The 72089-nt window shown below is 40.6% G+C and overlaps 3 protein-coding genes and 2 non-coding genes across 6 annotated transcripts; 2 read left to right on the top strand and 3 right to left on the bottom strand.

The window, feature by feature from the left end:
• Window positions 1–26669: 26669 nt before the first annotated feature.
• Window positions 26670–26865, bottom strand: LOC141654252 (U2 spliceosomal RNA). Its single transcript, XR_012547814.1, has one exon. It is a non-coding gene; the product is annotated as a U2 spliceosomal RNA (small nuclear RNA).
• Window positions 26866–27960: 1095 nt separating this feature from the next.
• Window positions 27961–28033, bottom strand: TRNAR-UCU (transfer RNA arginine (anticodon UCU)). The gene has a single exon. It is a non-coding gene; the product is annotated as a tRNA-Arg (tRNA).
• Window positions 28034–28585: 552 nt separating this feature from the next.
• Window positions 28586–32460, top strand: LOC141653066 (uncharacterized). Of its 2 annotated transcripts, none has more exons than XM_074460707.1 (7): window positions 28586–28829; window positions 29652–29804; window positions 30263–30409; window positions 31094–31246; window positions 31398–31520; window positions 31990–32080; window positions 32209–32460. In XM_074460707.1, exons 1-6 carry the CDS (start codon window positions 28686–28688, stop codon window positions 32065–32067), a joined length of 798 nt encoding a protein of 265 aa, XP_074316808.1. In that variant the 5' UTR covers window positions 28586–28685; the 3' UTR covers window positions 32068–32080; window positions 32209–32460. The 2 variants fall into 2 exon arrangements, with proteins under 2 accessions (XP_074316808.1, XP_074316809.1); XM_074460708.1 differs by having other exon boundaries at window positions 32170–32460.
• A 1898-nt stretch (window positions 32461–34358) lies between these two features.
• On the top strand, window positions 34359–35461 carry LOC141652102 (germin-like protein). Its single transcript, XM_074459743.1, has 2 exons — window positions 34359–34601; window positions 34753–35461. Exons 1-2 carry the CDS (start codon window positions 34475–34477, stop codon window positions 35307–35309), a joined length of 684 nt encoding a protein of 227 aa, XP_074315844.1. The 5' UTR covers window positions 34359–34474; the 3' UTR covers window positions 35310–35461.
• An 11371-nt stretch (window positions 35462–46832) lies between these two features.
• Window positions 46833–47775, bottom strand: LOC141653065 (uncharacterized). Its single transcript, XM_074460706.1, has one exon. The coding sequence runs from the start codon at window positions 47741–47743 to the stop codon at window positions 47105–47107; it is 639 nt and encodes a 212-aa protein (XP_074316807.1). The 5' UTR covers window positions 47744–47775; the 3' UTR covers window positions 46833–47104.
• Between the last annotated feature and the right edge of the window lie 24314 nt (window positions 47776–72089).

The following is a 72089-nucleotide window of genomic DNA, read 5'->3' as shown; positions in this document are numbered from 1 at the left end:
GTAATCACCATGCAAATAGGGACCGCACGTGTCATGAGAATCCTGGTAGATGGAGGCGATTCAAGAAAACCTGATCATGCTTGATGTCCTTAAAGCAATGAAGATTGATGAAAGCCAAATCATAAAGAAGTCTAATGTCCTAGTAGGATTCAGTGGAGAAACAAGAAACACACTGGGAGAAATACACCTGCCCACATATGTGGAAGGAGTATCTTCATATGAAAGATTTAAAGTCCCGAATCCCTGTCATCCTATAATGCCATATTGGGAAGACCATGGATCCACAACGTAAGAGCCATACCCTCCACCTATCACCAATGCATCAAAATACCAACAGAATGGGGAGTAGCAACCATTAAAGGTGAACAAAAATCTGCCCAGAATGTTATACTTGAGTCACTGAAGCCTTCCAAGACAGGTAAGTCCTCGCCTAGCAATTACAAGTACCACGGACAACTCATGTGGCGAAAACCAAAATGGAAATCGATCAAGTAATTTTAGACCCGAGTACCCTGACACGTCTTGGGTAGGATCGATGTCCCCGATCATATCGAGGCCAGAATTAGTAAATTTTCTTAGAGGTAAATCTTCATGTTTTGCCTGGTCACATTTTGATATGACCGGAATAGATGCCAATATTATTACACATAAACTAAATGTTGATGAGTCTTATAAGCCTCGTCCAGAGAAAAGAAGAAAGTTTGCCGCTGAAAGACATGCTATCATTAATGAAGAAGTAGACAAACTATTGGACATGGGGATGATAAGAGAAGTCATGTACCCTAGCTGGCTAGCCAACGTAGTGGTGGTTCAAAAGAAGAATGGCAAGTGGAGAGTTTGTGTCGATTACACAGACCTCAATAAAGCCTGTCCAAAAGACCCATTTCCACTCCCACACATAGACGCAATGGTGGATGCTACGGCAGACACGAACTCCTCGACATTCATGGATGCCTCAAGTGGATTCAACCAAATCAAGATGCACCCATCTCGATCAGGGAACATCTTTGCATTTATCACGGAAAGGGGCATATCTTCACACAAAGAATGCCCTTTGGCCTGAAAAATGCAGGGGCAACATACCAACGCCTGGTCAATACAATGTTTAAAGACCAAATAGGAGACACCATGGAAGTCTATATTGATGACATGGTAGTTAAATCAAAGAAAGTCAAGATCATGTCGGGGACTTGGAAACGACCTTTAAAATCCTAGAAGATTTCAATATGAAACTCAACCCATCCAAATGCCATTTCGGGGTATCCTCAGGAAAATTCCTGGGGTACATGGTGACCAAAAGAGGAATAGAAGCTAGCCCAGAACAAATAAGAGCCATACTAGAACTGGAATCCCCAAGTCGATCAAAGATATTCAAAAACCGACAGACGAGTTGCGACCACAATAGATTCATTTCCGGATCATCGATAAGATGCAAGGCATTCTATGACCTACTCGGAAGAACAAAACATTCAAATGGTTGCCTGAACACGAGTCACCTTCCAGAGCTCAAAACATACCGGACTACACCTCCGCTACTTGCCAAACCAGACAAAGGAGAACCCCCGACGGTCTACCTATCACAAACGAAAGCAATGATAAGTGGAGTCCTGACCAAAGAAATTGATGGCCAACAACATCCAGTCTACTATGTAAGTAAAAGTCTCCTAGATGCAGAAACCAGGTATGGCCTACTTGAAAAATATGTACTTGTTTTAGTAATGTCCTGCACTAAACTTCGACCTTATTTTGAAAGCCACCCAATCGTTGTAAGAACCAACTTGCCTATCAAATGCGTCACGAGAAAGCCCGAGTTATCGAGGCGGAATGGCAAAATGGTCAGACAAATCAGCACCTATGATATAACCTTTGAACCCGGACGGCAATTAAATCTCGGGCATTAGCAGACTTCGTGGGTGAATTCAGTCCCTACCCTAGAACCAGACCTCATAAAAGAGGTCAATCTTCTTGACACCCAAAAAACAGACCAGGAATGGACTCTCCATGTAGATGGGGCAACAAATATGAAAGGCACGGGACTAGGATTAGTCCTAAAATCACCACAGGGAGACCTGATTGCACAGGCTATTAGTTGTGAGTTCAAAGCCACGAATAATGAGGCTGAATATGAAGCCCTGAATGCTGGATTAAAGGTATGTATAGAACTCGGTGTAGCAAACCTCAAGGTAAAAACTGACTCTCTCTTAATTTCCAATCAAGTTAAAAGAGTATATGCTGCAAAAGATTCAAAGATGATACTCTATTTGGAATATGTCAAAAACCTTTGCAAAAAATTCAGAACCTTTGACATTGACCAAATAACAAGGGACCTAAATACCCAGGCAGATGCCCTAGCCAGTCTGGGATCAAATTTCAGCCCTGCTGTGTTTGACAAAATACCCATCGTCCACCTGCTGGAACCAACCATAGAAAGGCCTGAACAAATTTGCCCTATCCAGGAAGATACAAATTCCTGGACTAAACCTTACTATGATTGGTTCCTACAGGGGATACTCCCTACAAATAAAAACGAAGCAAGGGCCCTGAAAATCAAAGCATCCACTTATACCATTATAAATAACACCTTGTTTAAAAAGTCTCAGTGGACCTTACTTACGTTGCACGGAACCAAATGAAGCCGGCCAGTCATAGAAGACATACATAATGGATACTGCGGAAATCATAAAGGTGGAAGGAGCCCGGCAAGCAAAATTCTCGGACAGGCTATACTTACTGCCAACCCCGAGAGCCGATAGCATAGCATACACTCAAAATGTGAAGCTTTGTCAAATCCATTCCCCTTATATCCATCAACCATCGAACTACTACATTCCATCTCGGCCCCTTTGCCATTTATGAAATGGGGCATGGACATAGTAGGGAAGCTACCTCGGGCGCCCGACGAAAAGTCTTCATGCTAGCAATGACTGACTACTTTTCCAAATGGATAGAGGCAGACTCTTACAGGCAAGTCAAAGAAAAAGATGTCATATCATTTATCAAAAGGAACATCATATGCAGATATGGAATACCTTTAGAAATAGTCTGTGATAATGGAACACAATTTGTGGGAAAAAGAACAGCTAATTTCTGTGCACAATGGAATATCAATCTAGTCACATCTACACCAGGCTACCCTAAAGCCAACGGCAAGCGAGCGTAATCAAGCAACAAAGTAGTAATCGTTGCACAAGAAAAAGCTAAAAGAAGAAAAGGAAGATGGGCGGAAAGAGCTCCCCTAGTCCTATGGGCCGACAGACCACACCCAAAACAACCACGGGCCAAACACCATATTCCCTGGTCTATGGTCGCGAAGCGATAATACCAAAGAGAAATTCATGTGCCAACTACCGGAAGCGGCTGAACACAATAGAAGAGAACATGCCCCTATTACAAGATAACCTACTCTTAACGGAAGAACGAGAGATGCGCCAAAGTCGGGATAGCCGTCTACCAACAGAGAGCGAAGTTACAACAAGAATGTCAACATCGAGTATTCAAAGAAGGAGACTGGTACTAAGGAAAGTTTTCCCCAACACCGAGAAAAAGAACGCAGCAAACTAGCCCCTACATGGAAAGGCCCGTACTTAATTGATTCAATAGTGGGACAAGGAGCTTACAGGCTACAAACTTTGGAAGGAGAAATGATCCCCAGATCTTGGAACATTTCCCACTTAAAACTATTTCATATCTGAGAAGCAGGTAAAATCACCCACCCTATATACATGTGCTAAATTCCATACCTGCTATGTGCTAAGTTCCCACTTAAAACTATTTCATACCTGCTATGTGCTAAGTTGCTTACATGTTATTTTTAATTTTACCCAAAACTTTATTTCAAATCCTGAAAACTTGTTTTACGCCTTCTTTTCACTTATTATATGTTACACTTTAGGCTTAAACAAATGTTCGGGATTGAGGGCCACTCCACCCAACCCGAACAAAGATTTCTAAAAATGCTCTAATTTGGCACCCGCCGCCTAACCCGAAAAATAAACCGAGCTCAAGATACAAAAAAAGACAAGTACAAAGGTGGAATAGACCATAGTACTTGTCAAAAAAGCCCTCCGACAGTGAGGGCCATAAGCCCTCCCGACCAAGCAACCACCCTCATTCTTATAAGCCCTCCCGACAGCGAGATAAAGCCACCATTTCCTATAAACACGGAATGAGGGCCATAAGCCCTCCCGACGGCATTACTCTAACAAAAAATATCACATGAATGTACAGTACAAATCCCGATCAAAAAAACAAAGAAGAAAATCAAGGAAAGGATATATATATTAAAACCTACCCAGGAATACACCCCTCCCAAGCAGGAAGAACACACCGTTTATCCAGGCAAAGCCAACAAAAACCAAAACAAATCCTAAATTATTTGTTCAGGGAACATCCCCCCTGAATAGGCCAAAACAACACAAAATCCCACAAACAAAAAAAATCAAACTAGCCCACCTTGGACACGAGTGCGAACCAACCCCCTCATCGTGACCTCCTCTTATTCATCTCCTTCAACATCACTGTTTTCCCTTTGGATGGAGGAGAGTCCACCTCCTCGTCGATGCAACTTACAAAGCTCGGGATAAGTGATATTGAGATCGAATTCCCGATCGGGATTCCAAAAAGGCGACTTCAAAGAGGCTCTTTCATAGCATCCACACGACCCTTGCCAAAGAAATACAATGCAAAGATCTTTATACCTCGGCTCGAACCTCATCCCTCTCTACACCAACTCCTCATTTACCTTTAATCGCTCCCGCATAGCTTTGTTTTTCACCTTCATTCTTCCCCGGGCAATATCAAACTTTGCACAAGAGCTTTCAAGGCATCCTGAGCGATTTCACTTAGCGAGACTCCACCAAAGAACCGAGCCTTCCCCGCCTCATTATCCTCCTTCAACGAATGATTCTCGGCCTTGGACACCTCCAAATCGCTTTAAACTTGTCAAGATCTTTCTTCAAGATTTGTACCTCCCAATCCAAGGCATTTTTAGACCATGGATGATTCCAGGTTGACAGCACTCCTCGGTAGCATCATTAACATTCTAAAACAAAAGAAAATGCCCATCTAAGCCACAAAAAAGAAAACACACACAAAAACCCACAACAAACAAAGACAAAAAATATATACCTCCTGAAGCATGGTAACCGTTGTTGGCGATAATCCCCGGAACGATACATAGCGGCCAAATCACGAGCGAAAGCTTCCTCTCGCCCGATACTTGAAATAAGGATCATCAACCACAAAAGCCCGAGCCCGAATTTGATCCTTAGCAACCGGACCTCATCCATACGAGCCCCGACTCCCCTGACCTCATGAACTCCTCCCAAAGACTCATCCACTCTCTTCCTCTTCTCAGGACGATCACTTTCATCCACAATCTTTTCAGGCGACACCAACCGAGCCCCCGCACGTATTCCCGAATTTGAACAAAGACTATCACTCCCCGTTGCCTCACTACTCTTTGACTTCTCCCCAATTTGAGAAACCCCGCCTTCACCAAAGACAGACCAAAACTAGCAATTCTGCGCGAAGCCCTGGTAGTTGCACGACGAGTTTCTAAATCAGCAATATAAGCATGAATCCAATACAGAAACGAATGACAAAACAAGCAAAAGAGCCAACTCCCTGACGAAGATGCCCCTGGAACCTTAGTGCTCTTCACAGGCTTATAAGTGCTCAACTTAGCCTTCTTAAAACGAGGCATAGCAGCTTGCCCCGCATGCGGGCCAAGCTCTCTCCTCTTCAGCAACGCCATAAACGCGCTATCCCAGGTCACCGACCCCTCAAAGATCGGGATCATTCACCCAGTCATTTACTAAAAGAAAGCACGGGCAAAGTAAGTAAACTCTCCAAAAATATTATTACCAAACCAAAAAATAATGCGGAAAGAAAGATTACCTCCTTCAAACTGGGTAATTAAGATAGTCCAGGTCGGGGGCAATTGAGTCGACCTTGATAAACATATAAGTTTGAGCCCACCTTTATCATCCCCCCCCTAATCAAAATTGGTGATCGGGTGAGCCATCTTTGACTGACTCGAAAATTAAACCTCCCGAGAATGACTCTTCAGGTGATAGACGTTCTTAAAATCATCCAGGGTAATAACCAACTTATGCTTAGAGCATAAATGCTCAATAGAATGGACAATCTTCCAAACCATTGGCATGAGTTGAAACGGAGGAACCCTAATAGCCCTAATCACCTCGGCCATAAAAGGAGAAAGGGAAGTTGACCACCACCCCGAAAGCCCACTCAAAAATACGAGAACCAACCCGGGCTACTCCAATTAGCCCCGATAGGACCATTCTCGGGAATCCAAACTTCACCCCATGAGGAATGAGACCCCCGCCCTTTATATAATGCTCAAAAGCGGGTTTCGATTGATTAGCCTCATGGAAAGAGATCGCAAAGCCTTATTAGGAGAATACTCAACCCCCTTATAAGACATAGACAGAATCTCTGGAGGAGGAACAACCTCCACCACATCATCCTCGGGGATGATATCGGGGACCCCCTCAACCTCGGCGAAACCATTTCAACTTCAACAGAACTTTTTCAACCTCGGCGGGAGCTTTTGAAGTCTTTGTCTTTCTCCCGCCACCACCATATATTATTTTTCTGGGAAATGAATTTTTTACAAAGAGAGAATTTTTTAGAAAGAGAAAGAAGAAAATTAGAGATTGGAATGTGAAGACATACACGGAATAAGCAGGATATTTATAGCCGCAAAACTATAACGGCTAGGAAAGCAAGTGGTTAAGATCAATCATGACTCTCCTAGGGTTTTGTGAACCTACCCTATTTATGGTAAGTAACCGTTACAAGAAGTTGAATCAAACACAAATTCTGAATCCGATAGAAAGTCCCCGCACAAATCACTTGCCTGGCCCAAATTTTTATCTCCTCATTCCTGGCGGACCCAATAAAGGAATAAGCGGATAAGGGGCAATTGTTGGGCCCTAAATTATCCCGCTGATCGGGTATAGCCCGGTAACCCAAGGACAACTTCCAGGCAAAAGATATCTAAAATCGGGCATTACTTCAACACGGATAGGCACCAAGCGGGAGTTGATAGAAGACAGCGAAAGATAACCAAAGAAATGAAAAGGAAAAGCACCAGGCTCTGCAGGCAACAAACAGCGGTTTTATATATGTTCCCTACAAAAAAGGAAGACCAATTCCAGAAAGCAAAGATATAGGGAGCAGTCAAAGCAACGGCTAAGAAAGAAGCAACCATCTCCGGGTAAATAGGGCACACTCCCTATTTACCAGGAAAACCTAAACGGCACAAAGACAATTGGAAGCAACCACCTATAAATAGAAAGGAAGAGAAGACAAGAAGGATCATCTGAAAGACCATCACTTTTACTCATATTCTTTGTATTCTTAAGCAATATATTCGCCTGTCACGCCTGATATAACAATACTCTGTCAGGTTATCCAAAATCATAGTAACAATCACTCCTGGCTTGGTGCCCGTGGTTTTTTCCCTTATTCCCAGGGTTTTTCCACGTATAAATCCGTGTGTCATTATTTATTAGTTTGTTTTACATTTAATTATACCAATAAGGCAACTTATTCGAGTTAGATCACCCTACATATAAATCCCTGGCAGGACGCTCTAGATCAATAAAAATCCTGCCAAAACACAATCCTCTTTATTGTACATGATTAGGGTCAATGAGAACTAAGAAACTCAAGATTCGCCATAGACATGTTGCATATACATGATACATGTACTGTAACACCCCCATACTCCGAGCGCCTTACCAGGACCACTCAGGTATGAAGACATCACCATCTCGGTCGCCCGAGGTATGATAATCAAATAGACAAAACGGAAACAACATTTATTATAATAGTTTAATGAATGAATACAATCCTTGAAACCAAACTGAAAGTACGATACATTATTCCAAACTATCTGTTCTCAACTGAAATGTAAATAAAACTAAACTACAGCGGAAGACTCTATCGTCATGTCATGGCCATCCCCAGCTATCCAGTACCATCTCTATACCTGCTCAATATCTGCTCACCATCCCGAATGGATCCCCGCAGTTTTACAAAACAACACCGGGTCGATACTAATCACACAATCAATATACACAACAACAAGAAGACAAATAGACAATTGAACCGCCACACACACACACACCAACCAACCAACCGTCTCAATCACGATCATCCCACTGGACCCACCACGCCATGGGGGACCGCAGGCCGTTCCCACCTAAGCCCCGCTCATCGTACGAGCGATAACCCTGTATCATTAATGTGCACATCCCCTTTCGTGGCGGGTTCCACAAAAGGCGAAACTAGGGCGTGAGATCACTCCCGCAAGTGACCCCACTCAGCCGAGAACGCATCTCGAGAGCCATCAACAAACACAACCACAATCACAATCACAATTACAATCATCATATCAATCAACTAATTACAGCACATCACCAATATCCCATTATGGGACTAATACTGAGTAGGAAAATCCTACCTGGAAAGCACAACACGCAGACGGTATCTACAGCTGTCTCAAAACGCCTCTTCTATGAATTCTCCTCCTAACATATAACATATAAAGACTACCAATTACTTACTATTCATAAAACCCCCAAATCCCAAATTAGGGTTTAACCAATCCTAGCAAAACATTATATAAATTATATTAAAAGCTTACCCTCGACGCAAGGAATCCAACGACACGAGTTACGATGCGAACCGACCGTCTGAACTCCGGGAATTGTCAAGAACGCGATTAGGAAGAAGACTAGTTGCTTTCTCTCTTAAACAGGTTTTAGGTTTTGTAAAAAGTGATTTAGAACAATGCCGAATATGTTTATATACCTTAATCGCGTAATTAACAAAACCCGAGAAAACTCCCCCGATAAACCGGACACTCGATCGAGTACCCAAGGTACTCGATCGAGTACCCCCCTACTCGATCGAGTGCCCCAGCTACTCGATCGAGTGCCCAACAGGTCAGAAACTATTTATCTTCGCAACTTGCCCTTACTCGACAGAGTAAGGGCTACTCGATAGAGTACCCCCAAGACATATAAATACGGAGTATTACAGTCTTCCCTCCTTAAAAAGAACTTCGTCCCCGAAGTTCAACCCATACTTAAAAACAAACATGCTAACTCGATCAAGACACAACAACGTAACTAAGAACTCGAAATAAAACTCCAACCCAAACATGAACTCGTAACACCAACTCCACTAACTATTCCTACCTCCACAACATGGCTCACGATATCGTATCAACTCCATATATATATATCTCTCACGACACCAACTCCATACATAACCAACTACCATCCTCTAACGCTGCTAGCTCCATAATATCATCCACTATCAAATCCAAAATCAAGACACTCATAGACATCAAACGGGATGTTAGATTCTACCACCCTTAAAAGGAACTTCGTCCTCGAAGTTTACTCACACTCATAAACATCCTCATCAAACTGCCAAGACTATCGAACTCATAACCATCATCATCCAACTGTCAACACTATCCAAATATTCTCACACTCCTAAACATCGAACTACTACCAGTACGGTCATGACCTTTAACAAAATTAACCACGACACGAATCAACCTTTTATTCGACATCAAGACTCAAACTTCCAAATATATTACCATATGCACACCCATCAAAATCTCTTTTATCACATCTTACTCCTCTTAAGATAAATGTTACGTCCTCGTAACTCACTAATACTAAATCCTAGATACATCTCATTACCCTCTTTACCACCACATGTGCAAGATAACCGTTTATAAACCAAACACTCACCATTCTTATATTCAAGGCTCTCATACATAAACATTTCTCACAATTCAACTCATTTGGCATACCACCTAACCTATACCATAAAACTCGTAGCAAAATCACCATACTAACTCTCCATTATTTCTGCAAAACAACATACCTCTCTATGTAAGGCACTTATCTCCCAGAAGCATAACTCACGATCCACACTCGTTACGTACACGCACACTAGATCCTCAAGTTCTTTCTTCCTTTACCGCAAAACTCATACACAACTTAACATGACACTAATTCCCAATACCCTACACTCACTGTCTCAACAAAAGATTATGAACCACCCGCATCTTTCGGGTCATTACCACTCATGTTCTACGAATCACTTGCCATTACCATGTCCACTAAAGCCTTATCTAGAATAAGATCAAAATTACTGTAACAACCTCTCACAACCGTGTTCCATCAACAGAATATCACTATACCATGACAACAGCGAAAACATATACCACTCTATTTCATATCATACTCTACCCTCATTCCCAACTTAACCTGGTAAGAAACATCAATAACAAAATAACTGTCTATCTTTACAAACTGAAACTCACAGGAAGCAACATCAAACAAAACAACAATCTATGTATGACTGGTATGTACTTTCGAAACTCGAATCATAATCATCCCGCCTACTCCACCACAACCGGTGACGGCATCACAACACCGCCACCAACAGCCACACCGCAGTGCGAAAATACCCGCATCACAACACTAAATATCGTGCCCGGATCACCACCCGAGGCACCACAACCGCATCGATAGACATCACAACATACACAATCCCATAAGTGCTGACTCAACATAACTTCTCGAACAAGAAAAACTTACTCAAATCCACTTTGCTAAATCGCGAAGCAACATATTATATGAATTAAATAGATAATAACCTCATGAATATCATCCCCTTACCGCATCACGAAATCAACATATATCATGAATACATACAAGTATAACCAGTCATGCCAGATCAATCAAACTATTACCCTTTTGAATATCATTCAATTAAATTACCGTATCCAACATATATTACAGAACATTCAGATAGCAACATTATAACTATCACACCATACCACTTCTTGTGAGGTCAGAACCTCACACAAACATTTATATATAACATAGACCCATAATCACATCCAACCAATCAATCCTGATCACGTAAGTTACCCCTCGATAAAGGTTACCTGTCGCCCGAGTTTAACTCATATGCCCCTCATAACATATTCCCCCATTCACACAACCATCACTTCCTGCCAAATATAATCATACCTTTACTATTCAACTATTAGCATCCGCCTCATCTAACCACATCTTATACCCTCTTACAATCATACACAACAATCAGGTCCCTACCAAATCAACCTTTTTAGAATTGTTACCTTTCTAATATACCATCACTCTTAACCACTAGTGACAACACCACAAACGATAACACTACCACTGTCCGAACATCAAACCTCTTACACTTATCTCTAAGCATCACGATTTCTTTCCTATCTTTGGTTGACATCCCAAATAACAAACATCGAATCCATCAACAAAATTACCTCAATATTCTTCCCAATACTATCCTTAATTGTATCATCATCTAACTCTCCGCCAAAAATCTCGTATCGTGCAAATATTCTACCAACTGCTTACTTTCCTTAATTCCTCGAAACTCATTACTAATCATGTTGTCCCAAAACTCCTCTATAACCATTAACTAACATCCTTGTGACGCTATCACACATTTCAATGATTCCTTACCTTTATATCACATGACTCCGGTGAATATTTTCCTCAGCTTACTTTTATCCCTTTTTTTTTTTCTCTTTACACTCAATAATACCAATTAATAGTTCAACTCCTTATTCCTTCTAGCTAACTCTTTAGAAATCCAGTTACGTTCTCACTGCTCCAAAACTCACATCTAATTATTTCATATCGATATCATCTCACTCTTTCTTACCACAAATATTCTCTTATTATGTCATCAATCACCCTTGCCACTAATCCATCCATAAAATCAACGTTCTTGTTCAACAATTGCATCTCCCTTCTTACATCTCTAGAAATCAAAATTCCTTTCATACCGCTAATTGCCCAAGGAAAACCCACAATAGTTTCATCTCTTAAAAAGCCAAATCTCCACCCCGCGACATGTCTCCACAAAGTTCACTATATACCACTCTTCTCAACCCCTTTAAAACGAACTTTCATTATGTATATTCTTAACCCACACGGCTCTTAACTACCTCCCTCCATAATTCTTTACACATCTCAGGTTGTCACTATCCATATCCTTACTCTCAATCCTTTCATTCTCACGTTCCTTAGACTCACATCATCCTTTGCCCACATTCACTTACTTTTACGTTACTCAACATACAAACATATCACTCATCTCATCTCACAAAACATGCTCTATGTCTCTATACACCATACCAATCTTCCTTTTCTTTTTCCACTATCTATCACAACACATATAACTCATGTCCTCCCACCGAACTCATACTCACCACAAAGCCACTCACTACACCACAAGATTGGGTAACTTACGCGTCAAGACCAATATACATGTAAAACAATGCATAAAAGAGCAAAATAATAACTTTGAATTAAACATAATATGCAACGAATTCAAAAGATAAGCATATGACCCAAAACAGGGGTCACTAGATCGAGTATAGAGCCACTCGATCGAGTAAGGGACTTACTCGATCGAGTAGGTCAAGATCAGAAGCACGTAAAACAAATCACCAGGGCTACTCGATCGAGTAATTGAGGTACTCGATCGAGTGCCCCCTTACTCGATCGAGTACCAAGGATACTCGATCGAGTACCCTAATTCTCAAAGACTGTATCCAGTTTTCGTAAAACAGTCATAACTCACTCATTACTTGGTCAATTTGGGCGTGTGACCTATCGTTAGAATCGTAAAAGGACAAGCTATCATCTCCAATTGGAATCACATCAAAATCATTTATGCATCTCAAATTATAACAGTTTAAAGACAACCTCTTTATAAACGAAAAACACAACTATTGATTTTTACTTCCCAAACGACTTAAACAACAACCAAGCAAACAAAACCAGTCCAAAACTCATAAAACCAGTATTCGTAATCATACGTTACTATTTTCAAAAATCAAGCAACAACATTCATCATGCACATAGGTTATTTAACTTGTCAATCACGATTTACCCACATAAACATGCTCCACCCATGAATTTCATATTCTTATGCAATTACTTACTTAATCTCTTCCAACTAATTCATCAATTACAGCTACACACTTCTTACAACATATACCCATGAACAATCGTGGACAAGTACATAAACTTATCATACAACTCTATGCAGACAAAATATACGTATACAACACAACATTTCTATTCGCATGTTATTATTATGTCACATTATGAATCATCCATCATGTTTCTCATTCCAACCACAGTTCTATATATCTCATCAACAAGTTTCCTCATATCACCATTTTCTTTCACATGCTCAACTTTCTACTTCAACATCCAACAATTAACACATTCCATCACATTCATAAACCAGTTAACCAAACACACATACGACTCGACAAACACTTTCCCATGTGACCGGTTCAAAGTTGTAGGGCGACCCCTTGCGACTTTAGGACGTCTCCCAAGCCTTTGCACTAGCTCCTACAACTTTTACCCCGGGTTCATTTTAATTGACTCCCTATGTTCATTAAGTTCATTGGTTGCAGGTTTCAGGATCGTCGCTCTGATACCATTTGTAACACCCCCATACTCCGAGCGCCTTACCAGGACCACTCAGGTATGAAGACATCACCATCTCGGTCGCCCGAGGTATGATAATCAAATAGACAAAATGGAAACAACATTTATTATAATAGTTTAATGAATGAATACAATCCTTGAAACCAAACTGAAAGTACGATACATTATTCCAAACTATCTGTTCTCAACTGAAATGTAAATAAAACTAAACTACAGCGGAAGACTCTATCGTCATGTCATGGCCATCCCCAGCTATCCAGTACCATCTCTATACCTGCTCAATATCTGCTCACCATCCCCGAATGGATCCCCGCAGGTTTTACAAAACAACACCGGGGTCAGTACTAATCACACAATCAATATACACAACAACAGTAAGACAAATAGACAGCTGAACTGCCACACACGCACACACACCAACCAACCAACCGTCTCAATCACTGACTGTCCACTGGACCAGCCCTGCCAGTGGGGGACCGCAGCCGTTCCCACCTAAGCCCCGCTCATCGTACGAGCGATAACCCTGTATCATTAATGTGCACATCCCTTCTGTGGCGGGTTCCACAGAAGGCGAAACTAGGGCGTGAGATCACTCCCGCAAGTGACCCCACTCAGCCGAGAACGCATCTCGAGAGCCATCAACAAACACAACCACAATCACAATCACAATTACAATCATCATATCAATCAACTAATTACAGCACATCACCAATATCCCATTATGGGACTAATACTGAGTAGGAAAATCCTACCTGGAAAGCACAACACGCAGACGGTATCTACAGCTGTCTCAAAACGCCTCTTCTATGAATTCTCCTCCTAACATATAACATATAAAGACTACCAATTACTTACTATTCATAAAACCCCCAAATCCCAAATTAGGGTTTAACCAATCCTAGCAAAACATTATATAAATTATATTAAAAGCTTACCCTCGACGCAAGGAATCCAACGACACGAGTTACGATGCGAACCGACCGTCTGAACTCCGGGAATTGTCAAGAACGCGATTAGGAAGAAGACTAGTTGCTTTCTCTCTTAAACAGGTTTTAGGTTTTGTAAAAAGTGATTTAGAACAATGCCGAATATGTTTATATACCTTAATCGCGTAATTAACAAAACCCGAGAAAACTCCCCCGATAAACCGGACACTCGATCGAGTACCCAAGGTACTCGATCGAGTACCCCCCTACTCGATCGAGTGCCCCAGCTACTCGATCGAGTGCCCAACAGGTCAGAAACTATTTATCTTCGCAACTTGCCCTTACTCGACAGAGTAAGGGCTACTCGATAGAGTACCCCCAAGACATATAAATACGGAGTATTACATGTACCATAAAAGTTCTTATAGTATGTTATTTTACTGTTTGAGGACAATGTTATTGGCCCATGTGTCTAAAATTAAATAAGGGCATACAGAGTACTATACATATGTATCTCGTCTCTCTATTGAGATAGTAATAAGTGAACAAGTTATAGGTTTCGGATTTAGTTTAAACTATTTTGAAAAAAGTTTGATCTGTAATTATGGTTTTTGATCGCGAGTTAAGAGTGAGTCTTTGTCAGCATGGTTAAAAATGTTGGCTAACTTTTATGCACATTTTGCAGGCTATTACTATGTGTTTTGGCAGGCTTTTTACTGATCTAGAGCGTCCTGCCAGGGATTTATATGTAGGGTGATCTAACTCAAACAACTCGCCTGATTGGTATAATTAGGTGTAAAACGAACTAATAAACAATGACACAAAGATATTTATACGTGGAAAAACCCTGGGAATAAGGGAAAAAACCACGGGCACCAAGCCAGGAGTGATTGTTACTATAATTTTAGATAGCCCGACAGTATTGTTATATCGGGCGTGACAAAGTGAATATATAGCTTAAGAACACAAAGAATATATGTCAAAAGTGAGTGTATATCTGATGATCCTTCGTATCTTCTCTTCTTTTCTATTTATAGGTGATTTCTTCCTTCCTCTTAGGCCGTTTAGGTTTTCCTGGTAAATAGGGAATGTGCCCTATTTACCCGGAGGTGGTTGCTTCTCTCTTAGCCGTTGTTTTGACTGCTTCCTTTATCATAGCTTTCTGGAATTGGTCTTCCTTTTTTGTAGGGAACATATATCAACTGCCCATTTGTCGCCTGCAGTGGCCTGGTGCTTCTCCTTTTTAGGCTGCTGGTTATCTTTCGCCTGTCTTTTATCAACTCCTGCTTGGTGCCTGTCCGTGTTGAAGTAATGCCTGATTTCAGATATCTTTTGTCTGGAAGTTGTCCTTGGCGTTGCCTGGCCTATATCAGTCGTGCAGATAATTTAGGGCCCAACAATTGCCCCTTATCTCCTTATTCCTTTATTGGGTCCGGCCAGGAATGAGGAGATAAAAATTTGGGCCAGGCAAGTGATTTGTGCAGGGACTTTCTATCGGATTCAGAATTGGTGTTTGATTCAACTTCTTGTAATTGGTTATTTGTCATTAATAGGGTAGGTTCACAAAACCCTAGGAGAGTCATGATTAGTCTCTACCACTTGCTTTTCTAGCCGTTTAGGATTTGCGGTTATAAATACCCTTCCTTTGCCGTGATTGCTTCCATATCTCAATCTCTAAATTTCTTCTTTCCCTTTCTAAAAATTCTCTCTTTGAAAAATTCATCTTCCAGAAAATAATATATGGCTGGTGGCAGGAGAAAGACAGCAGCTTCAAAAGCTCCTGCTGAGGCTGAAAAAGTTCCTGTTGAAGTTGAAATGGTTTCTGCTGAAGTTGAGGGGGTCCCTGAAATTATCCCTGAGGATGACGTGGTGGAGGTTGTTGCTCCTCCAGAGATTCTGTCTATGTCTTATAAGGGGGTTGAATATTCTCCTAATAAGGCTTTGGCGGTTTCTTTTCATGAGGCCAATCAACTGAAACCTGCTTTTGAGCATTATATAAAGGGCAGGGGCCTTATTCCTCATGGGGCTGAGGTTTGGATTCCTGAGAATGGTCCTGTCAGGGCTAATTGGAGTAGCCCGGGTTGGTTCTGTATTTTTGAGTGGGCGTTCAGGGGTGGTGGTCAACTTCCCCTTTCTCCTTTTATGACTGAGGTGATTAGGGCTATTAGGGTTCCTCCCTTTCAACTCATGCCAATGGTTTGGAAAATTGTCCATTCTATTGAGCATTTATGTTCTAAGCATAAATTGGTTATTACCCTGGATGATTTTAAGAATGTCTATCACCTGAAGAGTCATTCTACTTTGGGAGGTTTAATTTTCGAGTCGGTCAAAGATGGCTCACCCGATCACCAATTTTGATTCAGGGGGATGATAAAGGTCCGGGCTCAAACTTATCTCGTTTATCAAGGCCGATTCGATTGCCCCGACCTGGACTATCTCAATTACCCAAATTTGTTGAAGGAGGTAATCTTTCTTTCCTGCATTATTTTTGGTTTGGTAATAATATTTTTTGGAGAGTTTACTTACTTTGCCCGTGCTTTCTTTTAGTAAATGATTGGGTGAATGATCCCGATCTTTGAGGGGCTACGGTGACCGGATAGCGGCGTTTATGGCGTTGCTGAAGAGGAGAGGGCTTGGCCTCGCCTGTGCCGGGGGCAAGCTTCTATGCCTCGTTTTAAGAAGGCTAAGTTGAGCACGTATAAGCCTGTGAAGAGCACTAAGGTTCCAGGGGCATCTTCGTCGGAAGTAAGTTCTTTTGCTTGTTTTGTCATTCGTTTCCCGTATTGGATTCATGCTTATATTGCGATTTTAGATACTCGTCGTGCAAATGCTACCAGGGGCTTCGCCCCGAGTTGCGTTTTGTCTGTCTTTGGTGAAGGCAGGGGTTTCCCAGATTACAGGGGAGAAGTCAAAGAGCAGTGAGGCAACGGGAAGTGACAGTGTTGTTCATGTTCAGGAACCTGTGCAGGAAGTTCACTTGACGTCCCCTGAGAAGATTGTGGATGATAGTGACCGTCCTGAGAAGAGGAAGAGAGTGGATGAGCCTAGGGGAGTTCATGAGGTCAGGGGGGTTAGGGCTCGTATGGATGAGGTTCAGTTTGCTAAGGATCAAATTCAAGCTCAGGCTTTTGTGGTTGATGATCCTTATTTCAAGTATCAGGCAGAGGAAGCTTCTGCTCGTGTTTTGGCTGCTATGTATCGTTCCAGGGACTACGCTGCCAACTTGGTTACCATGCTTCAGGAGGTAAATATTGTCTTTGTTTGTTGTGAATTTTTGTGTGTTTTCTTTCTTGTGGCTTAGATAGGCATTTTTCTTTTGTTTCAGAATGTTAATGATGTGCTGAGGAGCGCCTGTCAATTGGAATCAGTCCATGGTCTAAAAAATGCCTTGGATTGGGAGGTACAAATCTTGAAAAAGGATGCTGACAAGTTTAAAGCTGAGTTGGAGGTGTCCAAGGCTGAGAATCATTCTTTGAAGGAGGATAATGAGGCAGGGAAGGCTCGGTTGCTGGTGGAGTCTTCTAAGCTGAAATCTGCTCAGGATGCCCTGAAAGCTCTTCAGGCTAAGTTTGATATTGCCCAGGAAGAGTTAAAGGCTGAAAAGCAGGCTATGCAGGAGCAGTTAAAGGTAAATGAAGAATTGGCTGTAGAGAGGGATGAGGTTCAGGCTAGGTACAAAGATGCTGCACTGTATTTCTTTGGCAAGGGCCGTGTGGATGCTATGAAAGAGCCTGCTGAAGTCAGGCCTTTTTGGAATCCTGATCAGGAGTTGGCTGATCTTAATACCACTTATCCTGAGCTTTGTAAGTTGCATGCTGACGAGGAGGTGGACTCACCTCCATCCAAGGGGAAAAATAGTGATGCTGAAGGGGATGGAGATGAAGAAGAGGAGGCTGCTGATGAGGGGATTGGCTCTGCTACCGTGTCCAAGGTGGGCTAGTTTGATTTTTTATTTTTTTATTTTTTTATTTTTTGTTTGTGGGATTTTGTGTTGTTTTGGCCTATTCAGGGGGGGATGTTCCCTGAACAAATAATTTAGGATTTATTTTGGTTTTTGTTGGCTTTGCCTGGATAAACGGTGTGTTCTTTCTGCCTGGGAAGGGTGTATTCCTGGGTAAGTTTTAATATATATATCCTTTCTTTTCTTGATTTTCCTGCTGTGTTTGACTGGAATTTGTACCTGTACATTCATGTGATATTTTTTGTTAGAGTAATGCCTGTCAGGAGGGCTTATGGCCCTCATTCCCATGTTTATGGGAAATGGTGGCTCTATCTGCCTGTCAGGAGGGCTTTTTAAGAATGAGGGTGGTTGCCGGTCAGGAGGGCTTATGGCCCTCAGCCTGTCAGGAGGGCTTCTTTGACAAATACTATGATCTATTCCACCTTTGTACTTGTCTTTTTATGTACTGAGCTCAGTTTAATTTTCGGTCGAGCAGTGCGGTGCCAAATTAGGGCATTTTTAGAAATGCTGTTCAGGTTGGGTGGAGTGGCCCTCAATCCTGAACATTTGTTTAAGCCTAAAGTGTAACATATAATAGGTGAAAAGAAGGCGTAAAACAAGTTTTCAGGATTTGAAATAAAGTTTCAGGTGAAATTAAGAATAACAGGCAAGCAACTTAACACATAGCAGGAAGTTCTATTGACATGTATATAGGGTGGGTAGTTTTACCTGCTTCTCAGATATGAAATAGTTTTAAGTGGGAAATGTTCCAAGATCTGGGGATCATTTCTCCTTCCAAAGTTTGTAGCCTGTAAGCTCCTTGTCCCACTATTGAATCAATTAAGTACGGGCCTTCCCATGTAGGGGCTAATTTGCCTGCGTTCTTTTCTCTGGTGTTGGGGAAAACTTTCCTTAGTACCGATCTCCTTCTTTGAATACTCGATGTTGACATTTTTGTTGTAACTTCGGTTACTTGCCTGTTGGTAGGCGGCTATCCCGACTTTGGCCGCATCCCTCGCCTCTTCCGTTAAGAGTAGGTTATCCTGTAATAGGGGCATGTTCTCTTCTATTGTGTTCAGTTGTATCCGGTAGTTGGCACATGAATTTCTCTTTGGTATTATCGCTTCGCGACCATAGACCAGGGAATATGGTGTCCGGCCCGTGGCTGTTTTGGGTGTGGTCCCGTCGGCCACAGACTAGGGGAGCTCTTCTCGCCCATCTTCCTTTTCTTCTTTTCAGCTTTTTCTTCAGGCAACTGATTACTACTTTGTTGCTTGATTCTGCTTGGCCGTTGGCTTTAGGGTAGCCTGGTGTAGATTAGGGCTGAGCAAAAAATCCGATTATCCGAACCGATCCGATATTCGATCCGCATCCGATCCGAAAAATCGGATACCCGATCCGAAAAAGACATTCGGATCGGATATCCGATCCGAAAATTTCGGATACGGATCGGATATCGGATATCATTTTAAAAAGTTTCGGATATCCGTATCCGATCCGAAACTTAACTTTTTACCTTTTTACCAAAAAAAGTTGAAATCTACTCATCACTTTTGGGCCATCAAAAGCCAGGCAAAGCCTACCTTATATATACACACATGCCTTAACCCTTGAATTTACTTTCACTTTTACAATTGTCTAAACCTACATCAGCCGCACTTCTCTTCACTTGTGCTTTCTTCTTCTCTCCCTTCACTCATGCACTTGTCTCTCCTTCACTCAATTTTTTGTATTTAATCATTCGAATGGTTTTAGCAAATTGATCGCCATTTCCAGATTTTCATCCTCACCATGTACAATTTTACATTCATTAGAGGTTTCCAGTTGGTTTCTCGTCACCCCTTTGCTCCGCCTTTATACATCACCATCCAAGGCCACAACCAGATTTCACCAGCCATATCATTTAATTGATGGTTTTGTTTTAGAGTTTCTATAACCCATTAAATTCGAGTAGATTTAGGTTTCTTTGTATTATAGTATTGTGCCAAATTCAAGCAATATGTAATTTAATTTGTTTAAGTTCATTTAAAAAAAAAAAGACCGTGTGTATGATAATTTCTGGAAAAAGGAAGACAAGCTCTTGTAGAAAAAGACAAAGGATTTGGGAAATTTCAATTGTAATTAAAAAATCAATTTTTTTCTCATAATCGGATCAGATATCGGATAATCGGGTATCCGATCCGATATTTTCGGATACTTAAAGTCGGATATCCGAAAATTTCGGATCGGATATCGGATAGTGAAAATATGAATTTTCGGATCGGATATCCGATCCGAAAATCCAATTCGGATCGGATATCTGATCCATGCTCTGCCCTAGTGTAGATGTGACTAAATTGATGTTCCATTGTGCACAGAAGTTAGCTGTTCTTTTTCCCACAAATTGTGTACCATTATCACAGACTATTTCTGAAGGTATTCCATATCTACATATGATATTCCTTTTGATAAATGATATGACATCCTTTTCTTTGACTTGCCTGTATGAGTCTGCCTCTATCCATTTGGAAAAGTAGTCGATCATTGCTAGCATGAAGACTTTTTGTCCGGTGCGCTCGAGGTAGCTTCCCTACTATGTCCATGCCCCATTTCATGAATGGCCGGGGCTGAGATGGAATGTAGTAGCTCGATGGTTGATGGATATAAGGGGAATGGATTTGACAGCCTCACATTTTGAGCTATATGCTATGCAATCGGCTCTCGGGGTTGGCCGAGTAGCTGTCTGAGAATTTTGCTTGCACGGCTCCTTCCACCTTTATGATTTCCGCAGTATCCATTATGTATGTCTTCTATGACCTGCCTGGCTTCATTTGGTTCCAGAACAACGTAAGTAAGGTCCAGTCTGAGACTTTTTAAACAAGGTGTTATTTATAATGGTATAAGTGGATGCTTTGATTTTCGGGCCCTTGCTTCGTTTTTATTTGTAGGGAGTATCCCTGCTGGGAACCAATCATAGTAAGGTTTAGTCCAGGAAGTTGTATCTTCCCGGATAGGGCAAATTTGTTCGAGCCTTTCTATGGTTGGTTCCAGTGTGGACGATGGGTATCTTGTCAAACACAAAGCAGGGTGAAGTTTGATCCCAGGTTGGCTAGGGCATCCGCCTGGGTATTTAAGTCCCTTGGTATTTGGTCAATGTCAAAGTTTTTGAAATTTTTGCAAAGGTTTTTGACATATTCCAAATAGAGTATCATCTTTGAATCTTTTTCAAAGATATATTCCTTTGATTTGATTGGAAATTAAGAGAGAGTCAGTTTTTACCTTGAGATTTGCTACACCGAGTTCTATACATACCTTTAATCCAAAGAATCGTGGCTTCATATTCACCTCATTATTCGTGGCTTTGAATTCACAATTAATAGCTCAGTGCAATCAGTCTCCCCGTGGTGATTTTAGGACTAATCCTAAGCCAGTGCCTTTCATATTTGTTGCCCCATCTACATGGAGAGTCCATTCCCGGTCTCTGTTTTTTGGGTGTCAAGAAGATTGACCTCTATTATGAGGTCCGGTTCTAGGGTAGGACCGAATTCACCCACGAAGTCTCGCTAGTGCCCGAGATTTAATTGCCGTCCTGGGTTCAAAGGTTATATCATAGGTGCTGATTTGTACTGACCATTTTGCCATTCTGCCTGACAACTCAGGCTTTCTCAGGACAGATTTGATAGGCAAGTTGGTTCTTACAATGATTGGGTGACTTTCAAAATAAGGTCGAAGTTTAGTGCAGGACATTACTAAAGCAAGTACATATTTTTCAAGTAAGCCATACCTGGTTTCTGCGTCTAGGAGACTTTTACTTACATAGTAGACTGGATGCTGTTGGCCATCAATTTCTTTGGTCGACTCCACTTATCGCTTGTTTCGTGATGATAGGTAGACCGTCAGGGGTTCTCCTTTGTCTGGTTTGGCAAGTAGCGGAGGTGTAGTCAGGTATGTTTTGAGCTCCTGGAAGGCTGATTCGTGTTCAGGCAACCATTTGAATGCTTTGTTTTTCCTGAGTAGGTCATAGAATGCCTTGCACCTTACTGATGATCTGGAAATGAATCTATTCAGGGCTGCAACTCGTCCTGTCAGTTTTTGAATGTCTTTGACTGACTTGGGGGATTCCAGTTCTAGTATGGCTCTTATTTGTTCTGGGCTGGCTTCTATTCCTCTTTTGGTCACCATGTACCCCAGGAATTTTCCTGAGGATACTCCAAAATGGCATTTGGATGGGTTCAGTTTCATATTGAAATCTTCTAGGATCTTAAAGGCTGTTTCCAAGTCCCTGACATGATCTTCAGCTTTCTTTGATTTAACTACCATGTCATTAATATAGACTTCCATGGTGTCCCCTATTTGATCCTTAAACATTGTATTGACCAGGCGTTGGTATGTTGCCCCGCATTCTTCGTGCCAAAGGGCATTCTTTGTGCAAGATATACCCCTTTCCGTGATAAATGCAAGATGTTCCCGATCGATGGGTGCATCTTGATTTGATTGAATCCACTTGAGGCATCCATGAATGTCGAGTTCATGTCCTCGCCGTAGCATCCACCATTGCGTCTATGTGTGGGAATGGAAATGGGTCTTTTGGGCAGGCTTTATTGAGGTCTGTGTAATCTACACAAACTCTCCACTTGCCATTCTTCTTTTGTACCACCACTACGTTGGCTAGCCAGCTAGGGTACATGACTTCTCTTATCATCCCCATGTCCAATAATTTTTCTACTTCTTCATTAATGATAGCATGTCTTTCAAATGGCAAACTTTCTTCTTTTCTCACCGGATGGCTTATAAGACTCATCAACATTTAGTTTATGTGTAATAATATTGGCATCTATTCCTAAAATCATATCAAAATGTGACCAGGCAAAACATGAAGATTTACTTTTAAGAAAATTTACTAATTCGCCTGATATTATCGGGGACATCGATCCTACCAAGACATGCCTGTCAGGGTACTCAGGGTCTAAAATTACTTGATCGGTTTCCATTTTGGTTTCGCCACATGAGTTGTCCCGACAGTGGTAATCGTAATTGCTAGGCGAGGGACTTACCCGCCTTGAAGGCTTCATGACTCAAGTATAACATTCCTGGGCAGATTTTTGTTCACCTTTTATGGTTGCTACTCCCCATTCTGTTGGTATTTTGATGCATTGGTGATAGGTGGAGGGTATGGCCCTTACGTTGTGGATCCATGGTCTTCCCAATATGGCATTATAGGATGACAGCAGTCCAGACTCGAATCTTTCATATGAAGATACTCCTTCCACATATGTGGGCAGGTGTATTTCTCCCAGTGTGTTTCTTGTTTCTCCACTGAATCCTACTAGGACATTAGATTTCTTTATGATTTGGCTTTCATCAATCTTCATTGCTTTAAGGACATCAAGCATGATCGGGTTTATCGAATCGCCTCCATCTATCGTGATTCTCATGACACGTGCAGTCCCTATTTGCATGGTGATCACCAGGTTGTCATGGTGGAGGTCCGGAATGCCCCGCATATCGTGTCGTCAAAAGTAATTTGAGGTAAATTGGTAGGTTTAAAAGGAGATTTTATTTTTGACTCCCTGGCAATTTTCTTAGCGGCTGAGCTAGTCAGGCCACAAATTTCTGATCCTCCATTGATGAATTTGACTTCATAAATGGGTGGTGCAGGGGGTAGGTCAAGTTGTTGCCTTTCTGTGTTTTTTCTTGTTCCATCTTCTTCCCTGTTCTTTGTTTGCATCAAGTCTTTCAGGTATCCTTTCTTTAGCAGGTAAGCCACTTGTCTCCGTAATCCCAGGCATTCCTCTGTTGTGTGTCCTATGTCCATGTGAAATTCGCACCATCTGGTGGTGTCCTTCCTTGAGTTGGGGTTGTCTGACTTCTTTGGCCACTTGACAATGTCTCCCATATGGTCAAGTCTTTTGATCGATCTGCAATGTCAACAGAGAAGTTATATTCCCCGGACAGGAGGATAAGTATAGGAGTTACCTCGTTGTTCATGTGTATAGGTGACTTCGATCTGTCAGGTCTTGTGTAGGGAGATGGCCCGAACAGCTTCCTTTGTGGTTAAAGCTTTTTCTCGTTGGTTTTGTCATATCCTGAGTTGTTGTCGCATTATCTCGCCTTGTAGCCTTTGTCTTCTTCCAGACTGATATAGCCTATGGCTAATGCTTGGACATCTTCAAAGGTATGACGACAGGCTTCATGGTCATTGCATCGTAGAAGTCACCGTCCCGGGGGTAGCCCTTGCCCGAAAGCTTCAACGGCTGTTCCAACATCACATCTGGGGATTGAAACTTTTTCTTTGTTGAATCTTGTCATGTAGGATCCGATGGATTCTCCAGGCTTTTGTTTAACCTTGTACAGTGTCACCGGATCTCTTTTCTAGTTCCTGCTGCCGGCAAACCGATGATTGAAAGAATTGACCAGTCAAAAAGGACTTGATGCTTCCATTTGGCGGTTTTATGTACCATTGCAAGGCAGTCCGTTCGAGTTGTTCCAAATCCCTTACACATGCAGACTTGACGTAGTTCACTGGGAATTGATGCTTGCCAAAGATCCTTTGCTTGTAATAGGCAACATGGTTTTGTGGATCCGTGGTTCCATCATAGATTCTCATTGAGGGAATCACAAATTTCTTTGGCGAGTCTATTTTTGCTATTTCATCCACAAAGGGTGAATCAAAGATAGCTCTCTGGATTTGCTTCTTCAATTGGGGTAGGAACTCTTGGGATCTTTTCAAATCTCTCGTGAAGTTTTTGGATTTCCTGGAGCATAGCCATCATAATGGCCGTGTTAGTCTCTTCGACGAGGTTTCTTGATTTTGGAGTTCTCCGAACTGTTCCTTCTCCTGCTTTGGATTTTGATGGAGTTGGAGTGCCAATATTGGAGAAGTCAATGTTCCTTATGATGGAGGAGAATGGTGTGCCAGTGGACTTTCAACTTTGATCCTGAAGCTTTTTCTCCCAAATGTATCTTTAGACGGATTCTCGATTCTTTCAATTTTGGCACTTCGCTTCACTGATCATTTTTTGTTTCATTGTTCCATCTCCAACAATCGTTGTTTGGCAGCAATGACTAATTGTTGCTCAACGCTATCTCCTGCCATTTTTTCTTAGTTTTTGTGGTATTTGGTGGTGGGCTTTTGATTATTTTTGAGTTAGATGCCCCACGGTGGCGCCAATTGTTTTGGCGGGCTTTTTACGATCTAGAGCGTCCCCGCCGGGATTTATATGTAGGGTGATCTAACTCAAACAACTCGCCTGATTGGTATAATTAGGTGTAAAACGAACTAATAAACAATGACACAAAGATATTTGTACGTGGAAAAACCCTGGGAATAAGGGAAAAAACCACGGGCACCAAGCCAGGAGTGATTGTTACTATAATTTTAGATAGCCTGACAGAGTATTGTTATATCAGGCGTGACAGGCGAATATATAGCTTAAGAACACAAAGAATATATGTCAAAAGTGAGTGTATATCTGATGATCCTTCTTATCTTCTCTTCTTTTCTATTTATAGGTGATTTCTTCCTTCCTCTTAGGCCGTTTAGGTTTTCCTGGTAAATAGGGAATGTGCCCTATTTACCCGGAGGTGGTTGCTTCTCTCTTAGCCGTTGTTTTGACTGCTTCCTTTATCATAGCTTTAAATTGGTCTTCCTTTTTTGTAGGGAACATATATCAATCGCCCATTTGTCGCTCGCGGTGGCCTGGTGCTTCTCCTTTTAGGCCGCCGGTTATCTTTCGCCTGTCTTTTATCAACTCCTGCTTGGTGCCTGTCCGTGTTGAAGTAATGCCTGATTTCAGATATCTTTTGTCTGGAAGTTGTCCTTGGCTGTTGCCTGGCCTATATCAGGTCAGGCAGGATAATTTAGGGCCCAACACTATGTATAGTTGAGACAATTTCATCATAAGTTTGTTCACCCTATATCAGTAAAATGTTTATCGGTTTGTCCGTCATAATTCGTTTGAGGACTGATTGGGAGCTTCGTGTTTTTCTAAAACTCGACCCGAGAGATTGAGTTTATGGTTTCATGATCATACAAATTCAGTTCACGATCATCCAAATACCGCTCGACAGAACAAAAATATTGAACACAGCGACATTTGATCACAATCTTACAACTCTGACCGACCCAATCACAAATTATTTAAGATCAACTGTTGAGGAGGGAAATTTCCTGGACTGTTCGCATATCCCATGAGAAATTTATTTACAGGTACCGTATAGTATAAGATTAGACTGGAATTGGAGAGGTGCGCCAGGCCCAAGCAATAGTGCAACGCATGGGCGACGCTTGAAGGTCCAGGCAGCAAGCTACCTTGATGGACCTCCCCTCTTAAAAAATAAATTTAATATCGTGTGAACCAATGGTCCACATATCAGATATTAAACTGATAAGAACAGATACTACACTTGATCTTAGCCAAAAGGCCGAGAAAGGTATAATTTGTTCAATGGCCCGTCTCCGTTTTTATATTGTGTTATGCTCTTTTCTTTTGCTCACCGAGCGATGTGGGATGGTTTTGCTTTTATTTTGACGATACAGGCATACAGCCTTGCAGGGGTATTGCATTGCTTCCTATCATAAAATTCTTTCACCTCGTGTAGTCAAGGCCCAAGGGATTGCCAAAAGGGAAAATTTACATTTTTTCTCTTACACAAGTCTCCACATTAAAATCACTTGAGGTAGTTGAAGGTGGAAAAATGGCTTCCTCTAACCCGCCAAAGGTAGAGAAATTGTACTTGTGAAAATTTCCTTGAGTCGTATGTTTCACCATCATTATAAATTAATATTTTAGAGACGGTTTCATCACTATTTTCTGGAAATAGGACTAAAGTTCTTTCACTTTTGTCTCTTGAGAGTTGAGACAATCAATAATTAGAACTTGGGCATTCGCTATCTTACAAAGAGTATTAACACTATGAAGTGGGTAATAATACTTGCACAAATTCTCATTATAGACGGAGATATCCGTCTATAGTAAGAGACAGGTCGGATCCCCTCTCACAAAGAGGCAAGTGGGAGGGCAAGTGGAAAACCAAATGGATTACCATTTGGCCTCCCACTTGCCTCTTTGTGAGAGGGGATCCGACCTGTCTCTTACTATAGACGGATATCCCCGTCTATAATGAGACTTGCTGTAATACTTGGCTGTCAATATCTTTTCATTGTTTTCAGTTTTGATGGTGCAAAATATTCACAGTATTTTAGCAAATCGTTTACGTTACTCATTTCGACAATCGACACTAATTTGAATATAAATCATCTGTAAACAAGCTACAGATAATCTGAACACCTTTTTCATTATAGCTCATCAGTAAACAAAATTATACGAAAGTAACTGACTATTATCAATTGGTTATACCTCTTTAATTTTTTCTATACAAGAAAATGTAAGGCATTCATATTTTTATACGAAAGCTCCACTAAAAGGAATGGAAGTTAACCTTCTGCTGTAGTAACCAACCCAGCTGGCGAAGGTTCCTATATCCATTGAAACATCAAAAAATGAAAATGTGTAAATATAAAAGAAAAAAACACGCTCGGTGGGACTCGAACCCACAATCCTTTGATTAGAAGTCAAATGCCTTATCCATTAGGCCACGAGCGCTTTTTGTTATTAACACCATAAAACGTTTTCTTTTACCTGAACACAAGTGGTTTCCGACAATTTTATGCACTTTGATTAATGGCCAATGTTCTATGGCCTATTGGCCTGTGGGAGTTTAGACCATACGAAACTTGGGCTTGTAGTCCAATTACTACGCTCATGTTATTTTGTACTCGGTCCGAATCCCGATCAATTATTTACATTTTACTATGTCGGTTATTTACTCACTTATTTAGATATTCTCATTTTATTTCAACTTTTTAAGTGTGTAAAAGTTATTTTCATATTCCCAATTATAACTACCTATAACAAAAAAAAAAAAAATTGCAAGGAAATGGGGATTTTGTTTGGTGATGAGAAATCCACAACCGCTAATTTCAATGTGCACAAAGTTTTTTTTTTTTTAGTGATGAGGGGTTTAATCCCCGAGTACATGTAATACCCTGCAAATCACGTGTGCTAGGTAAGATATCAATTATGATGACAGGTTACCGCATTACTCGAGTTAAACTCAAGACCTCTCAATTCGTTGTCAATTACAATGTTTTGAGGTACTCTCAAATCACTTAGGTTATGTGCACTAAGTTAACCCACGAGGAAATGGGGATTTTGTTGCATAAAGTTGCAAGTATTTTGATAACCTCACATTAAAATGTCACTTAGCCATGTCTACACAAATTATCTCCGCCCATCTTTATGTTCACCAGTTCGTCTCAGTACACCCCAAAATTTTCGCAGAATTTCAGTTATAAATTGCAACAGCAGTAGCACACTTGATGCTGATAATTCTCGAAAGGTAACTTTTCTGGGTAAATTCTTCAAATTGTACTCTTATTTGTTATTTTTCATAAAAAGTGGGTGGAAATTGAGGCAATCTTTTCTGGGTATTGTTCCAAATTGTTAGAGTATTTTGTATTATCCTCATGTTTTTTTTTTTTTTTTTAGCAAATTGGGCCAATGTCGTGATTATTCTGAGCCATGATTGATTGTTTTTGGTTAAATTGGTTTGTTGGAATTGTAACTGAATTCTTAAGAAGTTAGAAAGCAATATTGATAAAGGGGCTAGCACTCTAGCAGGGGCGCTCGCTCCGCTGAACAAGGAAAATTTTGAAGTTAAATATTCGATTTTTTTATTTTATCTATTTTACTCCCTCCTATTCACCATTTTCTTCCCCTTTCCTTTTTGCACAAGAAATAAGGAAGTGAATTTGGACACACAAAACACACTACCCCATATGCAAATTAATTTGGACCACACAAATCAACCCATAAAAGGAAATAGGGAAGAAAATCCGAATAATCCGAATAAGGAAATAGGGAAGAAAATAGTGAATAGGAGGGAGTACCTTATAGTATTGCTAGTTTGCTTCCCCTGAGATTTTTCATTCCCTAACTTCAAATCCTTGTTCCGCCATGTTGGAAGAGTCAATTATGGTAGAGAATTTTACATTTGTTAGTTGGAGTTATTAAATTTGAGTAATTGACAAATTTAGTTGTAGAATTGAGAAATGGTGCCTCTATGATTACTCTTCACTCTTCAGTAGCTGAGTTGCTAATCCTTTCATGTGATTTATATGTTTTTCGTAATTTATGGTTTCGGCAATGTTAACACATGCAGCTAGTTTTACAAGTGAAGGAAAAGCTCAAGAATGACTATCATGAACTCCCTGTAGGCAAGAATGGACGAGATGACGAAAGCATGATCCTTTGGTTTCTGAAAGACCGGAAATTTGCTGTTGATGAAGCTGTACAGAAACTGTCAAGAGCTATTGTATGTACATGCTTTTTGTGGTGTTGAATGGTTTATGTTGCATCTGTTTTGCTAGAAATGACACGGATAGGAATAACGTGGACACTTACTCGGAACTCAGAAGTTAGAACGCGCCTGAACAATCTAATTTACCCATTATTGTTTTCATTTTTTTATTTTTTGGATGAAGTAAGATCGCAACCATTTGCAGTAAATGTTGAGACTTTGAGACAATGTTACTTTTGTTTTTCACCTTGGTCAATAGATGATCCTCAGATCCCTCATTATGTGCATGTAACTGCTTTTGACTCGGGACTTATTTTGAGTATGCATCATGTTTCATTGGTTGTTCCTTTTTGGTGATCTTGCAACATTACGGGCACAAATTCAGACACTCGAGGCTCTTTGATGTTTTATTGATGCCATCAGCTGACTAGCTTCAGACATTTGATTGACGTCTTTTCTCATCTTCATGCAAGAAATGGCGTCAAGAATTTGGAGTATCTCATCTATCCGAGGACTCTGTAAAAGGTGCAGCAAAAACAGGAAAAGCGTATGTGCATGACCTTCTTGATGAGAAAGGCAGACCTGTACTTATAGTAGTAGCATCCAAACATTTTCCAGGAGTAAGCACCGTTGCTTCATTCATTAAATCTCTGCCTTTCTTATTTGCTAAACTGCTAAATGTACGGAGTAAATCTCTACCTTTAATGTTTTTGCAATTAGTTTGCGCTGTCAAATATGTTGTGACATTTCAGATTCATGTAGATGTCAAGGATAAATGGATTAAGAATCCGTTGAAACTAATCAGCCCCATTGAACTGAGTGTGCAAGCTGCATTACCCATTTAATTTAAATTGTTGAAGAAAACTAAATGAGTCAAAGACAATGTTCAGCGGCTATTTGTGTTCGCACATGTCATTTTTATCACGTGACGCTACTTCATATTTTTTTTTTTTTTTTGTAAAGGGAAATTTTGATATTGGCCCGTTGTCATGAGTAGTGAGTAGTGAGTACCACCTCTCAATGACATTTTCAGTTAGCTTAGATGTCAGCTCATCCGCAACTTTTTAACTGTATCAGAATCATATCAATGCATATCATTTTTGGTGCAATATATTTTGGCACTAATCTTTTATGGACTTCGTTGGTTTCACTAGTAAAGTTGTGAACTCTGAGGAACTATGAAGCGGCCTTGTATAATTTCCATGAAAAAAGTAATCACATGCTAAAGCAATTATAGTGATTTAAGACAGGGCCCTTGACCATACATGCCCTTCTGATGACGCATGCATACGATCTAATTGCAGATGCTGGACCCTATTGAGGATGAGAAGCTATGTGTATTCTTGGTTGAGAAAGCTTTAAGTAAGCTTCCAGAAGGAAAAGAAGACATACTTGGAATAGTTGACCTCAGGGGCTATGGACTTGCGAATGCAGATTTAAAATTTTTGACTTTCTTGGTAATTGGTTTGGAAGTCGTCTATTTCCTATCTACTTATCGTTCTTCAATCTTTAATTTGTATGAACTGAAGCATATTTCTAAACCATATGTTTATCCCCCGGACACCAAACTAGAGTACTTAACAGTGTATGATCTGTTTTTGGTTGCAGTTTGATGTATTCTACTACTACTATCCAAAGCGGCTGGGACAGGTGCTCTTTGTTGATGCACCTTTTGTGTTCAATCCTATTTGGCAGTTGGCAAAGCCCCTCTTGAAACAATACGCGTCTCTGGTATTGTGCACCTTCAACTAATTTGGTCTTATATATACTTACTGAAATCACTCTCGGACTGTGGGTTTGTCGGTTTAATTTTTAGTCTTTTTTGGTTTTCATATTGATTTTACTGTGACTCATTTGAATATCCTAAATTATTGCCGCTGAGAGACATTATCGCCTATGGCGGGATATGGTGACTGGATGTATCCTGCCTCACCAGTCACAAGGAAAATAGCATTGACTATCTGATTGCTACGGACTATACTTCACAATATAAGAAGAGCAAACATTTTTTTTCAACTGTTTTACTTTACTCGATCATATCCCGAATCAGGAATTATTGATTATTTGGCTCTATTAGAAATGGAATCCGGACCTGACTTCTTTTTATGATACATTGTTGATTAAATTTGAGAGACTCGATACTGCTCTCCGAAGAATCTAATCCAATACTCATGAGGGTATTGACATGTTTTTGTTGAAGGTGAGATTCTGCTCAGTGAAGACAGTCCGAGAAGAATACTTTACCGAGGATAACCTTCCTGCCACCTTTCGAGACTGACAAGATCCCATTGGTAAGTTTTATTTACAGTAAAATACTAGTTTCTCCCTCCCTCGTTAAGTTCACCAAGTTACTGTACTAAGTACTAACCCTTTGTTTCAGTTATATATATCTGAAGCCCTTCCAATGCGTACAATGCAGGAATTCAGCCTCAAAAAGTGATGAGCGATGCAAAGAAATAACCATGATCGAACACAAATAAATGATAACTCACTTCAGGATATATTACCTGCCTTTGTTATGGTTCTCGTCGCCTCTAGTTCTCCGCTTCAACATTCACATTGTTCACATCTTGAGAGCTGATTGTACAGTCCCACCATTGTATATCAAGATATTATGTGAAAATCATTTGATCGTTCTTATAAGAATAAAAAGTTGACGCAATTCTCGACACTTGCTGTTGGCTTTATACTTCGCGGTAGTTTGCATTTGACGTTCAATAACCGGTTGATTTTTGAAGTTTATGGTTCTGATGAGCAAATAGACATATCAAAATGAATTCCTTAAACGCGGTTTTTCGATGTAAACTCACTTCTCTACAATCTGAAATCCTGATACACAAAGTTTTCTCCCAGAAATCAAGTGTTCTATACAAAATAAAATCAAAGAAATTTGAGGTAATTTTTGATGTCCAAGAAGATGAACTCTCAACTTTTGAGAACAAATCCTAGGTAATAAGCTGTTTATCGGGTGAAGACGGCAAGCTACTTGAATCCATTTTTGCAGTAACCTCCTTTCTTCTTCTCACCTTCATAGCTAACCCAATTCTCAGGATCGTGATTTTGCGCTTTAAACTCATTATTTGGAGTCCCATCATTGCTTGTAACAGCAACTCTTCTCCAAGAACACCATATTCTAATCATTGTATAGATCATCACTAAGCAGAAAACAGCTGAAGTTAACACAATGGCAACTATAATCGCGACAACCTCACTATTCGACAGATGTTTCCCCTTCATCCATGATGAGCAAGACTTAAGTGGCAGCCCACATTGCCTGCAAAGGCGCTGACGGGAAATGATGAGAATGTAGATGGGAGTTGGCCTTTGAGAAGGTTGTTAGAGATATTTAGACTGTGAAGGCTCGAGAGTTTTCCTAATGAAGACGGAATTTTCCCTTGAAGATGATTATTAGAAAGGTTTAATCTGGTTATAACTTAGATCTATTTTTATGTGAGCTTGGCAGCCCACATAGCCTGGCATTACCTTTTATTCTTGTTGCTTGTGACAGAATATTGCCGTCACAAATGAGAAATTGCGTCAATTTTTTCCATCTATTTCACCAGTATAAATATACAAATTTTTCCATCTTTTTCCTATTACAGTATAGTACATAAATACTTCTAACTCGATTTTTTTTCCCGTGTAGTTATGTCTTATAATATACAATTTCGTTATTTGAAGGCAGCAAGAGTACAATCTTTCATTCAGTACACTGTTTAAACATCTATCAGGGAGTTCACGTCTTGTTGATGGCATTGCTTTAACATCAAACTTTGAAACATCTATTCGTTCAAACAGTTAATTGAATCACGCGCTAAATACAGACCAATGTGGGATGCGCTGCAAAGTATATACATCAAAATGCTTCTTTTAGCATGCCATAACATAGTCCTGTTACAAATCACCTATTCTGCGATCAACACCCAGTCACTAATCTGAAACCAATAGGTTCAGCCACAATGACCTCTTTCTTAATCAACATTGCAGAGATCAAATTGACGCAATTGCAGTGCGAACCTCTTTGGGAGTGAAATGGGTGTCCAGAGCATCTCTGTCATATGGGAAAGAAACCCTTTATTGACCATGAACAAATTTTTAACAGTAGGTACCCTAAAAATTTTAGTTGTGCAGAGTCCAGTGAATTACTGTGTCCAACACTTGAGTAAGTACTTGTGTCCGACCCTCGTACAGTCGTATCCAAGTTAGAGTAAACATAGATCATAAGCGGAAGTGATTATTAAGGTAATATTGTTTGGAAAATAGAAATGTTCTTAATAAGACCAAGTCACACAGATACTTGATTCAATGAAATACAAATACCTACTACAAGACCAAATTACCTGTTCTAAGCTGGGATTCAGTGAAAACAAGACCAGGTTAAAACGCTGACATCGAATTATATCATTCACACCCAAAGACTTTTCTTAAAGTTGAAATTCACTGATTAATATTTCAACAAAATATTTGTTTACTATTAACTCGATGTTGATTGATACATTAATTATTGATGTTTAGTTGAAAATCACACTCGTTAAGACCATTTCAATGCTAGAAAAGTTCAACATTTCCCTTTATAAATATATCATTTTCATCATCCAATGATTATCACAAACTACATACTTCAATATTGTTAAGCATTAGTAAACCGAGAGCTAATTTACTTACAACTACATAATACATAAAAGATGGCATGTCTTAAATACCTGTTTGCTTATTTTGCTGTTCTAGCTATCGCCTCGTTTTCAGTTCATGCTGCTGATCCAACCCAGCTGCAAGACTTTTGTGTTGGGGTAACTGACCCTAACAATGCATGTAAGTCATCTCTTAGCTCTTATATAACTTCCGAATAAAAAGAAAATTTTTTAGGATACGTATTTAGGCAAGACAACAACATTACCCCAGTGCCTCAATGTTTGTAGGTATGTAGAAATTAATTTGACTTTGTGTTTCCTGTCTTTTGCAGTGTTTGTAAATGGTATGTTCTGTAAGAATCCAGAGGATGTAACGGCAGATGATTTCCTATTAACGGGATTGGACAAACCAAGAAGCACCAACAGCAGATTAGGTTCCAATGTCACGCTCATCACACCAACTCAATTACCGGGACTCAACACCCTCGGGGTAGCAATAGCTAGGGTCGACTATGCACCTTTCGGTCTAAACCCACCTCACACTCACCCTCGTGCAACTGAGCTTTTCACAGTCATGGAAGGAACCTTTTATGTTGGATTCGTGACCTCCAACTTGCCAAATGGTGGAAACAAGTTCTTTACTAAGGTTCTTAACAAAGGCGATGTTTTTGCGTTTCCACAGGGTCTTATTCACTTTCAGTTCAATATTGGCAACACTCCTGCTATGGCTATGAGCGCATTAAGCAGCCAAAACCCCGGTTTGAATACTATTGCTAACGCGGTATTTGCGTCTGAACCATCCATCTCTGTCGATGTTCTAAGCAAGGCCTTTCAGTTAGATGGTGGGGTGATCAAGTACTTAGAATCGCGGTTTGCAATTAGTAAATGATGATAGCTATATGAAATTATCCCAATAATTACTTTCTTAATTTGTTGCGAGGTATTCGTTTGCATTATGTAATTGCTGGTTCAGCAATGTTGTATTCTTTTGGAGGTGATCTACAATAAAAACACCATGGTGTGCCCTTTTTTAAGAGTCAAATTTTTATTAGAGTTAATTATGGATTACTCCCACCAATATTCCAATTTTTTTTTTTTTTTTTTTTTACATTACACTCATTGCTCAGTTCAAAATTTGCACCCAAAATCACATTCATGCCATTTTCCATCAAATTTGTTTGGTTAAAACACTAATTTTTTGACAATTTTTCCATTCTTTTATTAAGCTTATGTTATTTCTCCCTTTTCCTTCTTCTTTAGGTTACTAGTATTGGTGCCCGGCTCCGCCCGGATTACCTCTATTTAGTATTAAAATTTATTTTCAATTAAATAAAACTACTTTAAGGTTGCATAACTCATAAATTTATCATTGATATATTTCTCTATGACATATCTTTAGATTACGATGAAATAAATTATGGGACAAATTCACTACTCTCGCTATCAATATTTTTTTATTTAAATCAATTGGTTAGCTAATTGTTCATATATATATTTTCTTTTGTTGTTAGTATTGTTACTTATATTATATTCGTTATAACTACTGTTACTTTCACTACTCCCGCTATAATTATTGTTACGTAATTAATGTTATTTTCACTACTGCACTCCTGTTGTAACTTTTATTACTTTCACTACAGGGAAAAGAATGTCTCATGTAAGTTGCTATAAGTAGTTACTTTAGAGATATATTTAAGTCAACTGTTTTACACAAATAATAGGGTAATTATAGTGGAAGAATAGAAAAACAATAGGTCTTGGTATAGACGGGTGGGACGAACAGACGGGTAAAGACCTCTAATAAAATGGGTAAGGGGGACAAGGTGGGGCACCCCATGTGCTTCCCACTTTATGGTAAATGGGTATTTTGTGAGGGGAAATGGTATCCGTCTATACGTATAGTGTCCGTCTATAATGAGAATTTGTGATAGAAAAAATAGTCCGAGTTTGGAAGTACTCCGTACTATTTGTAGATATCAGAAGTTTGAGGATAAAGAAGGAAGTAGTTTCATACTCTGCACACTTTCTTTTGGGTACGATCGTGAGAAAATTGCAAGAAAACTATAAACACAAATTTTTATGGGATATTCTACATGATATCTCTCAATTTTTTGACTTTTTACATGGTAAATTATAAATTATAGGAGTCCTGTCTCCGCTTTTATATTGTATTATGCTCTTTTCTTTTTCTCACTAAGCGGTGTGGGATTATTTTGCTTTTATTTCACGATACAGGCATACAGCCTTGTAGGGTTTTTGCTTTTTTACACAAGTAAAGGGGATTTTCTCATGTAGTCAAGCTGTCAAGGGACTCACAAAAGGGGATATTCACCATTTGTTTTATAGTCCCCGCATTAAAATCACAAGGTAGATTGCGGAGGAAAACGGGTTCCTCTAATCTGTCAAATGATAGTATGAAAATTTCGTCGTACGAGTATATTTTACTATCATAAACAAATATTTTAGAAAGAAGTCAATAATTTCTCGACTTATATAACGAGTTATATTGGATAATTGTTGTAAGGGAATGATCTAAATTGATCCTACGTTTACACAACATTGTTAGAGACTATCGATAAACAATAATATGATCGAATGTATATTGTTACGTTTGAGGTGGTTGACAAGGTGTTCAGTGACTTGCAGTTGCAAATTCATGTGGACGATGTACGAACTGAAGCCAAGTTTTTAAGGCTTATCAAAGGTTGTCTAGCTATGTTGTGTTAATCCTTCGAAATATGATACTCAAATTCATGGGTGAAATGTTATACATTTACGTTATGTTACAATAAACCCTTTGTATTTCAAGTGCAATGGGGAGTTCTTGTATGCCAAGTGTGATGATCCGCACACTTTGAACCCTTAGATTTATTTATGCTTATGTAATTTCATTTCCCTTGTATATTTTTAGTAAATACTTTCCTAGTTTAGCATAGTTTTAAAATAGTTTTTCTTTCCATAAATAGGTATATCGCTATTCTACACTAGTTTTGTAATTTCAATGTCTTCTGCTACCAGGATGTAAATATCAAATTTCCCTCTTTAGGGAGTACTAGTGAATCAAAATCTGCTTCCTACCTTGTGCCTTCGTGTTGCTTGTTGTTGCTTTGTTGTGAACGACTCTTTGCCTTCACTTTACGAACAAGCCATGTTTGTTGGATCGACATTATGATCCCGACTCACACACCCGAGACCGATTACGAATGCCTAGTGCTTGACAAACACTAGTGCTTGACGCTCTTGTTGCAATCCTGTCGAGTGTTGCCGAGACCCGAGTATCGTGCTAGTGTGCGATCCTTCACTAGTACGAAGATCCTTGTCGCGTGCACCTTGCCTTGAGCCGGGCAAGGGTGCGCGCCACGATCCGGCAAAAGTACCGGACCGTGATATTTGGTATCAGAGCCCAGTCTTCGGACGGGTTTCTGCACGCCGCATTTGTTTATCGAGATCGAGAAAATGGGCAAAACAATCGAGGACCGAGTGGATGCCTTAGAGGAATCATTCGACGTCAAGCTTCCCAAACTCGAGGGCGTCGTTATGCGGATTGCCGCGAGCCTCGAGGAGTTGCAGAAGATGGTTTGTGAACTTGAGACAAAGGTGGACGGGATGAACACCCGCATCCAAGCGATCAGTGATGCGTCATCAGGAAGAGATCAATCATCTCCACCGAAAGTTCGAGATGTTAGAGAACACTTGCGCCACGCTTGTGAAAGCGGTGGCCAATGACGGGAAATCTTTGGGGGGCCATAAGGTGAAGGCACCTCCACCTCATCCCTACGATGGGGCGAGGGATTCGAAAGCGGGCGATAACTTTATCTTCGATATGGAGCAATACTTCCGAGTAAGTGGGCTCGACGAAGACGCGGAAGTTGTCACGACAAGCATGTATCTAGTCGACGATGCCAAGATGTGGTGGAGGGCTAGGTACAAGGAAATTGATGCGGGCACGATTACGGTGACATCGTGGGCCGACTTCAAGAGGATCTTGAAGGATCACTTCTACCCCGAGAACACGGAGTTTGTTGCTCGGAAGAAGTTGAAGGAAATCAAGCACACCAAATCAATCCGAGAATATGTGAGGGAATTCTCAGCGTGCATGCTCGAGATTACCGAAATTTCCGAGACGGACAGGACATTCGAATTCATTGACGGGTTGAAGAGGTGGGCACAACAGGAGGTCATGAGGTTGAATCCCAAAACTCTGTCTTCGGCCATATCGGCCGCGGAGCGCCTGCTCGACTTTCACAGGGAGCGAGAGACACCAAGAGTTGTGGCGCCAACGGGTAATACTAGTGCGTCACAAAGTGGGTACAATGGACAAAGGCCACAAAATAGCGCCATTTCAGTTGGGAACAGTCGGTTTCGCTCGCAAGGAAGTCAAGCCCAATCGGCGAGCACTACAAACTCGCCCTCAAGCTCGTCTTCGAAGGCGGGAAACTCAACTGCTTTCACAACGAAGAAACCGTTCGCGTGTTTTGTGTGCAAGGGTCCTTACAAAATGGCCGATTGTCCGAACAAAGCGAAGTTCAATGCCATGTTCAAGAAGATGCCGAAGGGGGCTCAAGAACGTCTTGATGGGGCGTTGGACGACTATCACCAAGAGTATAACGAAGACTCGAGTGATGGTGATGACCAACCACGAAAATATCTGGATAATGACTGAGACGAGAAAATATCTGGATAATTTATACAAGTACAATCTCAGGACAACAAGGAACGCGCCGATGGCAAAGCAAATTGTACAATGTTGGATTTTTCAGTAGTTCGCAATCATTAGTTTGTTATTATATTATTACTATTACCTAATCCGTTTCATTCATTTGTTTGCCTTGGTTAAAATATTCTTCACAAAGAATAATAAAAAGGGCAAACAAATGACTGGGACACAGGGAGTGTATATTTAAGGAAAAAACATTTCTCAAATATTTACATTATAATTTCTCTAATATTTGAACCAAAAGACTATGATATGATACAAGATGTTGAATATAATGTCATTACAATTTTGATCTAAATCATATATGTAAAAATTTCTGTATCGATCACGCTTCACATTACGCAAAATGATCCACCTAAAAGAGCAATCTTCTTTGGAAAGTAACAATTCTCACACAGATTGACCAAAATTTAGGTAGATATTCGTCAAAACTTTCAAAGCAACAATCTCAAAATAAATATCAGAAATTATTTTTTGATATTACCCGGCCAACGGCCGGGCATGAAAACTAGTATCTATCTATATTATTAAAGGAAGCTTTTTTCGAGCGATTATAGAGTCTCCAACCTTTTCAAAAGACTTAAAAAGTTATTTAATTAAAAACTTAATCAAAAGCATTTTAAATTAAGACAAAATAGTATTGAAACTTTATCATATGATTAAGAGCCTTGAGGTATATTAATGTTACGAAACTTTCTGTTAAATTAAAAATTTAAAAAGCAATAAGAGTGTTGCTAGACTTAAAACACTACTAAATTACTAAGGGTTATTTAATGCCAATAATCCAAGCTAAGCCTCCCCTTCCCCATTTAATCCAACCTATTGATTATCCCATATTAATCTATTCTTTGCTATCATTTATCTTATTTTACACCCACTTTCATTTTTACTTGTTATCAGCGGTAATTCCTACTTATCAGCAGGTTTCTTCCTTTTTTTTTTGTTTATTTATAATTCATCATTCATTTTCTGGGTTCTTCTTCTTCCTTCATCTTCAACATTCTTTCCTTTTATCTTCTTCAATTTATTTACCAAATTTCCCCTCACAATGAAGAAGGGTGTGTTGTCTTCATCATCTTCAACAATTTCAATTTCATAATCCGCCTTCACATCACCATGACTCGATCCCATCGTTGCCATTCACCACCATGGCTGCCTGATATTGATCCCCAATTCCCGCCTTAATTCAACCATAAACTCACTTCCATTCACCACCATAAACACCAATTCAATCGAACACGATCAGCTGGTATAAATCCCATTGTAGGTATGCATAAAATGAAATCGCATAAAATCCCAGATTTAATATGGACAAACTCGTATTTATGTATGAATATTATGTTTAATGATCATGAGATAGTAGTAGTAAAAAGAGAGAATTTAGAAAAGAGTGAATTGTGTGGAAATGTAACCAATTTGAGATCAATTTATAAAAGAATACGGGGATAATTGCCGTGTAGCAACACAAATCGTACCATCGATGCGGACAAAATTGAAAGCCATATTTGTCAGAGGGGAATGAGAGATTTGATGATGTTGAATTGAAGTGGGTGTTTATGAGAATTAAAGAAAAAAAATGCAGAAGAAGGAATATGAACCAGGTGAAGAAAGAAGAAAGTGGGAGGTTAAAGGTAAAGAAGTAGGTGAAGAAAAATGAAAGAAGGCGTTCAACAAAAGGGTTCCTGCAAAAACAAAAAAAAAAAAAGAAAAAGTGACCTGTTTAACAGGTTTCCCTTCGAAAAGATCAAAATAAGATAAATGATAGCAAAGAATAGATTAATATGGGATAATCAATAGTTTGGATTAAATGGGGAAGGGCAGGCTTAGCTTGGATTGTTGACATTAAATAACCCAATTACTAATACGTATTACATATTGTATATAAAGATGATTTATATACAATTTGCTAGCCGAGTAACTAATAAGAGTGTTTCTAGCCGAGTGTCTATTCTCACTATTAAGGACTTAAAGCCTTAAAGGTCAGTTAAATTGGACTTGTTTATTGTTAGCTTTGTCTAGATATTTCCAATTTCTTATTTGACAAGTTTTTTTTTTCCTATACACTTGAGATCGACAATTATTCTTGCTCGGCAGCCAAAGTTTTAGTGCGCTCCATCAAAGAAGACATTATTCTTATAAATGATGCTCAAGATCCGCACTTAATGAAGCAATCGTAAACTTTTCTATGAAGGAATCACGAGTACGAAGTGTTAGTTCACTACTGATTAATCGACTTTATCATTTATCAAGGCAGTAACTTAAACAATATAAGACGGAAAGTTTAAGTATGATATAGTATGCACATCAATATCATAAACAAAGAGTAAATCTAGCTTATACGAAAAAGAAATCATAAAAAACAGCTATGAAAGAAATAAGATGAAATTAAATGGGATTCGACTTCATTGGACGTTCTATATAGTCTCTTTTATAGGACAAAATAAACACAAGTTTGAACTCATAAAAACATATTTCACCGAGCTACTTAATAAATTACATTAAAACAAACTATTGAAACATGCAATTGATTAAATATATTTGACAATGACTACAATACAATATGGTATTCCTCTCAAAACAATTATATTATTTAAATTGTAATTGAGTTTCATACAACAACTATTACTATTTGTTATATTAATCTGTATAATATAGATCCGTAAAAGATAAAGATAAAGAAATAAGTACTCCTCTCCAATTGACCAATTCTAATTGTTCAATAATCTGGTTAGTAGATTATAATTAAGAAAAACCTAGCATGTCTATACCTCAAATATGTCAAACCGTAAATATATGAGGGTGTTTGTGTTTTTGTAAACTCAAAACACAAAAATTGTTTATGCACAGTCGCATAGATAATTATATAGATAAAACTATATGCATTACCATAACCAATCTATAAAATATTAGATTTACGTAAACCAACTACTTCATACGTACATTGTTTATATATGATGCGCAATTGTGCATCATAGCTTATTAAAATTAGAGTCTCGAGTTTTACGTACTACTAAACATCAAATGAAATCTTAATAATACTAATCATTAAACTATTTAATTAATCTAATTTATGTACGTGTTTACGTTTTTGAGTCATACTCCATAAGGGGAGGTTTCATGGGTTTTAATTGGACTAGGAAAGTATAAAATAAACTTTTTAATAATGGATAGAATTGTAAACGTTTTTAATTTAAATACAATTGCTGCCTCTTCTATGCATATAAATACAGTGTATTATTACTTTGTAATCATAGGATATTACAAATTGGCCCGGGCATCGCCCGGGCATTAAATCTAGTATATACTTAAAAGAGGAACTTTTCAAGCGATTTTATTGGCTACTTTAAAGAAAACTTTTCGAGCGATTTTATTGGTCACAAGCCATTATAATATTCCACTTGAGTGAAATCAATACTATATATTAAATCCAGAAACCAAGGGACTTCAATGTAATTAAAGAAAGTTATATAAATTAATTATAGTATATAGTTTTAAATCACTAACACCGTGTGATGGACCCGATTAAGGGATCTCAATGCAAATATTATATAGTTTGGGTTAAAATTAAGTTATATAGAAGCTTGGTAATTTTTCCTAAACATGGTCAATTTCCTTAAAATAAAATAATTAATTAAGATGGTCAATTTCCTTAAAACAAAATAGTTAATTAAGATGGTCAATTTCAAGGAGACTAAAATAAAGAAGATATCTGGTAATTTTCCTAAATATTTATAGAAGACTAGAAAATGGTCAATTTCTTTAAAGTAAAATAATTAATTAGTATAAACATGCACACTTATGGTATTAATTATTATCATCATAAAATTATTTATTAAATTTAAAATCTATGCAATTTTATTAAACTTTATAGTTTATTAGATGTATAGAGATATTAATTATTTAACATACAAAAATATAATAAGTAGGTTATAAATTATTCAAGTTAGATTTCATAATATATAATATTACATAATTCTTTCGATATGATTTAATGCATATATTTAATATATTTATATGAATATATAATCCTCTAAAAATTGCATGTCTAAGTAGTAACAGTAATCAATATTAATGCGGCAATAGTGAAAGTAACAATAATTACGACGGGAGTAGTGAAATTATCAATATTAATGCGGTAGTAGTGGCAGTAACAATAATTACGGCGGGAGTAGTGAAAGTAAAAATGATTACGGGCAAGTAGTGAAATGTTATTATTATTGTTTCATTAATAAGAGTAAAATATTAATAGCGGGAGTAGTGAATTTGTCTCAAAATTTATTTCATCGTAATTTTAGGATATGTTATAAAATATATATTAATGATAAATTTATGAATTATGCAACTTTAAGTAATTTTATTTAATTAAAAAAAAATTAATGGTAAGTAGAGGTAGCCCGGGCGAAGCCGGGCACCAATACTAGTTACTCTTAATTAGCCAACTAATTTGTTTAATAAAATATACATTAAAATAATTTTTTACAATACAAGTCTCCTGATTATAATAACTTAATGATTGTAGAACAATGAGTAAAACGACCTAAAAACCTATATACGTACAAAAACACGGAAGATCACGAGGGTCACTAGATATTAGATATATATTGGATATTATATACAATTGTAAAAGCATGAACTACATCAGAGCTTTTTTTTTTCCCTATCCCTGCATTACCCCATTCGACTACTCTTGGTGGGTTAATTCTATACCTAAGTCCTTTCTAATGATGTTTTATAGCTAGGTGTTTTTAATTCATTTATATCATCTATGCAGAGCATCAAGCGTGTTATTGACACCATAGTTATGAGTTTTCTTGATGTAAGGTTTAGTTGATTATAATTATGAAACTAATCATGTTCAAAGTTGTAATTTTTTTAATGTATAAAGTTACTTATGTTGATATTAACCGAATTAGTCTTCGACTACTATATTACTCTCTCTATTATCGCCTTTGTACAATGGTATACGTGATCAATACTTGTTATGAAATTATAACTATATTCTCCGTAGTACTCTTTAGCACATACGATAATTCTACTTTAGATTCTTTAGTTAGCAACTCAGCACCATGTTCTGTTTGCTTTTTTTTTTTTTTAATGAAGGATTGATTTATTTGTGATCTTCTGCTGCTTAATTGGACTGTTATAAGTGCATTATTCAGTTGATAGCTAATTAAAAACCTTGCCATGCATTATTAAACATATAGGAAACGAATATTCCATGTTTCAAATTTAGTTTTAATTTTAAGGGTGTCTTTCAGATCTAATTTTTTTTCTTCATCTTCTGGAAACGGTCTATATTTCAAAATAAAAGTAGACAGTTTTAATCATAATAACGGAAGGAAACAAAACTTTAAAGTAGTTAAGATCATGGAGGATAACACAATTGACATTGTGAGTCTGGATGGAAAAGAGGATCAACCTCGACAGAAAAGAGGTGGAAGACTATATCAATGTGTCTACTCGATGACAACGCGGTAAATAATTTGTTTTGGAGTTGGGACGGCTATCATTTGGAGTCTTGGAACAATAGAAGAGAATGAATAAAGGTAAAATGCAATATTAGTGACGAAACATCTCTATTAAATAAGTTGTTTAAACGATGCATACTTAACACAAAAGGTACCTCAGTAGTCAGTATTATGACGAATGATGCACGCTAGGTTATTTGGCCACTTTTACGTAGTAATATGTTTATACAAATATCACAGTTATAACTACACCCGTTGTAAGGCAAGTTATAGACACTATAAGAACCGAGGTATATGTTTCGCGTTAGGAAAAAGGGGAGGAAAAGAGGTGACCACATAAAAAAGTATGAAACTTTTACCATCAAGGAGAAATAAGAAGTTTCATAACTAATGATGCGTGTTAATGTGTCAATGAAAAAGGTTAGTTTGAAACTTTAAGCATTGTTGATTTGCTATTGCCCTTAATGAGCTTAATTTAATGATGGGTTCCAAATTTTATTTGAATGATGAGAGAACTGTTTTGGAATTATACTGTCATAATTTTAGTGATTTTGAATTAAGTCAGTTTCGCAACATACAATTAACCTGGGTTTAAACTTTTGAAGGTTGAGGTCGCTACTTAAGACAATAACTTTATTATTTATATATGATTAGTACACAGATAATTTCCGTTGTAATTATTGTGACATTATCCGGGCATGAAATCTAGTTTAAATAGTAAAAGCAAAATTGAGAACCGACTACTTAATAAACTACACAAATTCTCATTTAGGACGGACACTACCTACAATCTTCCATGCACAAGCCGTTTACTATCTTTCACAAGTCTTTCTGGCCTAGTTAGCTGCATCTCAACTCTACATTTGTTCCTCTCTAGCCATATACTATTACCAGCACGCAATTGTTGCCATTCTACAAATATTCTGTTGCAGCAGAGTCATGTTTGGAGTGCCACCATCCAGTTTAACCTGCAAACAAACCTCTACCTGTTCCTTAAAATGATACGAAACTGATGATATACCATTAAAATAGGTATAGGAGCATCTCTATAAAAACTGCGAAATATCCACAACTTAGTCCGAGACGATCACATCGAGTACAATTCCAAGATTGCAACCCAATCACATCCTATTCCGTGATTTCAAACCTGTGTGAGGTTTCTTTGGAATTTTATCAGAGATGTTAATATCAGTTGTCAAAAGGTTAGTAGTTTTGATTCTTGATTTTCTCTCGCGTACTAATACTGGGGGAAGCGATCCTTACGACACTCAAAATAGATTTTTACAAACCACAGATTAGTCGGTGTACAGTGTTTACAATGATTCTATCATAGGGGAGACTAGTCTGAATCATTTGGAGGAGTGTGAGTATCAGTTATCAACGTTGGATATTCGGCACACAGATGTTGGATCTGTGGGTTTCCCAGGTCTTGAATATGAATAACACACTACTCTGATTCTCATCAGACTACTATATCTAGTCACGAAATGGCTTATACAAGAATCTAGCAACACGAGTATTAGAAGTCAGTTTTCATTTCATTCACGATCCTCACATATTTGCTCAACTCGCTATAGTAATTGTAGCCAACAACATTTCGTGACCAAAGAAACAGCCGTTGTTTCAGAAGGAAAAGAATTACAGCTTCACCAACAAAATATGTACAGACGCGAGCAATTACATTCCCATGATTGGCCTTGTTTACTCATTGCAAGCATGTACATGATCAATCGTAAAATGGAGGGTTTAAATTTGGCATAGGAGCTTAAAAACACATACCCTGGTGGATAGCTTGAACGAAAGTCACTTCTTTAGATGGGAGTTTGGACTTTGGAATCCCTCGATAAAATTCTTGCAGGGGTTGTACAACGCTTCTATGATACCGTAGTACAAAGCTCAAACAATCTGAACAATGCTGATAATTTCCCGACATTTTATAAGAAATCAATAAGCCAAAACACTATGAAACTCTGATGGCAGACACATATACACATTATTACCCTCCACAAGACTGAAACCATGCAACATCTCGTTGGCATTATGGCCAACTTCGGACATTTGTGTCTAAATCTCTCGGGGTGGTTGAAAGCCAATGCCTTCTCCTTATATCCCTCAATTCGCTAAGGTGAAATAGGTTGATCACATCAAGAAAGGACAACCATCCGTGCATATACTCAGATAAAAAGATTACATTGAAGCATGAACTCTTAAACAAGATCATCATAGGTAATAGAAACATATATACTTGTATAACACAACCAATTATTATTGATACATTTGACTACAAAATTACAACACAAATTACAGGCAGTAAATCAATGTAACCAAAAATAAAAAAAATGTACATACCTTCTTAATTAGTCCAATTACTAACAAATAAAGAAGGCAAAAACTTGGAAAAGACAGTATCGCAATTAGCCCTCGTTTCTTAAAGCACCACATGGATTTACTGGTAAGACGGTCTTACACAAGACTTGTTTACGCGAAAACAACTGAAAATCAAAACCCTTTAGAAGCAGTCTGTTTAAGAATAGCAGGGTTATCAGTCATAGAAAGACAATACTTAGCAATTTCTCTGAATTTAGGAACGCTTCTCAAATCAACAACAGTACCATCTTTAAGAGTAATAATAATATCACCCCATTCACCAATAAACCTAGGTACAACCTGAACATCTTTGATGACTTTATAAGAGAAATCACTCCTATCTTGTCCAGTAAAACCAGAAATGACAGTGACTCTTAAATTAGTAAACCTGTACCTCAAGAAAAATGCCCTTGAAACAGCAGCTAAGGTTAATGGAAGCCATAGAAGAGTAAAACCCAGAAGTAAATTAGCAACTAAATCACCATAATTAGCACCACCATCAAAAAAGATGGTTTCTTTGGTGGATTTGGTGTCAATGGCGGTGGGCTTGTTTGTTGGGGAAGAAACATGGATTTTTGTGATGGGTCTAATTGGGTTATTCAAGGTGGGTTTTAAAAGGTAAAGATTGAGTCTTTTGGGTTGGTTTGTTTTTGTTGTTGAAGGGCGATGTGACAGAATTGAGGTGGTTGTTGTTGCGGTGGAAGACATTGTGGTTGTTTCAGGTTTATTGAATGAACAAGAGAGTATGGAAGTCGATGCACAAAATCTCATTGAAGACGGACGATATTCGTCACAAGCTTGTGACGGATACCGTTTCCTCTCACAAAATACCCATTGAGAGGTGAGTAGGAAGCACTAGCTGAAGTGGATGGGGTTGTTATTCAGGTTTTGCACATTTTTTCTTGTGGCTAACAGACTGGAGGACAATTGCGTGGCTTATCATTAGCCAATCGTCCTTTAAAGTCACCCACTATTATTCTAAAGATTTAAGAAAAATGATATGTTTTCACACCAAAATGCATCTCTATTCTCTAAGATCATCCCCAAGTAAGATCACTAACCGAGTCGTGACCTTGTTGGGTCATGTTAATGACGTAAGTAAGTATTATTAAGATGTTGTTTAGTATGATTTTGAACTAGATATGGGCAATTGGTGACCTTGAGTTGAGACATTGGTGAATGTTGGTGACCTTCCATGTGTCGTATTTCAATTGCTTTACAACATTAAAAAAATAGTACAAAAAGCTGTCAAAACGTGTGACAGCAGTACACAGCTAATATCTCGTTTCCTTATCTTCTTCTCTACTTCTGTTCTCTGCTTCTCTCTGCTTCCATTCCCCAACTTCCTTGCTCTGAAAAATGATCTCATTGAGCATATTTGACAAAACTTCCGTAACTCGAATTAGTTTGGAATGCATTTTATTATTTCGTAGTATTTAATGTTTTTTAAATATCATGTTTTTTTTTTAAATTATGTATGCGGTTTTTTATAGGTTGAATCATGTTTTCAATAAAGTTTATTTATTACCAATAAAATTTTAACTCGATTTTTTTTAAAAAAATTTACACTATAAAATTAATTTACTTAACATATTTGAGTAGTTTTATTTTATTAAAATGACAAAAATAACGTAGTTGTAGTATGTTAATAAATAATAATTGTAAAAGTAAGAGAGAGGTTTTGGTGGGGTAGTGAATGTGGTAAATGATTGAAAATATTGGAAAGTGGAAAAATGATTGGGTTGGTGTCCTAGGTGGTGACCTTCTACTTGGGAGGGTGAAAGCGAGACAAGATTAATAAGGTGTGATTAAAAGGAAAAATTTTGGTGACCCGATTAAGTCGACCTTCTGCTTGGGAATGGTCAAACCATCCTAAGCAGAAGGTCGAGTTAATTGGGTTACCGACATTTTAGTTCTAAATCTCATTTTGTTTACTCTGACCCATTTCGCCCTCCCAAGCAGAAAGTCAAGTACTATTTTTCACTTTTTCAATCATTTCATACATTTTCTAATCACATTCAACCCTATCTAGTACTTATTCAATTACCAATATACTTAATATTATAACTCGTTTAGACCCCATGCAATATATGACACGGTATATATAGCTTTATATTTTTATAAAATTATTTATATAAAATTGGTATTTCATTATTTGTTCACATTTCCTGTTATTGTATTTTGCTTTGATAAAAAATCTTGGAACTGGAAATTAATCATGAGAATTGAGTAAGAAGCCGAAATGTATTTAATGAAAATATTTTATAGGAGTGCCAAAAAGATAATAATCTATATTTATAAATTCTTCTGAAAAAGTTTTCTGTCACGAAATTAATAACGATTTACAGTTTTGTTTTTATATTTTGATTAAAAAATTCTAATTTAGAGTTTAGTGAAAATGATGTTATGTGATGAGGATTAATTTTAATAAAATAATTATTTAATGAAATCAATTGTAGTTATTGGTTTCCTTATTTAGTGAATGAAATTAATTGTTATTATTTTCTATATTTAAAAACATGCATTTTGGAGGGAAAAATTTCGAGTTCACCTATTCATTTAGTAGATAGGGGATTTTAATCTAAAAAAAACGTAACGATGTAATATGAGTCGATGATAGGAAAATAACTAGGTGTCGTTAATTACTCTAATTACCCTATCAAATTAAAAATTTAATAACTAAACTAAACTCTACTACTTATAACAAAGACAATAATAAAGTGAAAGTAAGGGTCGAACCCCAGAAAAGGAAGCTAAGCTAAAGACTCGATTTCTAAACTAAATATCACTACTAATTACTCCCTCCATTCAACTCCACTTTGCAAGTATTCCTTTTTCGTCCATTCAACCCACTTTACATGTTTCTTTATTTGGCTAAGAAAATGACTATTCTATCCTTATTGAAAAAAAAAATCTATATTTACAAAAAATGACATCCATACTCCACACTAAATCCACCATAAACCCCCACTTTTATATTTTTTTAATATTTTTAACCTCTCCATTTTCTTCCCCTATGTACTTTTAATAGTTTTTTTAATCCGCTCCTTAATATCCGTGCAAAAAGCAAACTTGTAAAGTGGAGTTGAATGGAGGGAGTAAGATACTAAAACCAACAAAGGATTAACAAGACAACTTAATCACAAATTATGGCTATAAACAATGGAAAACAAGGATGAACATATAAAGGAGATTTTCATGTGATGGAAAGAATGGAAACAATTACAGTTTAAATCTTTACTAAAGAAGACAATTCACCAAACACTTGTTATGCAAGATTTGACAATATTTAGAGAAAGACTTGATGTAATTCAACCTTATACCAAAACTAAACTAGTAATCCCCTCTTCCCCTTCCCCTTCTAACAATCTAACACAATTACTCACAAGATGATAGCTAAGTGCATGAAACCATGTGAGAAGCCCTTCTAGAAAGGAAACATGCATAAGACCTACACATACCAAACAATCTAGAGAAACAAAAACAAGTCCAAGTGAGCAATTAATAGATGAAACCATTATAACAAGAACATACAAGCGTAACCTTTCCCTAAAGATGCAAACTTTAACCAAAGCATACAACAAAAGAGGATGCTTCTACTAATTCCAAGCAATATTAGACCAATAAGCTTAGAATATGCAATAGTTCAACAATTGTATGTAAGGATTATCAATTCTAACACACAACAATTCAACATAAACAATGAGAACAAAGGAAATACTTTAATTAAACAAAAAGAAGGTTTAGAGGTTCATACAAAGTTTAGAGATGGCAAAGTGAATGAATTACACCAAGTAATGAAAGATTAGCCTTCCATAATCATCTTACAACCCAAATATTGAAAAACGATTAGCATAAAAATGGAAATATTAAGTCTTGAGGAACTACAAGATTAACCTAATACAAGCCTAATATGGCGAAAGATGAGATCCCCCTTTCAACTTCAAAATCTTCAGCTATTTATATGGTTGCACGGCCTTCTAGGTTAAAACATCATTTGGGCATCAAAAGAAAGCTTAAGACGGATAAATGGGCTCGGGAGCAAAGGAAACCGCAGGCAGCGGTTTGAGATGCAGACCGTAGTCTACGACGCAGGCTGCGGTTTTGACTGGACTCTGCTCTTGATCTTCGTCCTGTTTTGAAATCCCTTGGTCACGTCACTATTACACTAGTTCACCAAGAAGCGTCAGCTTTATTCCTAGCTTTCTCGGCCACCGATCTTAACTAGATTGTCTACTTGCTCCGGGATGATGATTAAGACTTTTGGCTTGGAAATCCGAACTCATTTCTCACCATAATACTTCACGTAAATCTTGCAAATAGTTACAAAACACAACTAACTTGGGATTGGGTGACTTATTCAAAATAACCAACAATTGACCCTTATTTAAAACTAGAATGGTGCTAAGAACAACCTATTAACTCGACAAAGTTTGGCACTATCAAACTCCCCCACACTTAGACTTTTGCTTGTCCCGAGTAAAACTCAAGACAAGTGGGTTAAGAAAGCCTACGAGTGAGTATGGGGTAGTTTTGCGCACTCTTCCCTCACCACAACCTTCTTATAACTCCCTCTCAAACATCCACCTATTAAAATAAATTCTAGACTCAAATGACACAAACTCTTTTCTCACACCCCCTCCTTATATCTCCTTCACACAAGGATATACAAACCACCTACTCTGACTCATCATCCCACAAACCACCCTCCTTATATCACCAAGCAATAGATGATCACTCTCAAGTCTCACCTTATCTCAAGGTGATAGCAAAGTGGCCTAGACATTCTCCAACATCATCACATCTCCCACTTATAACACCCCTTATCACTCCATGCAATGCAAATCATGCTACTTGGTTGGCCAACTCCTTCCAAGACCCTCCTTATCACTCCCTTCTTATCCCCCCATCTTTTTGATCTTTTTCAATTTGTTTTATTTTCTTTTCACTTTATCCATTTTTTTTCAAAAATCCCTCATTTTGCCTAAGGTTCCCTTTCGGGTTTTCACCTTAACTTTTCCTTTCCTCTTATTGGTGGTGATGTGACTCCTATTTACGCACATTTAGTCCCCCAACTAGCCTAGTTCCTATGCTTTTTAGTATGCATTAGGGTCATTTCTTGTCTTTAGCTTCCTTCTATGCATATTCTATGAGGTTTGGTGTCCTTTGTAGGAGAAGAGTACTAACTTGGCTAGATGGAGCGAAGCGGAGCTAAATTGATAGCATATAACGACCAAGTACCGAAGAGGAGTTTAACACTAAAGGCCTAAGTCAATAAAGCAAGGAAATAGGCAACGACAAAGGACCCCCACGGCTCCTCAATGATCCCCACCGATCACGAGGCAGCCAAGCAAGAAGAAGAAGAAAAGCCCTTGAGGACGGGCGACCCAAAGTTGCTCGACCTATTGCTTGAAGATAATCATGCTGTTTGGGGAGACGTCCCCAAGCTCTGGACGGGCGTCCCCCATGCCAGGTCGGGCGTCTCCCCAAACAGCATGATTATCTTCAAGCAAGAGGTCGAGCGTCCCTCCCTAGGACTTGCAAGGCTTTGGACGTAAATTAAAGGGTCTAATCGTCATTTAAGCCCTTAGTTAACCTAATCCTTGTATCACTATATAAACTCCATTTGTAATAATCAAGAGATAAAAGCCTTCTTAGAGTAGATTAAACCTCCTTAGATTAGACTAGGAGTAGATTAGTCTTTAATCTTTCCACAAAGCACTTCAATCTTTCAACAATTGTTCTTTCAATCTTCCATAGTTTACATTTGGATCTCTTGGGTATGTATTTGAAGACTATGTGACAAGTTTTCATCTTTATGTAAGGATCCTCCTTTATTTATGTTCATCTTTACTTTCCAAGTTGGTAACTTTCTTAATCTCTTTATTTACTTGTTAATCATTTGCTTAATATCTTGCTTAATGATCATGTTTACCTATGTTATGATGTGTGACGCCATTATTAGCATGATAATCATGATGTTTTGTGAGTAGTCTCTTACACTACTACAAATACAGGCAACTACAACGGCCCTTTAACAACGCTTATTCACGAAAATCATCAAAACACGTTGTAGAATTGATGCCGCGAATTTTACCAAACTTAATTACAACGGTTCTGTGTTGTTAACCGTTGTTATTGGTTTTAACAACGGGTCATAATTGAAAAACCGTTGTTAATATAAAAACTAATAACAACGGTTGAATCTGTAATACATTTTAACCGTTGTTAATAATTTGGCGCAAAATTAGTGAAAAGTAATCACAACGGTTATATTAGAACCCGTTTTTAATACTTTTTAACAACGGTTGTAGACTCAATAACCGTTGTTATTAATGTTATGAAAATCTTAAAAACAACAGATTGCTTTATTCTGCTATACGCTACAAAACACAAACACAAGCTAATACTGCTACTATATCATCCTCCATTCCTCCCTGATCGTCTCTCTGTCTTCATCTCCGTCACTGTTGTCACCGTCTTCTCTCCCTCATCGTGTTTATCAATCAAGTATATATATGTTTCTTAACAACGCTTATAGATATAGGATTTTTTGGGTTATTATCTAATTTGTTGATAATTTAGCTTAATTGCTTTCCTGAATTTCGTTTATTTGTTTGCCTATTATTGTATTTTCTGAATTAGTTGCCTATTATTACGAATGTAGAATAATGACTCGAACTTGGATGATTGATGCAAATATGAGTGACCGCACCTACAAGGATGGTTTAGCTGAATTTTATGAATTCGTTTCGAACAATTTGAAAGGTTCTTCTAGTATTGCATGTCCTTGTGAAAGATGTGGTAATATTAGCTATATGGCTTTTCCGGACGTTAAAATACACCTAGAAAAGTGGAGATTTAGTCGATCCTATACACGTTGGATTTTTTATGGGGAATCATTAGAGGAAGAGAATAACTCTGAAGAAGATGATGTTGAGGTACACGAAAGGCTAACTGATGATCCTGAGTTTGCCGAGTTTTTTGAGTTGGAAGAGTTGGAAGTAGATAAGTTGAATGTTGGGTCTATAGATAATGAAGAGAATGATGATGAGTCGATTGCTTTTGAAGATGTAGGTGATGACACTAGTAATTGGGATGACCTTAACAACATGTATGAGAAGTTGTGTGAGTCCAAGCACCTCTCAGTATCCTGGTTGTAAGTTCACAAAAATGTCGGCTGTGGTGAAGTTGTATAATATCAAGGGGGCAAATGGGTGAGTGACACGTGTTTCACTAGTTTTTTAGCCTTGATAAAGGAGTTGCTTCCTGATGGTAATGTTCTACCTGTTAAGACATATGAGGCGAAAAAACTAATAAGAGGAGTGGGTATGAAATATGAGAAAATACATGCATGTCCAAATGATTGCATATTGTATCGGAAATTATATCAAAACTTAACCAATTGAACTAAATGTTTGGAGTGGCGTTATAAGGATAAGGAAGGGATCCCGGCTAAGGTGTTGTGGTATTTTCCATTGATACCAAGAGTCATAAGGATTTATGCGAATCCCGATGATTCAAAAATGTTAACTTGGCATGAAACAGAAGAATAAATGATGGAAAGCTAAGACACCCTAAGAGATGGTATGCAATGGAAATCGTTCGACGCTAAGTATCCCGAGTTCGGCAATGAACCTAGAAACTTACGTCTAGCGCTGTCCACTGATGGAATGAACCCACACGGAAACATGAGTAGCCAACATAGTACTTGGCCAGTAGTGTTGGCTATTTATAACTTACCTCCATATGTGTGCATGAAAAGAAAGTATTTGATGTTGTCGTTGTTAATTTCCTGGACCTAAACAACTGGAAATGATATAGATGTATATTTGGAACCTCTTCTAGATGATTTGCGATTGTTGTGGGATAGTGGGATACAAGTATTTGATGCATATAAGAACGAAACTTTCAATTTGAGAGCGATGTTATTGTGTACAATATCTGACTATCCGGCTTATGGCGACCTTTCTGGGCACACAGTTCATGGGAAAGAGGCTTGTCCATTGTGTGGGGAGGATATCGAGTCTGAATACTTGAAGTCTTCTCGTAAGTATGTGTATATGGGAAATAGGAGGTTCTTGTATCATGACCATTGTTATCGCAAGATGCAGAAAACATTCAATGGAAGACAAGAACTTCGTCAACCTCCTAGAATTTTGAGTGGGCATGAAGTTTATCAGAAAGTAAAGCATATTGAGATAGATTATGGGAAGAAGAGCGGCTCTAAATTGTCTACTCGTGGGTATAAGAAAAGATCCATATTTTTTGATAAACTTCCATATTGTCCCGACCGGAGGTCGGCATTGCCTCGATTTCATGCACATTGAGAAAAATGTCTGTGATAATATTATCAATACCCTTCTGAATGTTCCTGGTAAAACAAAGGATAACGCCGCAGCTAGGGAAGATATGAAAATGATGGGTATTAGGCTAGAGTTGGCACCACAGAAGAGAGGTAATCGTACATTTTTACCGCCAGCAGCTTATACTCTTTCACGGAATGAGAAAAAAGAGTTCTGTGCATGCTTGAATGGAATTAAAGTGCCACATGGTTATTCGTCGAACATCAAAAGCCTAGTGTCGATGCAAGACCTAAAACTCACCAGGTTAAAGTCACATGATTGTCACACTTTGATGCAACAATTACTATCTGTGGCTATTCGTTCCATTTTACCTGAAAAGGTAAGATATGCTATAACTAGATTCTGTCTCTTCTTCTAGTCCATATGCGAAAAAGTCATCGATCCCGATGACGCGGATTCATTGCAGGACCTCGTTGTAACCTCTCTTTGTCAGTTGGAAATGTATTTTCCACCCTCTTTCTTCACTATCATGATTCATCTGACCATTCACTTGGTTAGGGAGATTTTGTACCTTGGGCCCGTGTACTTGAGATACCAGTATCCTTTCGAAAGATTGATAAAAGTCTACAAGGACTATACATCTAATCGGTATCGTCCGGAAGGTTGTATTGCTGAACGCGCTATTTTAGACGAACCTCTTTCATATTGTTACGCTCATCTCTCCCCTGAGGAGTTGATTGGCGTTCCTAAGAAACGTCATAGTGACTGGATGACCGGAAAAGGTATTAGGGGCTGGGTTGAAAAAATTGTGACACGTGAAATGTTGCATTTAGCACACACGTATGTGCTAAACAACGAAGATGAGGTGCAACCTTATATTCAACAACACAAAGATGAGCTCAAATACGATCACCCAAACAAGACCGAGAAGTGGATTGCGAACGAGCATACGAAGACGTTTGCAGAGTGGTTTAAGAATATTGTCTTAGAGTGTACGAATCAAACTGGTGATGACATCTCTCCTAGGTTACTACGTCTTGGTTTAGGTCCAAATGTCAGGGTCACCTTTTACAGCAGTTTTTCCATTAATGGATATACTTTTTACACCCGCGAGCAAGATGAGTTGAGCACAATGCAAAATAGTGGTGTGAGTTCTGAATTTGAGGCAATGCACTTTGCTACTTCAAAAGATAAAAAGCCTATTTGGGGAAAATGCCTTTATTATGGTGTTATTCAAGAAATATTGGTACTAGATTACATTGATTTCACAATGCCTTTGTTTCGATGTAACTGGGTTGATAACAACCTCCATTGTGTCCGAAAGGATAAGATGGGATTTACGTTGGTCAATCTGGGTAAGGTTGGCAATAATAAGGATGATCCTTTCATAATGGCATCCCAAGCTAAACAAGTGTTCTATGTCACCGATCCTATGGATAAGAAGTGGTCTGTTGTACTGTCTATAAGGAGTAGAAGGAGTAGTCCATCCGATAATGGTGATGATGATCAGGATGTCGTTTTTGAGGGAATGGATCACTCTACCACTGTATCTTATTTCGACGATGTTGACACTGATCATGAAGACACTGAAAGCATCTATATGCGTGATGATTATGGTGAAGGTATTTGGGTTAACGAAGAAACTATGACATCCAAGAAACGTCCCCGATCCTGAGATAGTTTATCAGGACACAATGATATGGACGACCAACATTTTGAGTCATTTTCAGACCAATAATTTGATGGTTTAATTTATTGGTATATCAATAATGGTCATTGTTAAATAAAAATTCCCAAATTTGCATGGCATGGTAAATCCTGTAGCTTAGATATGCAGTATGCATGTGATGGGGCATATTCTGCACCGCTGACCAAGTCAACATATTGAGCAAGGTCAAAGATATCCACAGCAAGTCAACGACTTAGATAGCCTGGCCGATGCAGCCCATCGGCCGGTCAGCCTGGGTCTCGGCATGACAACCTGCCAGCCGGGACACACACCCGCGTACTCACATCCAAGACCCCTCGGCGGTGAGTCAACAGGGCCCGCCGGCCTGCCATAGGTCCCTCGGCCGAGGGGTAGATCAGTCTTTCCACCTGCTAGCCACTTGGCCACTTGGCCACTACGTGACAAAAGGTGAAAGCCTATAAATACTCCTCAACCTTCATTGAGGAAAGGATCTCAACATATACACAACTAAACCTAAATACACTATTCATCTGGTAATATCTTCCTTATCTCTCTACAATATACATTCGGCCAAGTAACGACTTATCCTTTAAGTTTACTGATTTGAGCGTCGGAGTGAGTACGCTTGGCACAAAGCCAAGCCCTCAGTTCGTTCATTGTTGCAGGAGAGGCCGAGAGGAACGATTGAGACCAAAGGAGAATCCAACTCAAGACATCATTCAACAAGCCACGGGTGGTAACTATACCTGCTCTGGAATTACACCCGGAACAATTGGCGCCGTCTGTGGGAAAAGACACTAGAAGCTAGTCACATTCATTCCCAAACAAAAAAAAAAAAAACAAAAACCCACCCAAAAAGCTAAGATGTCAAAACAACAAGACGCAGTCGTGACCGATGAAACCGCATTCTACCACGATGATACTTTCAACAATTCTGGAGTCGTGCAGCCCTCCACCGGCGGAGTAATCCAACCGGAGTTCGGGATGCCGATAATGCCGGACACGTCGCTGCCAGTCAACCAGGTCACCATCATGGGACACGTGGTTGACATAGCAAAACTGAAAATGGTCCTGGACCTAATTAGTAATACGCCTGCTCACACTGTCACGCCGACAAGAGCGGCGGAAAACGCCCAGGAGACCAGGGCCCAAAACATAACTCCGAGAAATTTGAACGGAGCACTGGGAGAAGCTGACCCAGCCAAGTCGCCGGGGGAGCCCAAAGTGGGCGTGGTAGACCTAAGTCCTTCCCGCACTCATGGGAGGACAGCGTCCCCGCAACACGAACGAGGCTTACCCCAAAGGAACCAGAGGAGTCCGACTCAGCAGAGTTGGAGAAGAAGTCCGAGTCGAAGAAGAAGTCCTTCCCGCTACGAGGAGAGGAGCCGGATTAGGAATGCAAGGAGCCGATCGCCGCGTGTCGTTCGACACGTGGTCAGACAGCCCCTCAACGCCTACGTCCTAGAAGTCCAGGTGCCAACTAAGCTCAAGTTGCCACCCCTATCATACAAAGGAGATAGTGATCCAGCCGACCACGCTGAGGCTTTCGAGTCTTACATGTCGGTATGGGAGCAGCCCGATGAGGTCTGGTGCCGAGTCTTCCCAACAACTTTGCATAGGATGGCTCAAAGTTGGTACAAAGGGCTTTCCGACGGCTCGATATACTACTACGCCGACCTAAGGGACGCCTTTCTAGCCCAGTACTCTTGCAACAAGAGAAGGGCCGTGGAGACATCGGACCTCCTAACTATCAAACAGGAGGGGGGCGAGTCTCTACGAAGCTATGTGAAGAGGTTCGACGGAAAGGTCCAGCAGATTCGGGAAATTAATCCCGAATTGGCGGCCTTCGCGCTGATGAAAGGCCTCCCAAGGGGAGACTTGAAAAATGAGCTCATCAAGTGCGGAGGCCTGAACTTGGACGTCGCTAGGAAGATGGCCGACCAGGCCATCAAGGTAGAGGACTATCACAAGACCTGGGTAGGCCCCAGCGAGGCCGAGCACTCAGAAAAGAAGAGTCACCGGGAGGACAACCCGGATGAGAGACGCCGTGACAACAACGGGTCACGGTCCGATGAAAGACGCCGTGAGAACAACAGGTCACGGTCGGATAAATCGCCAGAAATGTAACTCGGCGGATGCCGGGGAGCTCGAACGTATTACAAAAAATGGTACGATGACCACACCCCCCTAGTCGCATCGGCCGCCGAGGTCTTCGCGTTGAGAAAGAACGAGGGCCGGTGGAAAGACCCCTAGGCCGAGGAGTGACGGTGACACGAGCCAAGATCGTGAGTACCACGGCCACACCGGCCACTTAACCAACGACCGCCGACATCCGAAGAATGCCATTGAAGAACCGATCCGAAAGGGGAGCCTCGGCAAATATGTTGCGGAGGCCTAAAACCGGATGCGGCGGTCGCATAACAAGTCCGTCTTCGAACGGATAGGAGTAATCCATGCTATCATCGAGGGCAACGAGAATGGTGGGTCCGCTCATGGGCACAAACGGCACTGAATGAACCGTGTCGACCATCAACTTTGTGCCCAACACAAACACCCCCATTTCCAATATCCCCGATATGACCATTGGGAAGAAGGACTACGAGGAGTCGTCGCTCTTCACAAATGACCCACTTACGGTCCACCTGGACATAGCCAACCACTTGGTGAAGAGGTGCCCGATTGACACAGCGCCTACACAAACATTATGTACAGAGAATGCCTTCTCGGCCTCGGTCCGAGAGTCGAAGATTTGAGCCCCGCACCAACCCGCCGTACGGCTTTTCTCGGGGTCGGCCTGGTACCCCGGGGTCGGTCCGGATCGGTGAGGTTCGGCGAGGAACCGCAGCCGGAACGTTATGTCTGAATTTATAGTTATCGACGGCACATCTGCCCACAACGTGCTCATAGGCCGGGTCACTTTGAGTGAAACCGACGCCGTAATTTCTATCCGGGCCTTGACATTGATATACGTCTCGGACCGGGGGGAAGCACATAAGCTCGCCTCGAAGAACGAGAAGGAACCCGGCATATGGGAGATACACACCAACGGCCCTTCCTCGGCGGATAGCTCGAAGGCCAAAGATCGTCATTCTTAGCCCAAGCGGAGACGTGTTCGAGCACACCTTGAAGCTTACCTCCTTGACCTCAAACAACGAATCCAAGTACGAGGCGTGATAACCGAGTCGGGCTTAGCTGAACCGCGGGCGGAGCATGTCGTGGTGAAAACAGTTCGCTCTTATCGACCAACCAGATCAAAGGAGAGCACGAGGCTCGGGACCATAGGACGACAAGGTACCTAGAGAGAGTGAGAGTCGTCGCTTCAAAATTAAAATCCTTCCAGATACAGCACACTCCCAGGTCCGAGATCGACCGAACCATCAGCATGGTTGAAGGAGCAGAGACAGAGGAGGTGGAGATTGACCCAGGACGCACCGTGACCGTCGGTGTCAACCTGGAACCAAAATTCAGAGCCGAACTCCTGGACCTGCTAAGGAAAAATAAGGACGTCTTCGCCTACTCAGCGGCCGAGATGCCAGGCGTGAGCCGGGAGGTAATTATTCACAAGCTAAACGTACTCCCCAACGCTCGCCCTGTCAAGCAAAGGATGAGGAACTCCTCAGTCGAGAAAGATGAGGCCATCAAAGCCGAGGTAGATAAACTACTTACGGCGGGCTTTATTATGCCTTGCACCTACCCTGAGTGGTTAGCCAATGTTGTGATGGTAAAGAAATCATCGGGGGCATGGAGAATGTGTGTAGACTTTACCCAACTTAACAAAGCATGCCCCAAAGATTGTTACCCTTTGCCTCGAATAGATAGCTTGATCGACGCCACGGCAGATACACCATGCTAAGCCTGCTAGACGCCTTCTCGGGTATCACCAGTATTCATGGCCGAGGAAGACATGCCTAAATGCGCATTCATCACCGCTAACGGCACCTACATGTACAAAATGATGCCGTTTGGTTTAAAAAACGCCGGCGCAACGTATACAAGACTGGTGGACAAAGTGTTCCAAAATCAGAAAGGACGAAACATTGAGGCTTACGTCGACGATGCTATTGTGAAAAGCAAGTCCGACAAATGAGCACCGGCCGATTTACACGAAACATTTTGTTCACTAAGGAAATACAAGATGAAGCTCAACCCAATGAAATGCAACTTCGGTGTCCGGCAGTAAATTCCTCGGTGTACTTGTCGCGCCGAGGCATCGATGCAAATCCAGACAAAATCCAAGCAATCCTAGACCTGCCGGAACCAAGGAATCGAAAAGAGGTTATGATGCTGACCGGGAGAATGGCGGCTCTCGCCCGTTTCATCTCTCGGTCAGCCGACAAGAGCACCCCATTCTTCAAAGTATTGAAAGGGAATAAAGACTTCAGCTGGGGGGAAACAGAGCACGGCTTTCAAGCAACTGAAAACTCATCTTCGTACTCTCCCAACTCGTCCAGGCCGATCTTTGGGGAGACGCTATACCTATACATAGCAAGCTTACCTCGGCCACGGTCGCCGTGATCATCGTGGAAGAAGACAAACAAAGAACACCCAATCTACTTTGTCAGCCATACGCTGTTGCCCGCCGAGAGAAATTACCCACTAATTGAAAAAGCAGCCTTCACCGTCGTCGTTGCCACGAGGAAGTTAAAACCCTACTTCGACGCACACCCCGTGACGGTCCTAACCGATCAGCCATTGGAGAAAGCTTTGGAAAAATTCGAACAATCCGGCAGCTCATCAAATGGGCAAAGGAACTCTCTGGTTTCGGCATTCAGTACAAACCAAGGCCTTCGATAAAGGGGCAAGCACTTGCAGATTTCCTGGCCGAATGCACATATCAAGAAAAGCCAAACCCAGGCGTATGGGAGGTTTACACCGACGGCTCCTCCACGACGAACAGCTCAGAGCCGATCCTTATCATCAGCCCAAACGGGGACGAGTTTGAGTACGCCTTGAAATTCACCTTCTCGGCCTCGAACAACGAATCCGAATACGAGGCGGTGATAACCGAGTCGAGCTAGCTAGGGCTGCCGGCGTAACATATTGTGTTGAAGACAGACTCACCGTTGGTTACTAACCAAATCATAGGGGAGTTTGAGGCTCGGGACGACGGAATGGTAAGGTACCTAGAGAGGGTAAAGACCGACATAGCGAAATTGAAATCTTTCCAAATCCAATGCGTTCCCGCATCCGAGAACAACCGGCCGACGCTCTCTCCAAACTTGCCACTCAACCATCAAGAATGTCACCAACCGTGCTTTGGTAGATATCAGAATGCGAAGAGCATCACTGAGACCGTCGGCATGGTGGGAAACATAGAGGCCGAGACAACCCGGATGACTCCAATAATGAAATACAAACTTACAGTGAATTGCCGAGGGCCGCAACCCCTCGGCCAAAATAAAAAGGATCGCCGCCAGATACTTGGTGTTCGAAGGGGAACTGTACAGAAGATCCGTAATAAGACCACTCTTGAAGTGTGTCGGTCCAGCCGACGCAGAGCTGATACTGACAGAGATTCACGAAGGCATCTGTGGACACCACATGGGGGCAAGAACACTAGCCCACAAAGCTCTCCGCGCCGGCTACTTCTCGCCCACCATGCTTCAAGATTCCGAACAAAACCAAGAAGTGCACGAACTGTCAGATGCATGCCCCGGTGATACACGCACCCTCCAGAGACCTACAACCGGTGCTTAGTCCCCTTCCTTTCGCACAGTGGGGGATGGACATGCTAGGGCCGTTCCCAACGGCCTCCGGAGGAAGGAAGTTCTTGATCGTCGCCGTTGATTACTTCACCAAATGGGTTGAAGTCAGAGCAGCACTACAAAAAAGACCACAATGGCCGTCGAAAGGTAACTGGGAAAATGTTATAACCCGCTTGGATTACCCCAAGTTATGGTATTTGACCACGGCGGAGTTTTGGAGCGACTGATAATGAACTGGTTAGAAGAGCTTGGCATCAAGTTTGCGTACTCCTCCGTCCGCCACCCACAGAGCAATGGGCAAAGGAGGCAAACAACAAAACAATCCTAAACGGTTTGAAGAAGACAAATAAAACCTCAAGGGAAGGTGGGCCGATGAACGCCGGTGTCCCGTGGTCCCTTCGGACCACGGAGAAAGAAGCAACGGGGTACACCCCCTTCCACTTAGTCTACGGTTCCCGCCGATCCCTACCGATTGAAGCGACGCCCAACATTCGAACGGCTACCTTTAACCCAGTTGAAAACGAGGAAGGCCTGAGAGCTTCCTTAGACCTGGTCGAAGAAAGCCGAGATACAGCACGCCTCAACTTGGCAGTATATCAAAACCGGATGAAAAGAGCCTACAACCGAAGAGTCCACAAAAGAGACCTAAAAGTGGGAGACCTAGTCCTAAGAAAGTCGGCTGCCACCAACAAAGGAAATATTCATGGTAAGCTGACGGCCAACTGGGAGGGTCCCTACAAAGTGGTGGAAGAGATGAGGCCGGGCACATACCGGCTGACAGACATGGAAGGTGTGCCTTTGATGAGCCATTGGAACACCGATAACTTAAGGAAATACTTTGTATAGCGGCGGAGGTGTCCAACCCCTTGTGGACACCCCAACGCACGATCATGACAAGCAAATGAATCACCCAAGTTTTCCATCGTGTTTGTCCTCTCCATAATTGCCAACAAAGGTCACTAGAAGAATTGTTATCGAGCCATAACCCCGATTACCTCGGCCTTAGCCGAGAGCGACGGGGATACAATGACCGGTACGCTAGAAGAATTGCTATCGAGCCATAACCCCGATTACCTCGGCCTTAGCCGAGAGCGACGGGGATACAATGACCGGTACGCTAGAAGAATTGCTATCGAGCCATAACCCCGATTACCTCGGCCTTAGCCGAGAGCGACGGGGATACAATGACCGGTACGCTAGAAGAATTGCTATCGAGCCATAACCCCGATTACCTCGGCCTTAGCCGAGAGCGACGGGGATACAATGACCGCATGCGGAAGAATTGCTATCGAGCCATAACCCCGATTACCTCGGCCTTAGCCGAGAGCGACGGGGATACAATGACCGGTACGCTAGAAGAATTGCTATCGAGCCATAACCCCGATTACCTCGGCCTTAGCCGAGAGCGACGGGGACACAATGACCGGTACGCTAGAAGAATTGCTATCGAGCCATAACCCCGATTACCTCGGCCTTAGCCGAGAGCGACGGGGATACAATGACCGGTACGCTAGAAGAAATGCTAAAGACGTTACACAGTTGAGATATGTATTCTAACTGCCTCGGCCATGCTGACGGTAAAAACGAAGGCACTCAATTAATAACGCAAGAAAAGCAAAGGTTCGTGACCAAAGTCCCGGCCAAGTCGAGGACCGAAAAGATAAAACTTTATTGAAAATGATTGCAAGGAGAGTACAGACGACGGCCGTCCCCTTAGGGATAGCCTAAACTCTACCTACCAAAGCTTTACAAAAGCTAGGAAACAAAAAAAAACAAAAGGTTACAGACTTGGGATTTGAAGCGCCAAAAGATGGCAGGGAGAGAAGGCTCAATAATTGGCCCCCGAACAGCTGAAGCTATCCGAGACGCCGGGTGAGTCTGGTGACGACCGCCCGTCTCCCTATGCCTGTTGCTTCCCTCCATCAGCAACGGCAGCATCTTCGGTGGCCGGCTCAGAAGAGGGCTCGACATTTTCAAGTACCTTCAGCCCGTCACCCTCCTTCACCTCTGCATCACGGGCCACCTTGGCTCAGCCTATCCGAGCCGCCTTCGCCGCCTCCGCATCCACGCTTCCGCAAAGATCGCCCATCTCATCCGTGGCTGGTCAAATTTATCCCACGGGAAGGTGCCGTCGGGGAGAAGTTTCTTAATTGCCTCCCCGGTCGCCTCCTCGGCCCTGGCCCCGAAATCGGCACACATTTTAGGGAGGAGATCATCTTGAAGCATTTCAATATCCTTCTCCTTTTGGGCAACGGCAGCCTGCGCGTCCCTGAGCGCCTCCGCCTGGTTGTCGAACAGATCCTTCCACTGATCCCTCTTGGCAACCACGGCGTCATAAGCATCCTTATACCTGTTCCGCTCTTCCATCATCTTGGCGGTGGCGGCATCAGCTTCCTCAACTTTGGCCCTCTCGGCCCCTAGCAGCTTCTCAACTTCCTCCACGCGCTTCGTGGCAGAAAAGAGATCCAGCTTTAGCCTTCGCGGCTTCCCCCTTTGCGGCAGAGAGATCCAGTTTAAGCTTTGCGAGCAGTGGCGCAGCTTGGGCCATAGTTTTCTCCTGCTCCGTGATGTAGGAGCCGGCCTGTTGGGTCCACCTCCCCAGCCTCTTATACAGTTTCGCACCCTCTGCCACAAGCTCGGAGGCAGAAATCTTCTGAGCCGAGGAGTCAACGATGACATTTCTGTCACCCGCCCTCTCAATAGCCTTCTCAGTCGCTTCCCGATTGCCGTTCAGCAAGAACGGCGGCTGCCGAAGGAGGATCTACAAAAATTTACACAGAGCATCCATGTCACCTTGCATTGACACATCGTAAAGCCGGTCATCCGGGATGTCCAAATAACCACTAAATCCGAACCACAAGTTAGATCCGTACTCAGCTTGGACCCTCTTCGTTCGAGGGTCGGTGAGTCGATCTTCTCCCCCTAGAACGGTGGAAGCAGACGGTGGCTCTTTCCTCTTCTCCCGAACGGGGAAGCAGACGGTGGTTCTTTACTCTTCTCACCGGCAACGGTGGAAGCAAGCGGTGGCTCCTTAGCAACGGTCACCGACCCCCGTGATATCAATGACCTCCACAGTTCCTTCAACCACCGGGTCGAGGGAGTCGACCCGCACGCCTTCGCCACCGGACGCTGCCTTCTTTGTTCTCTTCGCACGCCACCTAGAACCCGCGCTTGGGCCCGCGTCGATCTAGCGACTTCATCTCCTTATCCATGAGTTCGTTGGGAGACGGTCTACGATCACCTTTTTCACCGTAGGATGTCGCTCAACGACCTTCCCGTCCTTATCAAGGCCTATCCTCTTCAAGGTACTCTCGGACGATCCCGGCCAAACCGGTCTGCAAGAAACCAAACAAGAATTACATGAAAGAAATAAAACATAGCTCTAAAAACAGAGCATAACGTGCACGATGGGCCTCACACCGACCCCACTCACCCCGGGCGAGGGCCGGTATGAGGCCGACGCGGTAGAGCAGCTCATCCTGAAGAATGATCCGAGTCGGGGCAGCCATCCCTTCTCAAAGATCAAATAGTTGCACGCCCCGCTTCTCGTCCCGCAAGAGGGACCAACGAAGCGTCCATTTTAACCTTACCCCGGAGGTACACTCCTCATACTCTTCCCTGGTTCTCACACCGCAAGTAAACAGGGCTCGAAAGACCGGGGCAATGGGTAATCCTCCTCAAGCACTGGACGAACACCCACCGCCGCTTGCGCTTTGCAAGAAGTAAGCTTGTTCACGGAGACATAGCTCCGGTTCGTCCGTACGCCGTACCACCCCACTTTACCGGCGATTGACGGCCGAAGACTATGAAGTCGGCGGAATAAGTTGACTGTCGGGATTTCCCCCTAAAGAGACAAAGCCACACAAAGCCAACTATCGTCCTCATGGCCAGCGGATGTAGTTGGGCCACCGCGACGTTCATAGCTCTGATAATGGCCATGACGTATTTATTCAAGGGAAACCGCAGCCCATACTCCAGATGCCTGATGTACACGCCGGTATGACCCGGTGGAGGGCAACAGACCGCCTGACCCTTCTTAGGAATAACGATCTTATACCCCTCACCGAAGGAGAAATGGCCTCCGAAAAATGTCTCGCCGGAACAACTGGCGAACTTATGGGACCAACCACGTTCAAGACCAGTCGTGGAGGGCTCGCCATGATCCGGGACAGATGCCCTCCCACCATCGAAGGGGTCCCCTCATCCTCATCAAAGATCGTCACCCTCATCCTCCCGTCCCTCCAGAATTGGTGGATCGACTACAGGAGAAGGAGACCTAGGGCCCCCAAACCTTATCGGAATGGCGTCTAGTATCTCCTCCCCATCAAGACGCAATGGGAACCCTCCGGCACGTAGTGCTAGTCCCGGCGTCAGCAGAAGACATAATAGCAATAATTGTTCAACAAAATAAAGAGAAGAAGTTTGTTTGTTTACCTTGAAGAAAAACACTCGCCGGAATGACAACTGAGAAAATTAGAAGACAAAGAAACCTTTGAAAGTTTAGAGGAAAAATTTTGGAGAATGAAATTGGTGACCAATTTCACGGAGTAACTGCCCTATTTATAGGGAAAAGCCCATGAAGAAGGACCAATCAGAGAACAGCCCATAAAGCGTCAACCAATCAGCGTGCAGACACGTGTCGGACATGCAACCACGGGATGTCAATCGTTGCAACAGTTAGACGTCAATCAATGCAACAGTGACCAAGCGTCTTCAACACGCCTATTCATATCTCCTTGCCTATTCACCTTCCTCAACAAATTCCCAAGCATCTGCTCTCCGCCGGCCACATAATCAACCAAGCAAAGAAGCGTCGGCCGGGGGCAATCAAAAACAGCCGGCACACTCAATCCTGGTCTCGGCCAGCGTCACTTTCTTTTCCACATCGGATGCCCTTTACACATCTATGTGGAGGGGGGATATGGTACGGCCTAAGAAAGACCAGGCCGAGGTAAAAGAGGCCGCCGCAGAAGAAGCCGATGCAGGAAATTTCCCGCAAATTATTTACGCAGAATATACGCTTAAACGAACATCGGAGCCCATACCACGGCATAGACTACGCTGGGGGCAAATTGATGGGGCATATTCTGCACCGCTGACCAAGTCAACATATTGAGCAAGGTCAAAGATATCCACAGCAAGTCAACGACTTAGATAGCCTGGCCGATGCAGCCCATCGGCCGGTCAGCCTGGGTCTCGGCATGACAACCTGCCAGCCGAGACACACACCCGCGTACTCACATCCAAGACCCCTCGGCGGTGAGTCAACAGGGCCCGCCGGCCTGCCATAGGTCCCTCGGCCGAGGGGTAGATCAGTCTTTCCACCTGCTAGCCACTTGGCCACTTGGCCACTACGTGACAAAAGGTGAAAGCCTATAAATACTCCTCAACCTTCATTGAGGAAAGGATCTCAACATATACACAACTAAACCTAAATACACTATTCATCTGGTAATATCTTCCTTATCTCTCTACAATATACATTCGGCCAAGTAACGACTTATCCTTTAAGTTTACTGACTTGAGCGTCGGAGTGAGTACGCTTGGCACAAAGCCAAGCCCTCAGTTCGTTCATTGTTGCAGGAGAGGCCGAGAGGAACGATTGAGACCAAAGGAGAATCCAACTCAAGACATCATTCAACAAGCCACGGGTGGTAACTATACCGCTCCGAATTACACCGAACAAAGATGCATCTTTGGTGTTGTCTTATTTTCTTGATCTTATTATTAGATGTGGATGTCCGGTGTTGAAATTGCTTTGAATAATGTTGCGATATATGGTGCTTCATTGCATTACATATGTATTGTTACAGGTTTGGACAGTAATGGAAATACAGTAATTTTTTTTTAAAAAAAAGGTTCAACAATAACAACGGTTATATTTAAATTACCCGTTGTTAATACTTTCAACAACGGTTATAGTTACATTACCCGTTGTTATTATAATCAACAACGGTTATAGTTACATTACCCGTTGTCATTGATTTTTTTGACATATTTCATTTTGGCGCAAATTTGGTGAAAATATATTACAACGGGTATATTTTAACCGTTGTAATAAAGTTTTGACAACGGTTGACTTTTATTGACCCGTTGTTATTAACATATAACAACGGTTTTGCTTTGAGCACCCGTTGTCAATAGTTTGTCTTAATAAAAAACTAATTTACAAACACATACAACATACCACACAAACACACACAACACCAGTTCAACCGTTGGTATCCTGAGTTTATTCTTCTCTCTTCCTCGCTTTCTACATTCTCGTTGACGGCCGCCGCCGCCGCTTTAAACGCCCAGATTCCGTTGCCTTCCCTTATCATCCTGCTCGTTCTTTTTATCATCATCATCATCATCAGGTATGTTCACTTTAATTTTGTGTTTCGTCATTAGGGTTTTAAGACGATCATCTTTTTTCTTTTTCATGCATCTGTTTGTTTTTCGTCTTCTTTGTTATCTTTATCATCCCGCATCATCTACTTCACTCCTCTTATTAGGGTTTAGGATTTTAGAAGCTCAATCTGTTGTTTTAAATTTTCATTCCTATTAGGGTTTAGGGTTTTAGATAATACTCTGCATGTACGTTGTTAAGTTGTTCATTTCCTATATCATTCATATTTGGGTTTTAGGATTATCATGGGTGAAAAACGGAAAAGAAGTCAAAAGAATAATAAGCCTGGGGATAATAAGCCTAGTGAGAGGGGTGCTACGAAGTGCCCGAAAGCCCTTGCAGCTATAGCCGCTAAAGAGCCGATGGAAATAACATGGAGCTCGAAGGGTTTCCCTACTGGTCCAAATGCGGGTTATTTATCCAGTTGGATTGGATGTTGCACAAGACAGTTTGTGCCTATCCATTTAGATGATGTTAGAAATTTGAATCCAAAATTGGCGGCGTTATACTTGGCTCGTGTAAAGGAAGCCTTTATTATACCCGATGAAAGTCATGATAAGTATTTAATGCATAAGGCAGCGGATGTCCACAGGCAGTGGAGGTGTGACGTTGCTAGGGATTGGTTGTATGTGGACAAGGCAACGGGGGAGATGCGTAAGAGCCCACCGGCAAACAAGTGTCCCACCATCAGTCAGGAACAATGGGATCTTTTCACAGAGATGAGAACTACTGAGAAGTTTCAGGTTAAATATCCTCGCCTTTTAACGATTTACCTATCATTTTTTTAATTAATGAGCCCTTTATATAATCTTTTTATATAATTATTTGAAGGCCGTTAGCAGAAGAAATCGTGCTAACATTTCATGCAAAAAGGGGAAATGGTATGGTTCTCGAGGCGGTTACAGAAAAATAGAAGAGAACCTCGTAAGTAGCATGCATTATTCCCCTGTGAGACTTTATTTTTTTAATCACACTTGAACTTGCATTGATACACATTTACATGTATAAATGTTACCATGTTAATGCGTAGGTGGCAAAGGGAGTGACCAACTTGGATCGGCATGTAACTTATAAAGAAGGGCACACGCCTAAAGGATCCCGGTCGCGTGACAAATATGATGAGGAAGTGTTGGCCAACATAGTAAGCATTATTTTATTAAGACGAGTTCATTACTAACTTTATTATTTTAGTCACAAATATAATTTGAAGTTTATTTAATATATTATAGGATCGACAACGTATTGAAAGAGGTAGAAGAAGGGAAATTCACTCCCAGTGGTCGTAATGACGTTCTTGCTAGAGCGATCGGCCGACCCGAACATCCAGGTCGTTTGAGGGGCGTCCCGTTACAGGTTGGAGTAACGAAATATTATGGGACAACTGCCCCGATAAAGAAGAAAAGGAAGACTAAGTCTGAGAAGGATGACATGGTACCATTTATTCTATTATTTTCATTTAAGTTCAATTCACATGTTATTGTTGGGATAAAAATTGCTGACACATTACATTCTTGGCACGCAGCTTCAGTTAATGGCATCCGTACTACTAAAGTTGAATGCTGGAGGCAAGCTTTCCGAAGAAGAAGTGAAGATGATGGAGGATGTCATTTATAAAGGGGGTAATAAGGTACAACAGATTGGTCAAGAGGCCGCTACTACCTTGGCAATACATGAGAAGGAAGTATCGGTCAACGATATTCAGAAAGATCAGGTACCTAATGCTTCTGAAGTTGTAACAACTAAAGCCGATCAGGTACCTAATACTTCCTTAATTTTCTCTTCTTCTTTTTTTGGTAAGATCAGGGGGTGTGTTCCCTGTCAGCTCTAATACTATAACTTTTGACATCGTGCCATTGGTTAATTTTATTAGGTAAATAATGGGTCTGAAAAGGAGATGTAACTTGAGAAGACGGCTGATGGAAAACAGTATACATCCCCTTCAAGTCAGTTCCCTGTTTTCAGTAAGGTATGCATGAAGTGTTTAATTAGATGCAATTTATATGAATTCTATTAAATTTTGGGATATAATAATGTATGTGTATATTCTTCAGGCCGTAAACAAGAGGCCAGTTATTCTTGCTGACCCTAAATTAGTAAAGCCATGTGTGCGTGTTGGCCGGGGTCTCGTAGAAATGCACACCAAATCAGCAGCGGAAACTGTAGTTCATGGCGAAAAACTTTTGCCGAATCATAGAAAAGTAGAGATAACTACAGTCTTTCCAGGCCATGAAAACTTTCAACTGCCTGTCCCAGTTCGTGACGACATTACCATTCCGGAAGATGCGGTTGGAAGTTTCATCCAATGGCCTGAAACTCACATCTACTTGGCTCGGCCGTCTCCGCCTCAGCAGCCGAAAGCAGTTGGGGTTAGAAGAAATACCTTTATATATATGTTACATTTTTAATTGTTGAATGTTATGTTAAATTTATATGTTATTTTTTTTTGTAGGGAACAAAAAAGCCGGCTTTGGCGGATAAGCCTAAGTCCACAGACATGCCAACTACCTCGTCGAGACAACAACTTGATGAGGTATTTAATTAACTTCTCCATTTTTATGAAAACCTCCCTTTAATTATTTTTGTTTCTGTATTTCTAAAAAGCATGGAAATTTTTTGTATGTAAGGAACAGAAAAGCCGGCTAAGGCGGATAAGCCTAAGTCCCCGGACATGCCAACTACCTCGTCCAGACAACAACTTGATGAGGTATTTAATTAACTTCTCCATTTTTTTAAAAACCTCGCTCTCTTTATTTATATTTTGTCTGTATTTCTAAAAAGCATGGTAATTTTGTGTAGGGGACAAAAAAGACTGATAAGTCTAAGTCCCCTATCATACCTGCTACTACTACCTCATCATTAAAAGAGCAGGTTTATGATGTATTTAGTTAAGTACGCTTTTATTTTTATTACTCCAACTAAGATGTGTTACCTTTGGATTTTTTATTATTTTAATTATCTACATGTGTAGGCTGGTGGTAGTAGCACAAAATCAAAGAATCATTATTTCCCCGATCTGAAAGAAGTT

The sequence above is a fragment of the Silene latifolia genome, chromosome 4 (genome assembly GCF_048544455.1).
Source record: "Silene latifolia isolate original U9 population chromosome 4, ASM4854445v1, whole genome shotgun sequence".
NCBI classification, from domain to species: Eukaryota; Viridiplantae; Streptophyta; class Magnoliopsida; order Caryophyllales; family Caryophyllaceae; genus Silene; species Silene latifolia.
This window is presented reverse-complemented; position numbering and strand designations above follow the sequence as displayed.

Bases quoted from the DNA above. Each gene is read 5' to 3' on its own strand.
- LOC141653066 (XM_074460707.1), top strand. From the start codon at position 28,686: ATGTCACTTAGCCATGTCTACACAAATTATCTCCGCCCATCTTTATGT. The intron at 29,805-30,262 runs GTATGTACATGC...TCTTCATGCAAG, and splicing joins AGAAACTGTCAAGAGCTATT to AAATGGCGTCAAGAATTTGG. The intron at 31,521-31,989 runs GTATTGTGCACC...TTTTTGTTGAAG, and splicing joins TGAAACAATACGCGTCTCTG to GTGAGATTCTGCTCAGTGAA.
- LOC141652102 (XM_074459743.1), top strand. From the start codon at position 34,475: ATGGCATGTCTTAAATACCTGTTTGCTTATTTTGCTGTTCTAGCTATC. The intron at 34,602-34,752 runs GTAAGTCATCTC...TGTCTTTTGCAG, and splicing joins AACTGACCCTAACAATGCAT to TGTTTGTAAATGGTATGTTC.
- LOC141653065 (XM_074460706.1), bottom strand. From the start codon at position 47,743: ATGAGATTTTGTGCATCGACTTCCATACTCTCTTGTTCATTCAATAAA.